The sequence below is a fragment of the Rhinatrema bivittatum genome, chromosome 8 (assembly GCF_901001135.1).
Source record: "Rhinatrema bivittatum chromosome 8, aRhiBiv1.1, whole genome shotgun sequence".
NCBI classification, from domain to species: domain Eukaryota; kingdom Metazoa; phylum Chordata; class Amphibia; order Gymnophiona; family Rhinatrematidae; genus Rhinatrema; species Rhinatrema bivittatum.
This window is the reverse complement of record NC_042622.1, coordinates 43,122,583-43,194,671: the sequence shown is the minus strand read 5'-3', so window position 1 is coordinate 43,194,671 and position 72,089 is coordinate 43,122,583. Positions and strand designations below refer to the sequence as shown.

At 43.7% G+C, this 72,089-nt stretch overlaps 1 pseudogene; it reads left to right on the top strand.

Moving 5' to 3' along the window:
• The first annotated feature begins 31,069 nt into the window (after positions 1–31,069).
• On the top strand, positions 31,070–70,191 carry LOC115096658 (annotated as a pseudogene).
• The last annotated feature ends 1,898 nt before the right edge of the window (positions 70,192–72,089 follow it).

Sequence of the window (72,089 nt, the reverse complement as noted above, 5' to 3'; positions counted from 1 at the left end):
CTCTTCCCTTTTCCTTCCCCTTCTCCCCTCTCCCTCAGCCCTCCTTCACTCCCTTTTTCTGTACTCCACAACTTTACCCTCCCCACTTACTCACATCCTCTTCCTTCCCCTCCCACCTCCTCCACAACCCCTTCCCTCTCCCTCAGCCCTCCTCCACTCCCTTTTCTGTAACTCCCCAACTTACCCTCCCCACTTACTCACATCCTCTTCCTTCCCCCCACCTCCGCCACAACTCCTTCCCTCTCCCAGCCCTCCTCCACTCTTTTCTCTTCTTCAGAACTTTTTACCCTTCCCACTTGTTCAGTCATATCCTCTTCCCTTTCCTCCTTCCCCTCACCTTCCCTTTCCTTCTCCCCTCTCCCTCACCCTCCTCCACTCCTTCTTTCTCTCTACTCCACTTTACACTTCCCCTTACTCACACCTCTTCCTTCCATCCCTTCTCATCTTCCCTTTCCTTCCCCTCCCACCTCAACCCCTTCCCTCTCCCTCAGCCCTCCTCCACTCCCTTTTTCTGTACTCCACTTTACCCTCCCCATTTACTCACATCTTCTTCCTTTCCCTCTCCCTCCTCCACTCCCTCTTTTTCTCTACTCCACTTTACCCTTCCCACTTACATCCTCTTCCTTCCATCCCTTCTCATCTTCCCTATCCCTCCCACCTCCTCAACCCCCTTCCCTCTCCCTCAGCCCTCCTCCACTCCCTTTTTCTGTACTCCACAACTTTACCCTCCCCACTTACATCCTCTTCCTTCCCCTCCCACTTCCTCCACAACCCTGTCCCTCTCCCTCAGCCCTCCCCCACTCCCTCTTCTTCTCTCTGGCCCACCTGACACTTAAACGCCGCTGTATGTTCTGATGTTTTTAAGTTAAATTGTATGCATTTTTGAATAGCCATGTCTTTAATTCACATTTAAATCTTTCTATTTGGTATAATCTGTAACATCTCAGACAAAGAATTCCAGAGCTTTGGTCCTGCTATGGAAAACACGCGATCTCTTATTTGTGTCAGATGTGTGCTCTGGATTGTGGGAATAGACAATAGTCCTTTATTTTTAAATCTTAGTCTTGCTGCAGCGTTTTGTAATAGTTGCAGTGATTTTAGATGACTTGCTGGAAGACCTAATGCTAAGGAGTTACAGTAGTCAAAATTTGAGAAGATTAGAGTTTGCAATACAGTTTGGAAATCCTCAAAAGTTAATAATGGTTTAACCAACATAAAATATGCAACTTGGTGTAACCTGTCTTAATTAATTTACAGATGTACATTTTCATTGTGAGGATCTCATTTATCTGTACTCCTATATCCCATACTTGATTTGTGGGGTTAATTTGAAAATTACCCAGGTCTAGGGCAGGTAGTTTAACTATCATAAGAACATAAGAACATGTCATACTGGGTCAGACCAAGGGTCCATCAAGCCCAGCATTCTGTCTCCAAAAGTGGCCAATCCAGGCCATAAGAACCTGGCAAGTTCCCAAAAACTAAGGGGTAGATTTTCTAAATCTACACGCGCGCGTACTTTTGTTCGCGCACCAGGCACGAAGAAAAGTACACCAGATTTTATAAGATACGCCGGAGGCAGGCGTATCTCTGCGCCATCACCCGACCCGGGGGCTGGTCAGGAGGCCTTGACCACGCCCCCGGGCCGGCACCACGCCCCCAACACGCCCCCAGAACGCCCCGAAAATCATGCCGCCCCGAAAATCATGCCGCCCACCCGGCATGCCCCCGACACGCCCCCCTTGCGAAGCCCCGGGACTTACGCGCGTCCCGGGGCTTGCGCGCGCCGCCGAGCCTATGCAAAATAGGCTCGGCGCGCGCAGGGGGGTTTAAAGAGGGTTACACGCATAACTTATGCCCGTAATCCTTTTAAAATCCGGCTGTAAGTCTATTCCAAGTTACTGTTGCTAGTAATAGCAGTGGCTATTTTCTAAGTCCACTTAATTAATAGCAGGTAATGAACTTCTCCTTCAAGAACTTATCCAATCCTTATTTAAACCCAGCTACACTAACTGCACTAACCACATCCCCTGGCAACAAATTTCAGAGTTTAATTGTGCGCTGAGTGAAAAAGAACTTTCTCTGATTAGTTTTAAATGTGCCCCATGCTAACTTCATGGAGTGCCCCCTAGTCCTTCTGTTATCCGAAAGAGTAAATAACTGATTCACATGTACCCATTCTAGACCTCTCATGATTTTAAACATGTGGTTCTACTCAGCCAAATGATTTCAGTTTTTTTAGGGTTCAAGTTTAAATTGCGATAGTTCTTGTTGTATTGCTTTCATGTAGGTAGAGAGTATCAAAGCTGTATTTTCAAATGATATGGAGCGTGGGATGTAAAACTGTTTATTGTCAGCATACAAGAAGAAGGTTATACCTAGATTCATCAGTAATTTACACAATGGGAGCGTGTATATGTTGAATAGTGTGGCTGAGAGGGCTGAGACTTGAGGGACACCTGTTTCACACTGGAAAGTGTCAGATATGTGGTTGCCCAGTTTGACTTGGAATGTTCTGTTAGAAAGAAATGAGGAGAACCAACGGAGAACTCTGTCATTGATCCCAATGCTTCTCATCTGATGGCATAACAGGTTATGGTCCACCATAACCTGCCAAAGGTGGCTGTTAAGTCAATTAGCACTAGACAATAAGATTCATCAGCATTGAGCTCTCATAGAACAGAGTCCGTTAATGAGAAGAATAGTGTCTCAGTTGAGTGATGTTTCCTAAATCCAAATTGTCTTGGGAAGAGAATATTTTGATCTTTGAGGTGATTTACAAATTGGGATAACATTGCTTTCTCAAGAACTTTTGCTAGAAATGGAAGTTGGCTATTGGATGTTATTTGCCCGAATCATCAGTTCAGTTCTATCAGTCTTATTTTTTAGGTTCAGCTTTATTACCACTTGTTTTAATCCATGCAGTACTATTCCTTCTGATAGTGAATGATTAATTAAGGTGGTAATTGTCAGAGTGATAACTTGATTTTCTTGTTTCAAGGAACTGGCTGGGATTGGTAACGTGGGTGAGTCGCAAGTTTAATTTTAGCAATGATTTGGCTAATTTCCAGCATCAATACTCTGTCGAATGTTGACAACTTAACCAAGCCCTTTCAGTCTTTGGGTGCTTTTGTTGGAGAACAGATAGGGGATTGTTTTTTTCAATTTATCAATGTTGTCTAAGAATGCTGTGGTATATTCATTGCAAAGACCTTTGTCAGGTTATAGTTTCTTGAGATGGCAGATGTTGGGTCTTTAATTAATGTTACAAACCTCAAAGAGCAGTTTAGAATTGAATATAATCCTGTGAATCTGTGTAGTGTAGTACTCATTGGTTAGTGTACAGTATTTTGTTAGAAAAGATTTATATTTTCCTAGGGATTCAGCAGATGGGTGTTTCCACCATTGTTTCTCTAATTTTCCAAGGATTAGTTTAGTGCTTCTTAATTCATCATTGTACCAGGGCTTCTTATGTTTGGAGTCATTCCTTTCTTTGTTAATAGTTTTTGTCTGCACAGGGCTAAGGTTTTCACCTATGTCATTGACTATTTTATCCCAGGACTCAAATGCTGATGTGGAGCTGGTTTGATTTAGTTCATGGAGCTTACTTTCTATAGCTTCAGCAAGTACTTCCATCTCTATCTTTTTCCTGAAGGTAAACGTATGCTTATTTTCTATACTATTATGGATTTGGATGGTGATGGCTATTTTCACTTTGATTAATTGGTGATCAGACCAGGGCAGTATCGTGTGCAAGGTATTGATTAGGCAATTACTTGTATTAGCGAATATTAGGTCTAGAGTGTGTCCTGCTTAAAACTTGGCTGTTCACACAGGGGCAGATTTTCAAAGGGGTACACGCGTAAGATACGCACGTACCCCCCGAAAACCTGCCCCAAGCTCCCCCTGCGCATGCCAAGCCTATGTTGCATAGGCTGCCGGTGTGCGCAAAGTCCCGGGATGCGCGTAAGTCCCGGGGCTTTCCTGGGGGCGTGTTGGGGGCATGTCGGGGGCATGTCACGGCCGGCGTATCATCGGGGGCATTCCAGGGGAGTGGCTGGGGGCGTGGTTCTGGCCTGGGGGTATGGCCTCTGCCTCCGGACCAGCCCCCAGACCGGAACATGGCACGCCGGCAGCCGGCCCGGTGCGCACAAGTTACGCCTGCCTTGGGCAGGCGTAACTTTTTGAACAAAGGTAGGGGGGTTTGGATAGGGCTGGGGGGGTGTTAGATAGGGGAAGGGAGGGGAAGGTGTGGGGGGTGGAAGGAAAGTTCCCTTCGAGGCCGCTTTGATTTTGGAGCAGCCTCAGAGAGAGTGGAGGCAGGCTGCGCGGCTCGGCACGCACCGGCTGCTGATTTTGCGCAGCCTTGTGCGCGCCAACCACGGATTTTAAAAGATATGCACGAACAAAATTATGCGCGGGCGTACTTTTTTTAAATCTGCCCCACAGGCATTTGCGTCAGAGACCAGTGAGATATAAATGGGTTAATTTTATTGGTTTTATATATAGATAGGGCAATTCTTTTATGATTTTTAGATTTTAAATTGGTAATTTATACATAAATGGGATATATAGAATGGAAGTTTTAGTGTATTATTTATTGGGATGTTATGCTCAATTGTATTTTAAATGTGATGTTTGGCATTTGCTTTAATTTTATCTCTTTTATTCTGTTTTATATTGTGTGCCTAATGTAAACTGTTGTGAAGGAATTTTTCTAAATGACGGTATAGAAAAGCCACTAAATAAAATAAATAAATAAATAAATGAGTGGTTTTCGAGATGAATTGGGACCATCCCAAGGCATCCATTGCTTCTAACAACATTTCTCAAGCTACGGTTCTCGGTGTTTTTGTTATCTTTTCTGCTGAGTTAGCAATCTGTTGTAGGAGCTGCTAGGAATTAGCAGTCTGTTAGGGTTTGCTCCTCCCAAGGGGAGGAGCTAGCAATCCTGTTGAGCTTTGCTCCCCCAGAGGGGAGGAACTAGCAATCTGTTATGAGTTGGACTGCAGAGTAGCAATCTGTTAGACTCTAACAGATTAGACTCTGCTAGGGTTAGCAATCTGTTGGCAAACTGTTATGGAGTTGCTCCCCAGAGGGGAGAGGTCAGCAACCATATAAGATCTGTTCTTCCAGAGAGAAGGAGTTAGTATCTGTTGTGGATCTCTGCACAGAGTGGCAAACTGATATACGAGAGTTCCCCTGAAGGGAGGTGTTGGCCATCTGTATGGTTCCTGCTAAGAAGTAGCAATTGGTTATGATACAGTTCCTGAGGAAGGAGATGTTAGCAACAGTTGAAGGTTAGACTGCAAGGTAGCAGTTTGTTGTACTCAGCTCTTGAAGTGTGAGAGATGAGCACTCTAATGTAGAATGGTGAATCCTTAGGCCGATGGCAGGTGACAGCGCCCTCAGGAGGATATCATGAGAGAGACCCCCGACTAGGCTGGAGTATGGAGACAGACACAAATAGTTCTTTATTAGACAGGTAGTAGAACCACCAGAGGTGGCAGTAGTGAGCTGACATGCCCGGCAGGGCTGAAGTCCCTCAGATCCTGGAACTGCTATCTCCGGGTTTGCTGAGCTGTAGAAAGAGACTCATAGATAGTGAGTAGACACAGGGTATGCTGGATACATAACCAGAAGTAGATGATACACTCACATAGATTAATAAGAAGGCTCAGTAGCTGGAGAGAGTTAGGCCCTCGAGGAGCGAGTACCTGGTTCCAGGGACAGCTCTGAGAGAGTGATGGTAACTCACAGTTATCTATCTCTGTGATGATTTCTAGGCAATAGAGAATAGTATATTCAGGAACAGGAGCCTCTAGGTGAGTACTGGTTCCTATATGCAAACTGAAATAAGAACTCACAATATCTGTATATGAAATAGCTTCTGAAATAGAAGAGAGTCTTCGGAGGGTTTTAGGAACTTAGGCCCTCGAGGAGCGAGTACTGGTTCCTATCTGCAATCTGTAATAATAACTCACGATCTCCGTACCTGCAATAGCGTCAGACAGAAGAGAATCTTCAGAGTTCTAGGAACATGGGCCCTCGAGGAGCGAGTACCGGTTCTTATATGCAACTGGAATAGAAACTCACAATGTTCACGTCTGCGATCGCTTCCAGGAATAGGGAGTCTTCTGAGAGTTCAGGGGCATAGGCCCTCGAGGAGCGAGTACCGGATCCTGTCTTAGCAATCTGAAAGCAAGAAGAGAGAGCGGAGCCCCCGAGGAGCGGGTACTCCTGGTAAGTTCGAAGAGGCAGAGCAGTGGAGAATGAAGCGGGTTGAGATGATCCCCACAATCAATCCCTTGCTAGCTCAATTCGTAAGCGTAAGCAAAGACCTTTTATGTTGGAAGCGGAAGACGTCACTACATGGGGACGCCCCCGAGGTTCATGCCCTTGCTTCGGAGCATGCGCGCGCGCCCTACATCATCAGGAACATGGAGGATCCGCAGCGTCAGGCCAGCCCGGGGACTCCGGGAAGAAACGGCGAGGAGAAGCCGCGGCAGCAACTGTCCATCAGACCCGAAGGGAGTCGCCTCAGAGTAGAGAGGGTGGAGCAAGAGCAGGTATGAATGTAACAGTTTTGTCTACTTGGAGGTTAAAGTCTCCTACAATTAATATAGATTTTGGTGATGGAAACACTTTAGCGAGTAATTCAATTAGTGATGAGCAGTCTTTTTGAAGTAAACCTGGAAGACAGTTTACCAGACCTAAGTTTAGCTGAGGGGTTTTTAAAATTGCCACTTCATAGGACGGGCTAATCTCAGCTTTGCAGAGTACTATCTTAAGTTCTTTTTTTACAGATTATTAATAAACCCCACCTTTTCATTAATGTCTAGGAAAGTGAAATATCTTATAGTTAGGGTGAAGAATTTGGTTTAGGAGTACATTATCTTTGTCAGTCAGCCAGTTTTCAGAGATGCAGAAAACAGTGGGCTGTAAATGTTCTAGCAGGTCATTAAACAAGGGGATTTTTTTGACATCAACTGAACCTTTAATAGAAGCAGAGTAGACGTTAGATAGGATGAGATAGTGGAAGCGTTGGTACGGGCTAGGGGCGGGACAGGCTCCTTGGCGCCAGCAGCTCTCTCCTACCTCCTTGTTCCGGGGGGGGGGGGGGGGAGGGGTTGATGGGCGCCTTCAATGCATCCCTGAACTTCCCTCAGTGCCATTTGCTGTGCGGCTCAGTCGGGCCTTCCTCCCCTCCACTTTCGGCATCGCCACCTCAGTGGGCGGGCAGTGGGCGAGCTAGGGCGGGCCAGGCTCCTCGGAGGCAGTGGCTCTCTCCTACCTCCTTATTCATGGGGGGGTTTCTTCAACGCATCCCTTGAGTTGCCCCTGGTGCCGGTTGCTGTGCGACTTGGTCAAGACTTCCTCCACTGCTAGAGCAGTTGAGAACTCCTAGACAGGTGGACTGCTTGCCTGACTGCCAACCATTCTCCCTGGAGCAGGTGGGCAGGGGGCTTGAGTTAAGGTATGCCTCTGGTTGTACTTTTTCAGACATTTGCCATGCTTTTCTAGCATGTGTTCCTGGTGATGGTGGTTGCGCAGTGCAGTAAGATCGCACTGGAAAGCAAGAAGCCTTGTGTATCCTTATAAACTGTGGTGCACAGCATGGCAAAGAGTAAAACTATTGCAGCTGTTAAGCAGATCAACTTCATTGTAAGTTACTTTTCTATTCTAAACAATTAATGCAGAGTTTAATGTTTTAATCTAAGTGTACATTTTTTCTTCACAGCCCATGATGCTGTGGCTCCATGCCAAGAGTAAACATCTCTGTTAAATCAATCCTTTCCAATGGTAAACAAAAATTAATGTTACTAAAGTGTAATTCACTCTGAAAGAACCTGGGATCATCTAGCTCCAAAAGTGAGATGACTTACAGCCATCCAGAGGAGAGAAAGGAGTTTGCGTGGACCCCTACAAGGGCTCCCATGCATCTGTTGAAGATCTTGAGAGACTTTGGATAATTGGCTTTTTACGTCTAGTAATAAAGAAAGAACTGAAGAGGTCACAAATGTATTAAGGAACTTGATTATAACATACAGACATTAACGCCGAGATCTGGCACCAATGCCCCAAGTCATCCCCCTCTCCCCCCACACAAGGTTGCACCCGCATCACAAGACAACACAGAGTGATAGTGGCTGAAGGAGACTGCAGCTTTATTCTTGACAATATAAAAATTATTCTGTTCCTGGCACGAGGCAGATACGCTCCTGGAACCTGGAGAGGTGCCCTCCGGGCTGCCAGCCGTTTTGCCTAGCAAGGCAGCCCCTGAAGCCCGGCCCCCCCCCGCCATGTTCTCCAAGCAAGGGGGGGGGCCACCTGGGCCGACAAGGTTGCCCCACCGGCTCGTTCACCCGCCTAAAAGCTGCAACAGTTGAATCGACGTACAGCATTAACAATAACTCTGACGAACAAAGCGCAACTAACTATGTCGTATAATCATGAGGGTAGGAAACTTAAATCTGGTCAGTGATAAGATGCAGGGGTGAACGGTGAACGCATGCTGGCCGGTTAAATCTGGCCAGTGATGTCATCTCCGCGCCCGTCCCCGGCCGATGACGTCGCCGTGTGGTCGTCCGACGGGTGGGTGGGGATCGAGCACGCAGTGTCCGTCGCCCTTCCCCTCCCCTCCTCGAATGGTAATTTGATGCCGGGGAGAGAAAGGGGGGGGGGGGGGATGGGGAACCTGGTGCGGCCCAGCGCGCGGCCCTGACATGTGCCAGGTAGGTTTTTAAGTTATCCAGCCTTGTGTGGCCGGATAACTTCCCACTTAACCATACATCTTTTAAAGAAAGCCGGCTACATAGCACTGTCAAATTCTTACCACAAAAATAAAATAAAAGTGCCAGGGGACGGATCCCATCCCTCCACACTAAAAGTCACACATGGCCCTGTCGAGACGGGCTTCCTGCATTCCCGCAAACCTGTCATAAATTTTTTAAAGTGCCCATGGCTATAACCAGGCCACCTGCCCAGGTTTTACAATAAGAAAAATTGGCCTGCTCCCCTTCCCATCCAACCACCTACAGTGGGGTAATGTTCTGGCACCCTCCCCCATTCCCTCCACCTTCCCTATCCACTCCCCCCTCCCCCCTTCAACTTCCCTGCCCCTGGCACCTCCAGCACTGCTTTAACAGAGGCAGCACTGGGAGTGTAAGCTTGAACGTAAGCTATAATTTAGCCAGATAAGTAGCTGAATATGCCAACTTTGCCATTTAGATGGATAACTTTTGAGTTATCCATCTACAGTAAATGGCTTTTGAATATGGACCTCAAAAAAGTACAGCTGTAAAGATCATTTCATCATTGCACATTAATTCAGTAAAAGCATTATTGGCAACCAAAGCTGCTTCCAGTGTGTTTCTTACTACATAGATAAGTCAGCACTCATCAGTGCTGTATACCAAACTTTTATTCTTGAAAAAAAAATGTGACTGCAATGCACAGGGCCTAGAAAAAATATCTTCTCCCCACACAGGGAATCCTGACCACTCACATCCTACAACATCATGGAAAGATGTAGAGTAAAATCTATGGGCCTGACTTTCACTTAAAATTGAGTTTTACATGGGTAAATGCACTTTACCCAAGTAAGTGAGCTTTTGAAAATTGTTATGATAGTATGCTACATTTATGTGCACAACTCCTTTGAAAATTACCTCCTGTGTGTGAGATATGGCCTCTGGCACCTTATATCTGGGACTACCAGCCTGGGATTTACAAAAGCAGCTGAGAACTCTCTGATAAGAGTTGATTTGCAATGCAGATAAACACTATCCACATTTTGAGGTTAAGTTCTAATCATCATCTCTGCAGCAGCATGCTGCAGATACAGTAAAGAAGAAGCCTCGAATTCAGTCGTAATCTGAGATGAGAAATTCTGCTACCACCCTAATCTTATCTCGGTCTGCAGCAAGCGCCTTATCTGATGTGAAATAGCTGAAGTTTATTAATATTGGATAGTAACAGTCATAAAGCCCTTGCTCTAGCAAAAGGTCCTGTTTTTGAAGGCAATGATATTTTCTTTTGGTTTGTCTACTGCTTGGACAGTACTGCAGTCTGTATCCTCATAATGGGAACGATGTGCAACACTGTAGCACAATAATATAGCGTATATCAGGCAGTCACAAATTATACTTTTTAAGGAAACATTAATAATCATCAGCTTTAACTGTAGCAATGGCCTAGAAAAAGGCTGGAGACGAAATGGGGTTAATAGAAAGCATTAAAGCCTAAAGTTATCTTCAATTTATTAACTCCCAGAATATATAATTAGTTAATCTATTTTTTTCATATTTTAATCTTGTAGAGAACTATTGGCCACAAATAAAGCATCACTCCATGGTGCGCTCAAATGCTTTGGGGATTTTTTTTTTTGATGATGCAGAAGGTCAGATGACGTTCCAATGCTATTTTGAGAAGCAATAAGTTGATACAAAGGCCAGAATTTAGGATCTAGGATCTGCAAGCCTGAACACTAGTGACGTGGTATAAATTTTCATTTTCTCAGTCCATCCCTCTCATCATGATTCAACTCAATGATCGGGGGATTTCGATTCCCAGTGGGACAATATCTTTTTTGGCCCTTTAATAAAGGTGAGCCTCCTTTTTAAATAGCCAAGGACAACAGAGTCAAGCTCACTGGACTCGAGGAACCAGGTACAGGTGGAAGACGTAGAAATAAATAAGACAGCAGCTGTCTCCGATAATAGCAGCGGCTGGGCTAAATATTAGGAACGTGGGAAAATCTTTTGCCACAAATGTTAAAAAAATGAAAAATGGGCTTCCCTTCTCCCCCACATGGAGAAATACATGAAAAATGTCTGCGTCTGCTCATTTTCCCCCAAAGAATGTGGAGGGCAATTTTCAAAGCAATTTATGCAGGTAAACAGCGTTTTGCTCACATTTGCCTTCCATCGATGTGGCTGAAAGTGCGCGCAGCGTTCCACACCGTCACACCGCATTGACACGAGACATTCCAGGTCATCGAGCGCCTCCTGGTTCTTCAGCCTGAACTCCCCCCAGTTCACCCAGACCTCGCTACCCGGCCAATAGTACACAATAAACACATTTAATATCTCTTACACCAGATAATTAACACGTGCAATATTACGTGATTACGTTGGCAAATCTATGTTTGTGTCTTTTAAAACAATAACTTTCTTGCGTAAATGTTTTACCACTTCAGAATGCCCCTAGATTGCCCCTTTTATATGTCCCTATATGTGTGTACAAAAGTGAAAATATGTGCAAATTTTCAATTTCTATAAAATACAGATTATACAAGTAGGTGATAGTGATCCGCCTATATGCTATATTTTATGTGCATAAAGTTTAGAAAATTCATCTCAATGAGAATACAAGAATTCCCCACCGTCTATACCCGGGAACTTTTGATTGCCAGTCACCCTAAGATTGCTGCAGATTAGTGGAGAAGGAGGGCTGCACACAAACCTTCTCCCCTCTTGTATACACACACACACACACACTCTAACACACACATGTTCACGCTCTCTCTCTCACACACACAAGTTCACTCACACTCTCTCAGGTGTTTGTTCACACACACACACACACACACACACACACTCTCTCTAACACACACATATGTTCACGCTCTCTCACACACACACACACACACACACATGTTCCCTCACACTCTCTCAGGTGTTTGTTCACATACACACACACACACTCTCTAACACACACATATGTTCACGCTCTCTCTCTCACACACACACACGTTCCCTCACACTCTCTCAGGTGTTTGTTCACACACACACACACTCACTCACTCTTCTCCCCCTCTGGAATGCATAAGATGCTGCAGGTTCTACCTTCAGCCCACACTGACGATAGGACTCCTCTTTTTACCTGGGATGCAGGCTGATGTGGCTCCTGCTCCTTTCTCCTGACCATGCAGGCCAGTGCTGCTCTAATTCCTTATGGCTATGGCAATTGCGCCTCCTTCTTCCCATCTGGACAGGCCCGTGCAACACAACGTCCTCTTCTGGGCCCATGAGGGCATGAAGGACAAGGAAGCACAGTCCTGCCACTGCTGTGCCGTCTCCAAAACTGTAGCATTCTCTCACACTAACACACACACATATATTCTTGCTCCCTTTCTACTTCACACCATTTCTTCTCTTTCCTTCTCACTCACCTCTTTTACTCACACTCCCTTCCCTTTCCTTTCCTCTCACTCACTTGACCTTTCCTCCTCTCTCTCGCTCAACACCCTGCCCTCCCCTCTCACTCACCCCTCCTTTCCTTCTCGTCCCGCTCTTTCACCCCTCTTCTCGCACCCTCTTCCTCCCCTTTCTCTCACTCCCCTATCCCTCCCACTCACAACCCCCCTTCACACACCCCTCTTCTCATCCTCTCTTCCCTCCCTTCTCACTCACACCTCTTTCCCTTCCATTGCTTCTTTTCTCTCTCAGCACCTTCCTCTCAATGACCTCTCCCTCTTGACCCCCTTCTCACAGCTCTCTTCCTTTTCTTCCCCTCACTAGCTCTCCTTTTTCTTCCAGCCAATGGGGTGTGCCACTAGCACTATGACATAGAGCAGCACCGCAAGGATCCTCTTCTGGTCCACTGGGAGTGGGAACCCCTCAGGCACATCACCTCACTGTACCACTGCAGGGCTCTTCTTACAGCCCGCAGGGTGTGGAGAACCCCATGGGCATGTCATTAAATACCTGTCTTGTGGTGAGGTGAGGTGGCTGCCACAGGAAAGTTCTGGCAGGGATCATTTTTTTGCTGTCCCCAAAACATTTTGCTGTCTGAGGCAGCCTTCTCACCCTGCCTGATGATAGAGCCACCCCTGGGAGTAACCAGCATGGAGCAGCAGGTACAACCCAAAACAGCAGCAGCATGATTGCGTCAGACCTCCAAGAAAGCATTGGAGTAACTGACATGGAGCAGTGGTTACAGCCCTAGACAGGAATGGTGTGATTGCATCGGGCCTCCAGGAAGACTGGGGTCACTGAATGGCGGGACAATGGTTATAACCCAAATTTCAATAAATGTGGGAGACCAGATGTTTTATAACAGCAACACTTATCTTGATGGATCATTACAAAACATGGCACTAAGAAATACTGTAAAAAGCTGACCTGAGCTTTGGTCTTGTAAGAAGCAGGCAAGACCTGAAATGGCCTGCTAGTGGAGGTTATCACTGTAACCAGATATGGGGAATGCTTGGGACAGATATGGAGGCCAGCGGTTGCGAGATCAGGTTAAAGATGTGGGGGAGGGTGGAGCTGGTATTGGACTGTTTATGGGAATGAATGAATCTCAGCTGGCCAGACTGGATGGGCTGTTTTGGTCTTTATATGCCATCTTGTACCATGGAGTCACTCTCTTGACATCAGCCGGTATCTGAAAGTGTGTGGAGGAGGCACATGGAGCGTGCCGTCGCCTGTCAGTGCAACCTAAGGGCAGGAAGCCAAAAAAAACCACTTGGCTGTCATCACACCACCTCATTTATAAGTACTCAAAACTCTTTCCAGGGCCTACTATATGAGAAACAATGGAAAGAAGAAGGAAATTATCACAAGGAAAATAATCTTTCGTTAGAAAGTAAACTCCCATGAAGAAGGAAGCTCAACAGATTGATTTATGGAAGGCTACCATGTATTTAGGAATCCACAAAGGATAAACAATTAGCTAGAAAAAAAAACCCCTCTATTCCATTATTCTGAGAACACCAAAATATTTTAACACTTTCCATAATTCAGTGCCACTCTCACACCTGCACTTCCCTGTTCAACCTGCACCAAGCACTTTGCATCTAAGTCTTCTTTTATTTACGTGCAGCCCTGAACTCTGTTTCCCACACTTCGTAACAACCCACGCGCGAAGAACTGCACGAAGCTTACAACCAAACGTAGCTACAGCCATCTAAAACATTTCAAAATGTTATCAGCACAAACCCACGCCCATGGCACAATGTATCCCACCCAGCACTGTTCAGATATCACAAGATACATTCAGTACTATTATAGGGTGCATTGACATCAGTATCCATGACAAACCCACAGTCGTAGCTCCTAGCAATGGGAAGTATTACTGCATTCATGTATCTGCCTTTAAAATTAATGCATACATTCATATGAACCCCTCACTACCACTACTACCACCACCACCACCTCCTGAGGGGAGAGAGAGCGTGCTGCCACTGACATGAAGCGCAACAGAAAGAGGCTGCCAGCAACAAAGCCGAAAAGGTGAGCAGACCCTTACTTTGAAAGTGATCACCGTAGAAGTACAAGTCAGAATTGCAGGTTAGAGATTTGCATAGAACTAACTCCTTGACCATTACTGCTGCATTGCAATCCCAATATCACTTCACAAACAAATAATGGCAAAGAATTAAATTATAATATAGAGCATCAACAAAAAAGAAGAATTTGTATTGGGAATGTGCTGAAGGACAATTTTAGTTAGCCGATGGAGCCTCGTCCCAAATGATAAGGCATGGCGAAAAACCTGGTTTTTGGAGCAGAAGGAAGAGGCAGGATCAAGCAGAATGGGAGGACATGTGCTCGTTCTTTCCCCACATCCTGCCTGGGTCTTGGCCTTGTGGCTGAGAAAAGAGAGGTTCCTCCTCACTGGGGAAAACTGGTTAGCAGGCCATGAATTAATTTAGCTGAGCTATAACTACTAAGCTATAAGCCTAGAGAGCTACAATACCTGTCAATAAACTCCTTCCCCTGCCCTCAGCAAGGAATAAGCTGTGGGGCTTTGCACAGAGAACAATGAGATGTCATTTCCAGGGCCTTCTCTATGAAGGCTGCTGAATCATGGCCCTGTCGGAAGATCTTTCTACGTCTCAGAGATTGGGAGATCCTGGTTGGAGTGAAAGACATACAAGTTCCCCCCGACGCAGGCTCTCCAAAATGCCAGCTGACGGCTGGGCTATAAGTTTATTTAAATTTAAGCAATTGTGGGTTGGATGATATACATTAGAGATGCTTTTTTAAATGCAATAAAAATTATCTTGATGGATTGTGGGTGAATGATCAAGAGGACCGGGGCAACTCCTTTTGAGAGACGTTTTACACTTACCCAGTTTGCTGATGCCCAGCAGTAGTGTATATTCTGCATTACTTTCTTTTGAATTTTTCACCTAGCAAACATTTGACCTGCTGTTCTTTTCTATTGTTGATTGATTCCAGGACAGCTTCAGGCTTCTAGTTTCTAGAGTGTTCTGATATATTTTAGAAATATAGAGTTGTGCAATCTAATAACATTTGTATTTGTATTTGTATTTGTATTTGTATTGCTTCAACGGCAGGGGAGAAGAAAAGAGGGTTCGCACTCACAAAGCGGGGAGTAGCTGGCTTGTTACGGCGGTTACTACCCCAAACCAAATGGGCCTGATACTTCACTTTCGATGCACATCCAGCATGGCTCTATGCTTCAACGGCATGGGAGAAGACTTATACGTCACGCATATCCAGCATAGCTCCCTGCTTCAACGGCAGGGGAGAAGAAAAACAACCAATAAGGGCTAATAACATAGTCTGGGTAAAACAAATAAGCATGGGTGCAGCTTGCTTATTGCGGCGGCTACTACCCCAAACTAATCAAGCTAGATATTTCACTTGGATGCAGCTCCATCACTGCTCTCTACATTAAAGGTGGGGATGGAAGGGAAATAGAACCAAGAGCTAAGAGAAACAGATAAGTATGAGAGAAAATATGTGTGAAGCTTGCTGGGCAGACTAGATGGGCCATTTGGTCTTCTTCTACCGTCATTTCTATGTTTCTATGTTTCTATGTATTTACTTGCAAATCCTGTCAGCCCTGTTGACAGTCACATCTGTTTTTGGGGGTTTCCCTGGTGAAAAGGGAGAGAACTAACACCCACTAACAACCTTTTCCCCAAGTGAAGGCACCAAGTGCCAAGCACACAAGGACCGATAGAGCCAAAAGGAAATCCTGCCAAGCCAGTCTCAGAGCCAGGAAATGCAGTGGGCAGTTCACATATATCTGGTTTTCTCTGTAAGAAGAATCTGTGAAGCCTGAGGTCTGCGGTCTGCTGGAAGCAAAAGAGGATGACAATCCCCGAGAGGCCACTGCATTTCCGCTGACTTCTAACAAGCATGCATGAACCAAGGGGGATATTTTGTTTCACATAACTGACTAGGGTGTGTGTGTGTGTGTGTGTGTGTTTTGAGGCTGTGCAGCTGCTGGTGTGAATTTTGTGTGTTTTAGGCGGTGTAGACTGTTGCTGAGGACAGCAGTGCTGCTATGTAGTAGGGCAGATGAGTCTTCCTTTACCTCTGCCCCTGTCCTTTTCTATGCTAGGTTGTATGCAGTTGTGAGCCGTCAGGGCAGCACTGGAGGGAAGAGTGGAAAATTGTCATTGAAGAAGAGACGTGGCATTTGTCTTTGAGAAAGGCACTGTTCTTCCTTGAATGCTAGTGCAAACAGTGAAGGTAATGAGGACAAAATAAAGTATCAAAATGGAATGAGACATTTATTCACTCTTTGCAGGATTTCTAAATACACGTGAGCCTTCCAAAAGTCATGATTTCTCAATCTAATGAACTTCTTTCCACCCAGAACTGTAATTTCTAGAAGTGGATTATGATTTTGCTTGTAATGATTTACTTTCCTTTTTTTTCTCATGGTTTCTCCTGGAGTAAGGGAGCATTTCTTCATTTAAGCTGACATCCAATTGCAGATGTTGGGTCCAAAATGCAACCACATATTCAATAAGAAATAACAGGGAGGCAGAGACTCTTCTAAAAAGCTCACATGGAAATGGTGTCCTCAGATGCACCAGAACTGAGATTTGCTCTTTTAACGTAGGCTACAATTATTTTTATTCACCAAAGTCAGTGGCTACCTTTTGCCAGGAATTTTTCTAAGTCACAGTTTTGAGTGAATCAAAACCAGAGAATATGATCCATCATCTTACTTCAAATACATTTCATTTTTCCTTGGAATTTACAAATAAAAATAGTATAACGGAGTCCTTTTTGCATAAAGAGAGTTCTTACAATGTTAATTATGTCAATTTAGCAGATTGTGGGTAGGGTATTTACTATGTGCTCCATGCTCATAACCCCCTTTTAGTAGAGGTAGGTTCATCCCTCAGGCTCTGCTACTGCAAATAGCAAACTTTGCTGGCTTCTCTTAGAAATGTTAGGGCTTGTTTTGCTAACAGGTCAATATCAGCCAGACAGGGAGTTGATAAGTTAGTTGGACAAACTTATCCGGCTAGCTTATACCAGATATTCAGCAGTACAGATGCATTGCCGAATATGCCCGGCTATTGGGAAGTTAGCCAGATAATTGGGCTAGCTGTAGGCCTACTTTCTCATGCAGTCCTAACGTTATACAGCTACTCTGCCCTCCAGAATGCTTCCAGGTTATCCAGCTAAAGTTCATCCGGCTAGTTACTTAGCTGGATAACCCAGAGGCATTCACTGAGAAAAGAATTTCTAAAACTCAGCATTTGTCCAGCTAAGTCTTGAACTTAGCTGGACAGACAAACTGAATATTGACTGTTACCTTTTTTTTCCTACAGGCACAAAACAGGAAGAACAAATGTTAGTAAATGGGACCCTTCATGCTTCTGAGATTTCAACTTGGTTTCCGCTCTTGCTTGGGTGCTAGATCTGGAGAGTGTGACATACATTTTTCTAATCCTTACGTCGGCTGAATCTGGTGGTGCACCGGTTCTGTTAATCTCTTACAAAAACAGCTCAAATCATCAAGAACAGCCTCCTCCATGGGGCCATGCACAGCTCATCAGAGAAGAGGATATTTGTGCAATGACAATCCGTGTCACAGTTGACTTTATTTTTGTATTATAGTGAGTTAAAGGAAACTCACAGTCCTCGTGGGGAGCAATGAATTCCATTTGGGTTTAATCACATTCTTCTGCAACACCTGGACCATACCATAATAAATTTGCAATTTAATTGCGTCACTCCTGCGCTACACCCTGTGCTTAGTGTTTGTTGTTTCAAACGCCTGGCAATTCTTAGGAATGCCACACACATATCTTGTGCATGGGACCCTGACTTTCATGGCGTTATCAGCAAGGGAGCTGTGGGTTCCAACACATTTCTCACTATTATAAAGGCACAGACAGGGGGGCGGGGAATGTAGATTTGTTTGAACAAAATTGAGTCAGGCGGATTTCTGCCTGATCCAAAAAATAAAAATCAGACCTGCAGCAAAAAATCAGTTGGAATTATTGCCGTGGATCTTGGCAAACTCCACCAGAATCCACTTGCAAATCCCAGGCAAATCTGTCAATTCCTTCCGTCACATGGCACATTCTGCACAGCTCTGTGGAGGACTTTGCCAGGAACTGGCCAATATAAAACAAAAGAAATAAAAGTTTGTGAACTGCTTTGGGATTTGTGTACTTTACACACACGTTCATCTGTAGCCAGCCCACAGACATATCATAAGCTGCATGTGGTTCAGTTTATAACAGCATAAATCATATAAAAAGTGCCCTAATTTGGTTCAAAATTCATATAGAGGTCAGTTCATCCTAATTTCTAAGTCAAGTCTCACTTGTATTTACCAGAAAAGTCTGAATCAAGCAGTTAGGTTGGTTAATCTGACCTTTTTTTCCAGTCAATAAAGTCACGGTGCATGACCATAAGTGTTTGAACTGATCTCTGTAAAACCTTTTCCCAATTTATTGATGCATTTTTAATTGCGATGCAAAACAATCTGAGATTGCTCCTGCTATATACATAGAGAAACCGATTCAAACGGACCCATTAGATTTATAAACATTTCCGTGCATCTTCCTAACTGTTTCCATTGACAGAGACCATAATAAACACGAATTACTTAAAAATGTTAACATCAGGAAGAAACCAAGCAGAGGAAGATCTCTGCAGGGTATTGTAAGCTGTGGTTGAAAAGAGCTCATGGGCCCTAGTTCTATCACTACATTGCAGCAGCCATCTCCGAAAAAAAAAAAAAGTCACAAGGAGAACTCGCAAGTCGGTTAAAACACCAGTTTCCAGCTCAATTACAATTTTGAGCAAAGGGCATCCAGTGCGGAGGTGTGGGAAGTGGGTTTAAGCTATGCCACCATCAGATCATTTAAGTTCAGGCTCGCCATTCCAAGGCATCTGAAGTTTCATCTCTTCTCTACCCATTTGGCAGACCAATAAAGCATCTCTCTGGCATTATATGATATCTGCTCTATTTGATTCCTGGGGATTGCCGACAGTCTTCAGAGTCCTTTAGTATATAAATCCTCTTTAGTGCAATATAAGGAGTTTACCTTTTGTAACACAACCTCGGCCAAGGTTTTCCAAGTATGTGTGTGTCCGAGTATGTAGTGAAGTCAGCCAGCACCAATTTGAATTTGGTGCCAGGCAAGCAGAAGGAGAACCAACTCCCTCCTATCAGTGAAGACTCGTGGTTTCCATGAAGTGGGGAGTATGCAGATAAGAGGGGGGGAGGGGAAGGTGTCCAGGATACAACAACCCCACCACCATCCCCACAAGTTTGTTTTTTTTTGGGGGGGGGGGGGATCAAGGGGTGAACAGCACAGACCAGGAGTACCTTTTGTTTTTCAAGAGAAACGGGGTGGTACTAGGGGGTGCCAACCGAATAAAATGGCCGATCTGCTCACCCCCACCCTCCCCTTCCTCCCTCCCTTGTACAACCACTTCCCAAAGCTCCCCTCTGCCATGGACGTTTTCCTCATCAAAGCAGTGGCCTGTCGAAGGCCCAGTTACAAGGCAGCGGCCGCAGCGGCGGCGGCGGCAGTGCATTGTAGGTGAGCGTGCGTCAGGGACTGAGCCAGCGCAGGCCTCGCTTCCAGGAGCTGAGTGATAGGCAGGACCGAGGAAGAACTGAGAGCGCTGTGATTCAGCACCCCTGCCCACATGCCCTGCCCACACACCGCTGCTGCCACTGAAATCAGACCTCGTACAGAGCGGCGCTTTAAGAAGGATGGGTGCACGGGGAGCCTCTGCCAGTATGCACACTGCGGTCAGCAGAAATCTGGCACTTACATTGGCCGGGGTTAAAGGTCCTGCCGGTGGCTGGCCCTTATAAAAACTGGCCAATTACCAGTCGGTTGACAACTCTAAGTGGTAACAGGGCCCAGGGGCCCCTTGCTGGTGTGAGGGAGTGGGTACCAGGGCACAGAGGTCCTCAGTTGCTGTGGTGGGGGTGGGATGAGGGCCCGGAGGACCCGGCTGTATTTGGTGTGTGCGGGGGGAGGGGGAGGGGGGAGAGAATAAGGAGAAAAGCTGGGGACATTAACACTAAAGCCCATTTTAGACCCCAATAACAGCACAATAAGAGAAAATGATATTAGGGGATTGTTTCTTTCTCTCTGTGCTGTATCAGATTCAGCACTACAGTTTCTCTTCAATGGAGAGCATCGTTCATTCTGAAACTTGTGGTCTCCCTTTCAGAGTGTTTAGCTGGATCTAGAACTGATTTCGATGGAAAATCTGGTAAAGCAGAACCTTCCAGTAACATACAGCAAAGATATTGGAATTTCGCATTATTTCCTCCCAGGACAAGACATGTTTCCCACTACAGACTGGAGGTGGAGGAGGAAGAGACAGGGCTGGATTCATCTGGAATGAGAACAGGATCATATAATTAATTGCATAGCTGTTCTTAAAGCAGGCTCCGTGACTCACTGGCCTGGGAATTTGATATATCTATTGGTATTTGAGTAGCTTCTAAACATATTTACTCAATGTTTATTTATATACCTTGCACGATGCATATAATTTATGTTCTGAATATGCAGTGGCTATATGTCCGCGGAGCCAAATAAAAGATAACATTATCACAGTCAGTGCTTGTTGACAGAGTCAGCAAAAAGACCAAGGGTTTAAAGGGATCTGAATTATCCTCTGGCCCTTAACCACTCTCCATATCCACATATGTGGACTTTGAATCACCTGAAAGAATGCGTAAACATTGACAAGGAGGTCAGCATTCAAAGGAGAACATTTTCAAAGGGGTCACGCACAGAGAATTAGCAAACAGATGCACGAGTAGCCTGTGCTCGTGTACATGCTGTTTTTAGTTTCGTACGCACGTTTACCAGCGCAATTAGAGGGGTGCTCTGGGGCAAGCTAGGGTGGGGGCCAAGAGTTATGCATGGAAGTTGCTATTTTCAAGAGATTTACGCAAATTCATTAGACAAATTAATAGAGCTATTTTACGCCTGCTAATTAAGTAGTGTGATTGGTATCAGACTCGCCTGCTGTCTGCTATTTTGGGGTGGGAGGTCTGGGCGAACTGGGAGGAGTTCAGAGTGAAGCACAAGGAGGGTTTCGGTGGAGACGGGCTGGGGGAACTGGCGGAGGTATCTGCAAACTGGTGATTTCAAGTCAGCGCACATTTTAAAATATATCTGCCTCTGCGCACACATTGGGGTTTTACCTGTACATATTTTGTTGTTGTTGTTGTTGTTGTTGTTGGAACAGAAAATATCTGTGCTTATATTTCTAAAACAGGTAAAGAAAATGTGCGCTCTCCTCGCCCTGAAAATCTTCACGCACACTGAGACTTACGCATGCACTTTCAGAGCAGAATTGCGCAGTGCCGTGTACAAACTGTGCAGCTCCCGCCACGGTTTATGAAATACTTGGGCAAATTTCCGCGTGTCCGCTTACGCTCTGCCTTGAATAGTACTGAGAGTTATCCTCAAGGAGATAGTTTATCCAGATAACCTATACAGTTAGCAGGATAAGCCCCCAAGGTTTGAAGATGATCCCAAGCTTCCAAGCTAAAATGTATCCAGGCAAATCAATGCATAAAAAAATGCATAAAAAAAAAAATAAGGTGGTGCTGAGGACTTTCCCGGGGTGCAGTTTCACTTCATGTGGATCGGCACTGACCCAGATAAAGTCACCCAAGTAACTCTAGTCAGACAAATCGTTGTATCCAAGGATATGCCACAGCATTGAGTGATCTGGGTAACTTAAACTTATCCACATGGCAGGTCTCTGACTTTGGACCTCAAGGTCTGTACTTTCAGCTACATTAGAAAGAAGCATTCCAGGGGTGTGGTGGGAGGTTTAGTCACAAAAATTACACATATTTTACACCATCCTTTCGCACCACAAACTTACACATATAATTTTAGCCACATGAGATGAGAAGCAGTTGTTCACAGATAGTGTACGCAAGCACCTAACATATAAATATAGTAATGTCAGCAGAAAAAGACAATATGGTCCATCCAGTCTGCCCAGCAAGCTTCCCATGGCAGCAACTGCCATTCCATGCAGGTTACTCCCATGTGTTCTGTTAAGGGTTGCAACTGCCGCTCCATGCAGGTTACCCCCACGTTTCTCTTAAGGGTAGTAACTGCTGCTCCGTGCAGGTTACCTCCATTTTTCTGTTAAGGGCAGTAACTGCCACGCCATGCAGGTTACCCCCATGTTTCTGTTAAGGGCAGTAACTGCCGCGCCATGCAGGTTACCCCCCCATGTTTTCTGTTAAGGGCTGTAACTGCCACGCCATGCAGGTTACTCCCATGTGTTCTGTTAAGGGTTGCAACTGCCGCTCCATGCAGGTTACCCCCCATGTTTCTGTTAAGGGCAGTAACTGCCGCGCCATGCAGGTTACCCCCATGTTTCTGTTAAGGGCAGTAACTGCCGTGCCATGCAGGTTACCCCCCATGTTTCTGTTAAGGGCAGTAACTGCCACGCCATGCAGGTTACCCCCCCATGTTTCTGTTAAGGGCTGTAACTGCCGCTCCATGCAGGTTACTCCCATGTTTCTGTTAAAGGTAGTAACTGCCACTCCATGCGGGTTACCCCCATGTGTTCTGTTAAGGGTAGTAACTGCTGCTCCATGTGGGTTGCCTCTATGTTTCTGTTAAAGGTAATAACTGCTGGTCCATGCAGGTTACCCCCAAGTCTTATGTTAAGGGTAGCAAAATTTACAAAATTACTGCTAATAACATTTTTATGGGGTGAGCAGCCTTCTTGATAATTCAGACACTGCTGCTTGAACGTGCTTTGCTTTTGGACTTGACCTTAGAAGCAGTCCTGCACTTTATCCCCTGATGTCTGCATTTCAGTACCCCATCCCGTAAAAGTCAGGGCCCATAAGAAATTAAGAACATAAGAAATTGCCATGCTGGGTTAGACCAAGGGTCCATCAAGCCCAGCATTCTGTTTCCAACAGAGGCCAAACCAGGCCACAAGAACCTGGCAATTACCCAACACTAAGAAGATCCCATGCTACGATGCAATTAATAGCAGTGGCTATTCCCTAAGGGGTAGATTTTAAAAGAAGCGCGATCAGCCTACTTTTGCTTGCGCATCAGACTCAAGCAAAAGTACGCTGGATTTTAGTAGATACGCGCGGAGCCGCGCGTATCCACTAAAATCCTGGATCGGCGCGCGCAAGGCTATCGATTTTGTATAGCCTGCGCGCGCCGAGCCGCGCTGCCTCCCCCCGTTCCCTCCAAGGCCGCTCCGAAATCGGAGCGGCCTTGGAGGGAACTTTCCTTTGCCCTCCCCTCACCTTCCCCTCCCTTCCCCTACCTAACCCACCCGCCCGGCCCTGTCTACACCCCCCCCTTACCTTTGTCGGGGGATTTACGCCTCCCGGAGGGAGACGTAAATCCCCGCGCGCCAGCGGGCCTACTGCGCGCCGGGCCGCGACCTGGGGGCGGGTACGGAGGGCGTGGCCACGCCCCCGGGCCGTAGCCACGCCCCGTACCCGCCCCCAAAACGCTGCCGACACGCCCCCGGAACGCCGCGACGACCGGGCCCGCCCCCCCGACACGCCCCCCCTCCGAGAACCCCGGGACTTACGCGAGTCCCGGGGCTCTGCGCGCGCCGGGAGGCCTATGTAAAATAGGCTTCCCGGCGCGCAGGGCCCTGCTCGCCTAAATCCGCCCGGTTTTGGGCGGATTTAGGCGAGCAGGGCTCTGAAAATCTACCCCTAAGTAAATTTGATTAATAGCCGTTAATGGACTTCTCCTCCAAGAACTTATCCAAACCTTTTTTGAACCCAGCTACACTAACTGCACTAACCACATCCTCTGGCAACAAATTCCAGAGCTTTATTGTGTGTTGAGAGAAAAATAATTTTCTCTGATTAGTCTTAAATGTGCTACTTGCTAACTTCATGGAATGCCCCCTAGTCCTTCTATTATTCGAAAGTGTAAATAACCGATTCACATCTACTCGTTCAAGACCTCTCATGATCTTAAAGACCTCTATCATATCCCCCCTCAGCCGTCTCTTCTCCAAACTGAACAGCCCTAACCTCTTCAGCCTTTCCTCATAGGGAAGCTGTTCCATCCCCTTTATCATTGGTTGTCGTCAGAATCCAATTCCCCTTTTTCCCCCATGTCTGAAACTCAGCTGGGTTTGTGAGGGCCAAAGAGTACATGCAACTGTTTGAAGTTAAGCACTTTTAATGGTTTTAATTGTGAAGTCTCCAGCATAGAAGTTGCAGTGAGAAGCACATTCATTCTGTCTCACCCAGATACACTCATATGGGACCCCATTATTTTAATGTATGTCATTTCATTGCATTGTTTATGGGTGCTGATGTGTTTTATGGGACCAGGATAAGAATTATCTAAGCTAAGTTGTACACGCATAAAAAATCATGGAAGGGATTCTTTCTAAAATGATGCCCATGCTCAGACAGAGAATGTTGTAAATATCTAGGAATAATAACATATTACTTATTATCCTATCTTGTTTCCACTCTAATCACTGATTTTTCTCATTGGTTTGGTGTAGTTGGAGGTGGTGGGCAAGGAGGGGTGGGATTCAAAGTAAAACCAGATAACTTAAAATGTAAAGCTAAAGTGACACTGACCCTCATTTGAAACATTTTGGGGGCCCATTCTCCTCCTTGAAATAAAAAAAACATATATATATTTATAGCATTGCATGCCTGCATGAGAACAAAATTTTACCAAGTATAGCTTGATCCACCTCTACAATTGTAGAAAAACTGAACTGGTCAACCTGAGACCAGCAGCATTATCTACAATTACCATACAGAAAAATGGCACTGGCCGACCCAAAGTAATTGTATGGTAGTTATCTATAATGTTGGCAGCCTTGGGTTGACCAGTGTCATTTTTTTTAGATTGAATTGGTGGGGCACAAGCACTGGGGATTGCTCCTGCCCCTGAAGAGTCTTCAAAATCCAAGGATGGAGTAAGACGTTGAACCAGGGAGGGGGGAAGACTATATGGGAAAGTCCCAAGAGGAGTTTTTTTAAACAAAATGAAAATAAATGTAATTTAATTTGTTTTTTGTTTCATTTTGAAAACAAAAGGAAATGAAACAGAATATTTCATGAATTTTTTCTGTTTCATTTCCATGAAAGCACATCCCTATTCCTTAAAGTCACTTATAACGACATGGAAGAGGACTGATCCCTAGGGACGTGCATTTAATGTTTTATTTTGTTTTGTTTCGATTTTTTTTTTTGTTGTTGTTTTTCATTTGGCTTGTGTTTATTTCATTTTGCTTCATTTGTTTGCAATGAAATAAACAAAAAAAAAAAAAATAGAAAACAAAACACAGAGGCCAGGGCACCCATTCCCCTACCGATAAAAAACATTTTTTGGTGCCACAAAAATGTAAAAATTGAAGTCTCCCCTCTCCCTCCCCGGGCCTTCCTCCCTCTCTCCTCTACCCCAGATCCTCCTCACCCCATCCGTGGCTCTGCAGACTTCCAAATAGGGCAGGATTGATTCCCCAGGGTCCCAACTTCAAAATGGCAATGGCCAGCCCTGAGGCTTTCAGCGTTTTGTTGTCCAGGAGTACGGGTGTGCCTCTGATGCTGGGCTAGCACTAGCACCATTTTTAACAAAGGGCCTGTCCAGGTTGGAGATCTGGGGAGGGGAGGGGGCAGAGCAAGCGAGGAAGATCCACTGGGCAGACTTCAATTTTTACATTTTTTGCTGCGCTGGCGATGTTATTTTCAGTGGGGGGGGGGGGGGGGGGGGAGATGGGACTGTGACTTTATTACTAAAAATTAAACTCAGGAAAAATGAAGAAAATTTTACTCGTTTTTCTTTTGTTTCTTGTTCAAACCAAAATGAAAGGAAACGGAAATTCCATTACAATTTCCTGTTCTGTTTCAATGAAAGCCCATCCCTGCTGATCCCCTTGGTGACTTCTCCAGAGCGGACTCCATCACCACCACCACTCTCTGAGTCTTGTTGCTCAACCAGTTTGCCAGCCATTTCATCAATGGCCTTCTAGCTCTTCTACGTGCAATAGTATCAAAGGCCTTACTGAAATCCATCCCCAATCTTCTACTCTGCTTACCTCAAAGACAATCAGCTTGGTAAGACCATGCCCTTCTGAAATCCTGTAATCTACTGGCTTCAAGATGTTCTGCTTTTCTATCCTTCAATAGTGGGTTCATTACTTTGCTCAGTATTGATGTCAAACATATAGGACTGTAATTTTCTGGTATCTCTTTTTCCACGCCCATGTGGAGTGATAGGACATCTGTCCTCCTCCAATCTCTTGTAATCTCTCTGTTACATGATAAATTAAATAGATCTGTGAGGCCTGGATTTAGGCATGGGCAATGTAGGCAACTACCTCCAGTGCAAATTGTTATAGGCCCCAGAGTGTTGCCATCGCTGCTATTGCTGTTACCGCGGCACCACTTCTCTCCTCTAGCAGCGCCTAAAGATGAAAGAAAAGTCGGTGCGGGGCCTTCAGCAGCCCTGGCATGCTGACTCACCCTGCAGTGCCCCACTGCTCGCGTGGCTTGCAATGATAACTGGAGGCCCGTGCAGGAGGAGAGGGTGGTGCCACAGGTTCAATCATCACGCCAGGGCTGCTGATGGCCTCATGCTAACATTTTCTACATCTTCAGGCACTGCTAGAGGAAAGGAAGGAATGCAGCAATTGGTAAGAGAGGAGGAAGAGGAAGGGAATTTGGGCAGAAGGGATTGATCCAACCCCTTCCTCTTTGCAGGAGGGGTGGGGGGTGGGGGGAGAAAATTCCCTTTATTCCATTGCCTATGGGCGAATGATCTTTTAATCCTACCCTGGTACCTCTTTTATTTCTTTCTGGGATGTAAACCATCAGGCCCTGCAGCTTTCAGTTGTGCCAGTACTTTGAATGCTACTTTCTTAGCATTGATGTTTTCTCCCCACAACCTCTGTTTGTCCTTGCCTTTTTCTTTTGCTCTATCACCTTTCTAATGTGAATACTATGCAAACGTTTTTATCTGCTCTCTTCTGATCCTCCTCTTCACCATACCCTGTTCTCTCCTTTAATTTTTACTATTCCCTTTTTAGTCCTCCTCATTTATATAGTTAGTTAAAGAAAGTTCTATCCCCTGCCTTTACTGACTGGGCAATATATGTCTCTGTTTGAATCTAACTGCCTGCCCCGCCTCCCTTTCTTTCTCCTGATAAATATGCCTGCCCTCTTTCTAGTCCTGTTTGTATTTTCTGAATACTGGGGGGGGATTAGCTCTTAGGTTTTCCCTCTACTTCTTTGGTGACACATAGTGGTCTCTTTCTTCTTTTCCCTTCGCTAATATAGCCAGCACAAAGATTTTATACATTTTATTGCTGTCCATAGTATCTCTTAGATCCCTATTCTGAATAAAACTTCCTTTATATGATCATTCATTTTCTTAAAAATTAACTCTTCTGAAAGTTAAGAACCTCGTTCTAATAAAGGACCTGATTTACTAAGGCTTTTCTCCTGATCTGTGCCAATGGGAGCACAGCTTAGTAAAACAGGCCCATAGTTTGCTTCTGCTTCAGATTTTACATTGAACAGCGCAGCATGATGATCACTGCACCTCAGGTTGTCCCTTAATATATAATCCCATGACACAGTCTCCATTTCTCAGCACCAGGTCCCATGTCACCTTGTCATGAGTGAGGTTCTCTTGCCCTCACCAGGTCCCATGTCACCTTGACATGAGTGAGGTTCTCTTGCCCTCTCCAGGTCCCATGTCACCTTGTCATGAGTGAGGTTCTCTTGCCCTCACTAGGTCCCATGTCACCTTGACATGAGTGAGGTTCTCTTGCCCTCACCAGGTCCCATGTCACCTTGTCATGAGTGAGGTTCTCTTGCCCTCACCATGTCCCATGTCACCTTGTCATGAGTGAGGTTCTCTTGCCCTCACCAGGTCCCATGTCACCTTGTCATGAGTGAGGTTCTCTTGCCCTCACCAGGTCCCATGTCACCTTGTCATGAGTGAGGTTCTCTTGCCCTCACTAGGTCCCATGTCACCTTGACATGAGTGAGGTTCTCTTGCCCTCACCAGGTCCCATGTCACCTTGTCATGAGTGAGGTTCTCTTGCCCTCACCAGGTCCCATGTCACCTTGTCATGAGTGAGGTTCTCTTGCCCTCTCCAGGCTACATCTGGTTGTTTTAAATCCCCCATTCTATTCTTCCGATAGATTCTTTCATGTTCACATCTGCCTCTTCCCCTTGTGACAGAAGTCTACATTTACTTGGATATTAGACCCAAAAGAAAGTTTCTTCAACACAAAACACACGGCAATGCAGTTGCTCTTTGCTCACTTGGCTTTTATTTTGCTCCTAAGATGTAAAGTTACTCCTCTCCCTGTTTTCTTTTTAACCTAGCCTACATTTTCTAGAGATTATACTGTCTGTGGTCACTTCCCACTTCTGGTTTTCCCTCAACCATGACTCAAGTGTCTTCTTTTACCCTGGTAGCTTCTAGAGCAATGATTTATTCTTAAATAGATTAGGGAGCTTATCTGTTAAGCTGAATTATAAAGAAGGTGTTAACTGCAATTCTAATGCTCGGTTTAGTAAAGAACCTTAAGATTTTAATGAATCCGATAGTAGGGGGAGGAAGGGGGACCCAGGGGGCCTCTTGATCAGGATGTCGGGGAAGTATGAGGGGGATGAGAAGGGGTTTGGGCCTGTACTTCTTGACGGATGTCAGGGCGAGGGGCTAAGGCCTGGGGGGGGGGGGGGGGGGGGACCTGATGCTGAATGGGGAGTGGGAGTAGGAGTGCACTTAAGCACTTGGGGGTGCGAGATGTTCAGCCCAGGGAACCATGACTGTGTATCACGAGGTTGGCTGGGGAGATCAGAGCCTCCATCGGGTCCTGTGTTAGTCTCTGCCGGCAGAAATCACATAAAAATGTAATTATAACAGCCAAGGTATTGTTAAGTTCTTGCATTACCAGGTAGGTTAATGTAAATCACGAGTGTTAGTACAATTGCTGCTAGCACAATTTAATATTGATGAGCTTCTCTACATAAATTTGCAAGTGACACAGCTCATTAAAATATTTCTCTGCATTAGCTGATTTTTTTTGGCAATAATGGTAATGAAAGCGCATGCTTTACTATTACCATGGCCATTTAACACTCTCCATCATATTTACGCTCTTTAGTAAATAGGTCCCAATAAGCTTTTGAACACATGCCTTTCCAAGTTGTTTTATTACCTCTCTCACCTGTTTCCTATCTGTTTCTACCATTTCTATTTAAAGTGCATCATATGACAAATAATGAAAGGAAGCGGAGAATATCACAAATCCACCATGAAGTTTTAAGTGTAAACACTGATTTTTTACATTTCATGATTTCAACCCTTAACTCAGTTACTCCTTAGATATTTGGAGGTCGATATGCAAAAGCCATTTAAATGGATAATTTAAAAGTTATCCATCTAAATTTCAAAACCAGTATATTCAGCCTCTTATCCAGCTAAATTCTAGCCAAATAACTAGAATTTAGCCAGATAAGTAGGGGGTGTTCCAGGGTTGGACAGAAGGTATTCCGGTGAGGAGCGGCATTAGACGAATAAATTATCTAGCTAACTCTGATCAGGCCACAGACCTGTCCTAAACATAGCTGAATAAACTTATAAAGACGCTGACAAGAACGGAAGATGTTCCTTTTCAATGACAAAACACTGGGACAGCGTCAGACGGCAGGTTGTTTGAAGATGCTCTTATTGTAGATAAGTGATTTTATTTGCAAACTACAAAAATCAAAAAATACCACAGGTGCATGAGCTATGATTATATCTTAGACGCAGTCTAATTTAGACGGAGAAACACTCCAGCGATAAGTGTGGTTGGTATCTCTATCTATAAAGAATTTATTTTTCCAAACAAATGCACGATTGCATATAAATATATTATAGTCTCAATGCAGTGCAAGGTGAATTAGTGATATTTTATTTTTTTATTTATTTGTTTTTCTATACCGGCATTCACGGAAATTCGTATCATGTCGGTTTACATAAAACAAGGGGTGAGCAATACATTATAACGTACATAACTAAAACATAAGAGTATACATTACAAAAGTATAACAAGTGCATGGAAGAAAAAGTTACAATAAAACAGGGGTTATTCTAACTGGGATTAGAGTTAGAGGAAAGATAAAAAGTTTAACAAAAAGTAAAACATTGTAGTGATTGGTTGGTAGTGTCTGTTTCAGTTTAATAGAAAATGTTCTATTAGATAAATGTTCTATTAAATAAATGTTCTATTTGATAGAAAATGTTCAGTATTTCTGCATTTGATGGAAGTGAATCATTAAGGGTCTGGAAATGCTTTCATGAAATACTGGATAAACTTATCCGGCTGTCTTTAACATAGTCGGGTATCTTCAGTAGCGTGACCGTGACGCTGACTACACCCTGCTAGCTAGCTGGATAAAGTTATCAGGCTAACTAGCCAAGCTACACAGCGGCTGAAAATGGACCTCGACAAAAATATAAGCAACAGTTTCCCCATTTCAGGAACCTAAAAGTCAAAGTCAGTAAGTAAGCGTTTTGTTTTTTGTTTTTTCAAATCTCTTTTTCCTTATCGTGTAGCACGTATAATTCACACCTTTAGAAATAAAATGACAGTCGATGTATTGAGGTTCCAAGACACAAGGCGATATCTAACCCCTCTGAGTTAATTAGTGGAGCATGTTCCCTGACGAGTTCTATAGAGTATCTCCTTTCCTGCTCACTCCCAGTCTTGAGCAACGCAACCAGAGATATTTCATAAAATCATTAATGGCAGCCTCGCCCATCTCATTTGAATTTTCACTGACTTCAAATAAGAGGAGAGGCATCAAGCTTGGATTATAAATGTTGACCGGCTCGGACTGTCTCCCTGCACCGTACCTGTACTTCAAACAGGAAAAGAATAGAGTACAAGAAAGAAGCACTCACGCAGAGAAAGAGGAGGAAGAAGACAACCATGGCAGGTCAGTACATGGCACATCTAATCCACTCCTGTAAGCAATGTATGTAATTTGGCAAGCAACACCGTTATTAGTGAAGTTATTTAAGCTGTTCAATATCATGACTATATAATGTACTTAGAAATAAAGTTCAGTAAACAAGTTGTAGCAGACACCTTTTTATTGGACTAACTTAATACATCATAGTTAGTTTTTAAGTGCTATATTCCCTTCATCCACAACTCTGGTATGTTTGTCATAAATGAATCAGGATAGCTCAGTGAGAAGATATCATCTACCAGATGTTTGTAGACCTTTATTTCTATTTATCCGTATCTCTAGCATGGCAATGATATAAGTCTTCTACAAGCTGTTTTATTTAAAATATTTCTCTTGGTGCAATGAGGATACACTTTAAATTAGTCATTAAATTACCCCGAATGCAAGAAAATAACTGGAACCATTTGGGTGAATTCTTCTTTCTTACTAAAGTAGCTGTTTCTATGGGAGCTGTTCAGCTAGGAAAAGAGATGGCTGAGGGGGGATATGATAGAGGTGTTTAAAATCATGAGATGTCTTGAACAAGTAGATATGAATCAGTTATTTACTTTTTCGAATAATAGAAGGACTAGGGGGCATTCCATGAAGTTAGCAAGTAGCACATTTAAAACTAATTGGAGAAAATTCTTTTTCACTCAATGCACAATTAAACTCTCGAATTTGTTGCCAGGGGATGTGGTTAGTGCAGTTAGTGTAGCTGGGTTCAAAAAAGGTTTGGATAAGATGCTATTAATCAAGATGACTTAGGGAAAAGCCACTGTTATTACTGGCATCAGTAGAATGGGATCTACTTAGTGTTTGGGTAATTGCCAGGTACTTGTGGCATGGTTTGGCCACTGTTGGAAACAGGATGCTGGGCCTGATGGACTCTTGGTCTGACCCAGCATGGCAATTTCTTATGTTCTTATCTTATTGAAATCTGCTGATGTCATTGTCCTCGAGTTCCTTTAGAATTTGATGTTGATGATTTTAGCTATCATAGTAAATAAAACCTACCACCAGGGAACTTTTTAGGTGTTAAAGACTCTATTAATTCTCTAAAAACTAGAGGTAATAAAAAAAAACATATAAAGAAAAGGGAGGGAAAGAGAAATAAATTTAAAAAGATGAAAAAGAAAATGAGAGAGAAAAAACTACAGCAGACAAGCTACAATAATTACAGCATGACCAAATGATTCTTTGGCACACACGACATTCCTGAATCAAGCAAACTCAAATGACTACGGTATGCTGCAACTTCAAAAATAACTTCCCTTTGTCTTTCATGAACCTTTGGAAAAGATTTGGAATCCACAGCGAGAGATGTATGAGACCATTTTTAAGAAAGGATGAGACACCTATTAACACCTCCATTTATTTATTTATTTAAAGCTCATCTATGGCAAATCATAAATTCTAAGCGGTTTACAGAAAAACATTCACATTATCAATTATACATAAAATAAAACAAACCACACAGACCAACAAAATGCTCTCCTTCTTATGTACTATAATTATCCATTCATATCACAATACCGTAAGTTAAACAGAAAGTGATCTTAAATCATAAGATTTCTCAGCCAGGGGTGGTTCTATAATGAGGCAGGGTGAGGCGGCCAGGCGAGTGCTTCAGGCGGCAAACTTTGGAAGCAGTAAAAACTGCCCCCCCCCCCCCAAACTCTTCTAGCGATTGCCTCACCCTGCCGCCAAAATAACAAAGGACCCACGGGCCGCCGGTGGATAGTCCTGCGCAGAAGACCCTCCCCCTGCGCAGCCGGAGTCGCCTCCATCGATTCTGCGCAGAAAAAGGCAAAGATGGAGGAGACCCTCAGCATGCTGCAAGTGAGCTGGTCCCATTCATGGCGAAGATGAAGGCCCCGATGAATGTGAGTGTGTGTAGAGGGGTGTGTGTGTGAAAGAGAGAGATTGAGAGTCTGGGGGATGAGAGAGCATGTGTGAGGATCCTTGAGGGGCTGAGCGAGAGCATCTGTGAGAGTGTGTGTGTGTGTGTGTATGTGTGTGTGAGAGAGAGATATTGCGAGCCTGGGGGGTGAGAGAGCATGTGTGAGGATGCTTGGGGGGCTGAGCGAGAGCATGTGTGAGAGTGTGTGTGTGTGTTTGTGTGTATGTATGTGTGAGAGAGAGAGATTGCGAGCCTGGGGGGTGAGAGAGCATGTGTGAGGATGCTGGGGAGCTGAGCGAGAGCATCTGGAGGGTGAGTGGGCATGTGTGAGGTTGCTTGGGGGGGCTCAGTGAGAGCATGTGTGAGAGTGTATGTAAAAAAGGGAGAGAGGGGGCAGGGGGCACAGAAGGGGGCGAGGGGGCGCCATCTCATCCCTTGCCTCAGGCAGCACATTGCCTTGAGCTGACCCTGTTCTCAGCCATAAATGCCGTTTTGATGGAAACAAATTTTCTTTTTATTATTCAATCATGTACTACTCAGAAAGGCCTGAGAAAACAGAAAAGTCTTTAGCATTTTCCTGAATTTTAAAAGGGAAGATTCTTCCTTTAAACTTCGGGGTAAGGCATTCCATAATTCAGGGCCCTCAACATAAAATCTGTAAGCCAAAGTTTCTTTGGTTTACAGATTTCTTAACATTCAGATCTAATAAGATTGGTATTTGAGTCAGGAATCCCAAACAGTACATAGGGCTAAAGTCTCCCCTATACCTTCTTCTCCCTGTCATCTCTTCTTTTCCATTTTCTGTGCTGAAACATGCTGGTCTGGGAAATTTGAATCGTGTGACTACAGAGGAGTAAAGTCTGGTTAGCTTCCATGGTTCATTTCATGACCATCTCATAGCCATGCGTGTAACTGTTCATAAGATAAGCCATACTGGGTCAGACTAAGGGTCCATCAAGCCCAGTATCTTGTTTCCAACAGTGGCCAATCCAAGTCACAAGTACCTGGCAAATACCCAAACATTAAACAGATCCCATGCTACTAATACTGGCAACAAACAGTGGCTATTCCCTATAGCAGTTTATGGACTTCTCCTATAAGAACATAAGATAATCCGTCTAGAAATTATCATTAGTAGTGGCTTTTACGATCACATTTGTAGAATTCAAAACCGGGGTATGAGCAAACACGACAGTCTATTCCTGACCCTCTGATCCTGTGTGCAGAATGGATGTGTATAGGAGCTAGGGGATTGGGATTCATCAGTTTGTTTATAGGGCAAATGTTTTTTTAAATTTAGCTTGCAACCAGGATATATTCACACCTCACTGGACATCAGGGAGGTCATTATAAATTGCTCTTCAAATAAAGAGCATTTCTGGGGCCGGACCTTTGGCTTTAGCCATTGCTTAGCAGTGACTTGGGTTTGAGCGTCATTTCAGAAGCAGCCAATGGGGGATGGAGCCTGGGTTTCAGGAATGAGCAGAAGGGCAATACTGAGAGAGTTCACTGTTGGAGGATGCATCCCCTCCCTCAGCCAGCGAGGTATCTTGGAATCACCTGGAGGTGCTATATAGGAGGCAAATGTGAAAGAAAAGATAGAGCATTTGGATAGGTTGGTTTGTCCTCAGTTTCCAATCTGAAAGGTAACTTGTGGTATGAAGGTTTCTGACTGCAGGGAGAAGAGCTGCTCATCCATTAGTACAGCTAAGATGGTACCAACAGAAATTGGCCATAACTTTTTTTTACAATAAACTAGAGTAGAGCTTAATAAGCTATCATTTACGGTTCTGCTATCCTAAGGTGTGAAACAGAGGCTAAACAAATAATAATTTAATATAAACCTTCAGATACAACTAAAGCATTTTACGGATTAAAGAAGGAATTTTCAAAGGAGTTATCCACGTAAAAGAAGCATATATCATCGCAATTTTTGAAAGTTCATTTATACGCTTAAAGTCCAATTATGTGCATAAAACCTTAGGACAATTCAGCCCTCTGGAGTGAACTTTCAAAGGAGTAGCATGCATAAAAGTAGCAATTTTGAAAAGCCCAACCTTTTGAAAATTGCCTCCATAGGATTCCAAAGCCTACCTTCAGCCACCTCAGAAGCAGCATGCTGTTATATTTCAGCAAATGCAGACATATGCTCTGACATAGAGTCTTCCTTCAGTAAACTCTGTAAGCATCAGGGCAGGTATGATGACATCAACAAGTTTACTCTGGCATTCTTGACATGCCAGGTCATTTCAATAGCCTCATTGCATTTTTCTCATACTGGTCATTATGGAGTCAGCTTGGCTAAAGAAAATCTTCTTCAAATATCACCTCAACAAGCAGGCAGGATCTTGGGCTGGGCATGATGCGTTCAGTCACTGTAAGGCCTACAGTGGTATAATAAGGTGAGGTTTGGTCACGTGCAGAGGGTAAGCAAAGAAAACATTGTTCTCCTCAGCTCAGCTCGTTCTAGAATAGCCCTCCAGCTAACAAAACATTCAATGTTCTTAATTTCATGATAGGAAGGAACACATTCATATCAGACAAGGAAGTAACCTATTTCGCAGGATAGCCATTTTAAAATTGAGAAAAAGCAAGTGTTTATCTCTTAGATATAGTACTACCATCAATTGCAACCTATAATTAATGATGAAATAGAAATCCAGAACATCACCATGTTTTAAAGTATGAATCAATTAGTGATGCCATACATATAAAAATAAATAGTTGTAAATATGGCTGGCATTCTGCAACTGTTTACACAAATAGAGCACATTATCTTCCGACACAATGCATGTTACATAAGAAATATAAAAATAATTGCACAGAGCCGCAGACTCACTGTCACTTGTTTTCTCACCATATGTTAAAAAAAATTAAAAAGTTTCCAGCAGCCATGGTACCTAGTGTTATGGTTTTGAGGTGTTTGAGTGGATTCTTGGGTACTATGGCTCCCCACGGGGAGGAGCCCCGCAGGGAGCCACAGTACTGAGCTAGACTCAGGACGCACAAACACAGAGTTTTGTCTTTTATTGTACAGCTGATGTATACCACCAGAGTGGCAGTAGTGAGGTGATCCAGAGGTAGCAGTCCAGGGACCCTCAGCAGAGGGAACCCGTCTCACCAAGATGGTATAGGGAGATCCAGGCGTAGGTTTCCCAGCACGGCAGAGCTGTAGATGAGACAGACTGAGAATTAGATTACTCACTAGATGGTAGCTGTAAGGTTGACGATTCCACCAGGCAGAAGTAGATGGTTACAGGCACCTAGGCAGGGAGAGTAGGCCCTCAAGGAGCGAGTACCTGATACCAGTAAGGCACCCGAAAGAAAGCAAAGGGCCCCCGAGGAGCGGGTACCCAGGTTAGAGAATACCCCGAAGGGCAGAGAGAGCTTCCAGCGGCAGCACGGAAGCGGAAGAGTAGCTTAGACCAGACGAGTCCAATTCTTGCTAACTCAATGAGCTAGCAAACAAGCATAGGCTAAATACCCGGATGGCGTGACGTCACTCGAGGGGGACGCCCCCGAGGTTCCCGCCATGACGTGGATAAAGATGTGGGTGGCGTGTGCGCATGCACCCTAGGAGGCCCTTAGGAGAAACATGGCGTGATGCTTTGCCATAGCTGTTCCGGGGACGCTGGAGAATGTGGCTTGCAGACGTGGTGGTAGCCATCTTCCCAAGGCTAGCGGGGAGAGCAGAGAAAAAGGTGAGGCACAAGGGTCGAAGCCGTCTGAGACCGACGGACGCAACACCCAGCAGGCTCCCAAATACAATAGTTTCCAGTATTGCCATGAATAATGCCATGCTCCCAAAGACCTAAGGAACTGATAGGGATTTGGTCTACGCAACAGCTGCCCAACTGCAAATTTTTGACCACAAGAGAATGCCTGTTTAACGCAGGCCGTGTGATCACTTCTCAGTCTCTTGTTGGCTAAGATCAAATGTGAAGTCTAAGCCATGAGCTAAAGGAGATCTCTTCTTGGCCTTCTGGAGACGACTGAGGACCTGCTCAACATAGGAGGTTAACGCCTCGCCACCGACCCCCATCAAGGAGACAGAAATGTTACAACATTGGCCTAGGCAGAGGGATTACATAAAATCAGTGCTTGCTTTAAAGATCTTTGTTCTTTAATTTTAAAGCATCAAAAGAGCAGTTGGGTAGAGAAAGTACTTTTATAAAGTGAAAGAATATTTAAAGATGCCAAGGAAGGGCGTTTAGTTGTCTTTAAACATTTTTTAAGCTCTTGCAGACATCATCTCCGTGCCCCTCTCATTTGTTATGTTTCTATTTATACAGGCCGATACAGAAAAACCCATGGGAGAGCCGGCGAGCGCCCGCTTTCTCGACACGCGCCCAGGCCACTCTCCTGAGCGCGCGATTCAGTAAGAAAAAATATGTAAATGAGGGCCCTTTTTGACAGAAGTGGCAGCTGTCAGCGGGTTTGACAGCTGACGCTCAATTTTACCAGTGTCGGTTCTCGAACCTGCTGACAGCCACGGGTATGGAAAACAGACGCCGGCAAAATTGAGCGTCCGTCTTCCAACCTGCAGGCCACGGGCAGATTTTTAAATTTTTTTTTTTAATTTCAAATTGTTTTTTACTTTTGGGGCCTCCGACTTAATATCGCAACGATATTAAGTCAGAGGGTGTACAGAAAAGCAGTTTTTTCTGCTTTTCTGTACACTTTCCCGGTGCGGGCCAAATTTAACACAATTTCTGAAAGTAAAATGTGCAGCTTGGCTGCACATTTTACTTTCTGGATCACGCGGGAATGACTAATAGGCCCATCAACGTGCATTTGCATATTGCGGGCGCTATTAGTTTTGGGGGGTTTTCCACGCGCTATTACCCCTTACTGTATAAGAGGTAAAAATAGCGCATCAAAAACACGCAGCCAAACGGGGGCTAACAGTGCACTCAGCCTGAGCGCACTTTACTGCATCGGCCCGAATGAATTTTACTTTTGGCAGGTTGACCTGGTATTCCCTTTAAGCTTTCCTCAAAGTTAAACTACTCTTGCATTCTAAGCAGCTCTCACCATGGGATCAAACACTGAATTCCTAGGTTTTCCAGAACTGGGTTGCCATACAGACCATTTTTCTTTAATTTGTTCTTGACCGGGCTCATGATAGAAGAGAGGAGACGGAAGACATCTTTCTACATTGGAAAGCTAACAAAGCATCTCTTTTTATCCTCCCTAGCACACAGGCCTGACCAAATAGCTGAAGGTATTATACTGGCATTTTTTCTCATGCTATAAAAAAGGATAGTCAGGTTGGCTAAAGCAAATGCATCTTTGTTCAACAGAGAATTCCATATGCATAATTTAAATTTTTTGTATACCCATGGTTTCACAGAAAAGAAGCCTTAACATGCCAGAACCTATCGGTGCATATGGTGATATTGTTTATTGGAGTTGGAAAAACGCTGAGGATGTTTTTTAAGGCCAAAGCAAGTGTTCTGGTGGTCCCAAGGTATACATGATGGTCTTCATATGCAGAAGGATGCAATAAATAGGAAACCCTCCAAGCTATGCTTCACAGACAAAAAAAAAGGAAGTCACCTTCCCAAGATGGAAGCTCGGGGTGATACAAGGTTCTTCCCACTGCCAGATGGGTTTTCAGACTATCCCCAATGAATATGCATGAGATAAATTTGCATATGCAGAGTCTCCATGGCATGCAGACTTATCTCATGCATATTAATTGTGGATATGCTGAAATCCTGACAGGTTTGAGAAGCCCTGGTTAATATTATAAAGCAAACGCTACACCCAAGTTGAGACTCGAAGCAGCCTTCTGTCAGGGACTCTCTTAATGGAGCAGGAGCAAGAGTAACAGATGTGCCAAAAGTCAGGTCTGAAGAACACGTCTGGAAGGCAGGGCCCCTTTTCTGGAGTACACTGAATTTCCAAATGCCTTCGGTGTGGCTCATCTGCTGCTCTCTGCTCCTCGCTGTTTTCTGTCTGGACAGATGGATGGACACAGTCTCCCCATAACGTGTTCTTTCGCTTTCACAAGAATGCATAAAAATTAGTTCAGAAAAGAAAAACATGCTCAACATTTCTTACATTTAAAAAAATATATACTTTTTGTTTTTTTATTTACAAAATCCGCATTCAAAAAGGAGTATGTATTGATGCAAGATGGGCTGGGTGTCTCTGTTTTCCTCCTTTCCTGTGAAATGAAGAAAATGTTTTCCATTTTACAGCCCTAAAGGTGACGAACATAAACTTGAACTATGGCTCGAATAAGAAATCGCACCATACCAGTTACTACAGAAGCAATGAGCTCATTCTCAGGCGAGGACAGTCTTTCTTGATGAGCCTGACCTGCAACAGACCTATGCAGTCTCAGGAGAGGATCATCTTCACCGCAAGCACAGGTAATAATCTCCAGCACACACTCGCCCAGCAGAGAGGCAGTCTGTGTAATGTACCCTGGCCTCACAGAGACACAGTCTCCCCAACACACACTCATCTGGCAGAGAGGCAGTCTGTGTAAGGCACACTTTCACAGAGAGGCATTTTTACCCAACACACACCTCGATTTGTGAAGTGAGTGTGCAAAGCACACTCACTTCACAAATAGACACAAAAAGGCTGTCTGTGCAACACACACCTCACAGAGACACAGTCTTCCCAACACACACCTGGCAGAGAGGCAGTCTGTGTAATGCACACTTACCTCCCAGAGAGGCAGTCTGTGTAACGCACACCTCACAGAGACACAGTCTCCCCAACACACACCTGGCAGAGAGGCAGTCTGTGTAACGCACACTTACCTCACAGAGAGGCAGTCTGTGTAACATATACTCACCTCACAGAGACACAGTCTCCCCAACACATAATCATCTAGCAGAGAGGCAGTCTGGTGTAAAGCACACTTACCTCACAGAGAGGCATTTTCACCCAACACACACCTCGATGAGAGGCTGTGCAATGCACTCTCACTTCACAAATAATAACAATAACAATTCACAAATAATAATAATAACAAATTGCTTTGTGCCACTATTTTATTTTTCCCTTTCATTGTTCCACTGTTCCCTCCCCCCCCCTCCCCCCTTGGTTAACAAGTTTTATTGTAAAGCACTGTTGCATATGTTCGTTTTATTTAGCACAGCTGCAATGTTTCTGTTAATTGTGAACCGATGTGAGGTTACTAAACAAATTTCGGTATACAAAAACTGCAAATAAATAATAAATAAATAAAAAATAAATAGGCAGTGTCTCCAGTGCACACTTACCTCACAGAAAGGAAGTCTGAGTAACACACACTCTCCTCACAGAGACACAGTCTCCCCAACACACACTCACCTGGCAGAGAGGCAGTCTGTGTAAGGCACACTTACCTCACAGAGAGGCATTTTTACCCAACACACACCTCGATGAGAGGCTATATGTGCAACGCACACTCACTTCACAAATAGACACAAAAAGGCAGTCTGTGCAACACATACTCATCTCACAGAGAAGCAGTTTCCCCAGCACACACTCTCCTGGCAGAGAGGCAATGCATTGCACACTTCCTTCACAGAGTGGCAGTGTCACCAGTGCAAACTTACCTCACAGAGAGGCAGGCTCCCTAACAAACACATCCAAAGAAGCAGTGTCCATCATGTATTCAGTTCCCAGAGGTACAGTCACCTCACCAAGAGGTAATCTCTATCACACTCACTTCTCAGACTGGTAGTTTCAATTAGAGTAGATAGATATGTAATGCATGCATATCATGAAATTCCTTCATACATGAAGGCACAGATGCTAAGCAGTCCCTGACAAGCAGAGGCAAATCTGGTCAGGCAGCACTATTTGTCAGTATAATAGTCAATGCCATTCTATTGCAATTGCATTCTTGAAATCACTGGAATATTTATTTCTTTAAAAACATTTATTACCTGCTGTTTCGCCCATTCGGTCGCAGATGGCTGCGACTACTTGCGCTCACCTCTTTCTTCTCTGCATTGACTCCATTGAGGAAAGAGGTGGCCTCCGCCAGCAACCGCCGACCTGCCTGGCTTCCCCGGGATGATGTGGGCGCTTTCGACCACCATCTTGCCTCCAGGATCACATAGGCGCACGCGCACACACTGGTCAGTCTTGGCGGGAACCTCGGGGATGACCCCCTCTGATGACGTCTCCACTCCTGGATACTTAAGCCGGCTGAACCTGACCACTGACGACTTGCCAACGAGTTCCCTCTTGCTACGTTCGTATCTCAATCTACAGACTTCCGTTCCAGCTCCACTTGACGTGAGATCATCTGGGTACCCTCTCCTCGGGGGCCCTTCCTTGTCTCTGGATATCCGCTCCATGGAAGGCCTTCTACCTTGGACTATCATTCTACCCCAAATCCCGGGGCCACTTCTGGAACGCCTCTAGCTGTGAGTACCTTGACTCTTTGGACTACTTCTATTCTTCGGTGTACCCTGCACAGCGGGCCACAACCGTGTTCCTCCCCTCCATAGGATTCCTCCTATGTGCACCACTTCATGGACTTCTTCTATATCTTCAACTGTGGGAATCCTCACCGGCGTACCCTGCGCTGCGGGCCACTACCGAGCCATCTCTATAAGAAGACCTCATCAGTGTACCCCACTCTGCGGACCACTACCGGATTGCTACTACTGAGGTATTTCCTCTGAGTATACCCCATTATACAGACTCTATCTCTACCCACTCCTCGGGTGGAGTTTCTCTCTCTCACTCTCCAATAAAGACTCTGTTCCACAGCTGTGTTTGACGTCTGCTGAGACCTCGCCTCCCGATGGTGAGACTCACAGGGATCCTCCCTGTGGGTGGTTCCATCACTCCCGTCGGCCCAGGGGCCCACAAACCTACAGATCCTAACACCCGCCCTTCCTACATTCAGGGCGGAGTACATTAAGAACACACATAAATTAAAAGAAACATAATAATAACAACCAACAGATAAAAATAGCAATAAGTAATTAATATAAAAGAAAACCAGATATAACATAGGCATTAACCTCATCAGAAAAGGACTTACAGATGAACCAATAGAGGCTAAAAGGGACTCCAAAAAGGAGTAACGCCGGGGATCATAAATTATAAGTTTGGAAAAGCTTTTTAAAGAGGTGGATCTTTAGTGCTTTTTTTAAAGAAAGCTCTTTCACAGAGGCATCTTATGTTGTTTGGCAAACTATTTCACAGGAGGGAACCTACAAAAGAGAAGAAACACTCTCTGGTTTCTTCAAGATGAGCCAGCTTCGGGGATGGGACATCAAGTAACATTAAGTTTGCCGACCTGAGGAACTGGGAAGGGGTGTGAATTTTTAGTACCAAAGAAATCCAAGGGGAGTGTACATTGTAAATACTTGAGTGTATGATCATAGCAAGCTTATATTGTATATGGCACGAGACTGGAAGCCAGTGAAATCTTTCGAGGACTGGAGTAATGTGTTCATAGAGGGAAGCACCAGTAAGAAGTCTTGCTACCGAGTTTTGTATAATCTGTACAGGACGAATGGCATATAATGGGAGACCTATTAAGAGTTACAGTAATCTATACCAGAGAAAAGTAAGGACTGAAGAACAGACCGAAAATCAGAGTGTGAAATAAGAGGTTTAAGATGACGGAGTAAACACCATTTGTAAAAAGACAAATTGGTAACGGTCTTTATATGATCATGCAAAGAAAGAGAGGAGTCAATGGTAACTCCCAAATTACATACAGTCTGAGAGATAGCAATACAATGAGTATCAAATGAGAAATTGTTGGGTGTGTTTTGAACTGGCTAACGTTCTAAAACAATGATTTCTGTCTTAAAAATATTAAGTGCTAATTTATTGTGGTGAAGCCATTTTTGGATGGTTGCAAGGCAATGGGAGAGAAATGATTCAGTAAGGGCCCATGTTTCTTTCAAAGGAAAAAAGAATTGGATATCACTGGCATAAAGCTTATAATGAACTCCAGGGCTAGAAGGAATGTGGCATAGGGTGTTAAACAGACATTAAAAAGAACAGCAGAGAGGGCTGACCCTTGGGGTACCCCAGAGCTAGGGGTTGTTAAAGAAGAAGTATAAATGTGATTGTTCAATTCTCTTTTTTCTGAAGGACCAAGACCTGCGGAGAATGCCAATACAAACTGGTGTTCAGCCTTGATGGCTCTGGCAGCTCCTGGAGTGCCACTGTACAATCCAGAGACTCCAACACCTTGAACATCCTCATCACTAGCTCGGCCAGAGCAGCCATCGGGTCTTACAAACTAACGGCCCAGATTGTATCCAATAACGGGAGTTACACCATGACGGTTGGAAGCTTTATTCTGCTCTTTAACCCTGGGTGCTCAGGTAAATGTTTGGATTTTCTTGAAGTCAGATTGCATCAGGTTGTTTTTTTCCACTTGCTTATGCCTATCGGGGTAATAACACTGTCTTGCCTTTGGAAACGGCTCATTATAAAATTGACCAGGTCATTTTCACATGTAAGCTTACTCCAACTGTGCAGAAGATTTTTCTGGGAAAAGTTTGGACTTCAGTATGTACCTTCAAATTTTCAAAAGCATGCAGGTAAATTTTGAAGGAAAATTTGTGCGTATGTTTTAGCAGGTACTGCTGGTGTAGATATATTTAGTGGAATCATTTTCAAAAGGCAACTTACAGGCTCAAGTTCCCTTTCAAAATTGGTGTAATTCATGCACATAATTTCCACATAAATTACAAGCAATGCTATAAAATTACTCTCATAAAGGTTAACTTATGCATTTCAAAAATGAATAACGTATGCAGTTTGCAAAGCAAACATAGACATGCGTTATAAAATACTTGTATCTCTACCCTGCCACATTCACGTGTATAGGCTTACGCATGAACGCATGCAATGCATTGAATGCATGTACTTTTCCTGCCCATTTTAAAAATATCTGTGCGTATATTCTACATGCAAAAATAAAAGATTTATGTAAGTCGGGATTAACACACATAAAGTGCGTAAGTGAAATTACCAGTTTTACCAATTAGTCTACCAGTTTGCCCAGTCCTTCTCCAGATCATTGAGATCCTCCGGTTCTTCAGTCTGAACTCCCCCAGTTCACCCAGACAATACTATACAATAAACATGTTTAATATCACTTACACCAGATAATTAGCAGGTATATAAGTATGTGAGTTAGTTGGCAAATCTACATGCATAAGTGTCTTTTAAAATAGCAATAAAGGCACATGTTAGCCCCGTCGTGGAATGCCTTTAGCCTGCCCCATTTTTACATATTTGTCCACATGAAAGTGAAATTACGTGCATATTTTTTACTTTTATAAAATACAGAATAGATGAGTAGAGGCTACTTACACACATTAAGGTAAGTTTTAAAAGTCCAGCACGTGCATTAATTAGGGGATGCACAAATATGTTGGGCAGGCAGCAGACCAAGCGGTGTCAGTATCCGGGCAGTGGGTCAAAGCAGGTGGTGGTCAAGCAGTGTTGGTATCCGAGTAGGCGATACAAGTCAGCAACAAGAGATCAGTTAGAGGGGAGCAAGAAGAAATAGCAGAAGACATGGAAGAAGAAGTGGAAGGGGCCTGGAAGGATGGGCAAAGACAAGGAGGCCAATCTAGGCAGGAACAGGAGAGCAAGGCAGGAACGAAGACAAGATGAGAACTAGAACAAGGCAAGAATTGGATCAAGCCGGAAACGAAGGCAAGGCAAGAACTGGAACAAGCAACGAACACAGGAGGTCACCACTTTTTCACAATTTCATTTTGTTTGCTTCTTTCATTTTAAATAAATGAAATGAAACAAGGAACAAAGCAAAAAAAATAAGTGCAGTGCACACCCCTAGTGTCAACGAGTCGTACAGAACTTGAAGAGACCTGGATCTTTTGCAGGTTGCAATATCATATAGATAGATGCTTTTTTTTTTTTTACAATAATTAAGGTTTCAGTGAAATAGTCCAACTACCAATCCACTTTGCTGAGTGGCACTGTACTGAAAACAGTGGGGAAGGCGTGCCATCCAGTCCTGGAACTTGGTTCGGCTCCCCCTGGAGATTTACAAAAGATATAGAAATGGAGAGAGAGATTTAGAGAGACGCATTAGCCTGGTATTCGAGCCAATCGGAGTTTGCAAATCAACCTAATTCTTGATTCAGATCTATTCAAATAAACCTCATGAATATCCATTGGGTTATAAAGAGAAAAGAAATCCCGGTCCTGTTGGAGGTACTTCAAGGGCTGTATCTGGGAGTTACTGAATTAAATGAGTTCATCTAATTCTTAGTAACATTTGCTCAAAACAAAATGCAGGTTTTCTTAGTTACTGTCAAATGCAAGGTCACTGCTGAAATGAACAAAAAATGTGTTACATGGGAAGCCCACCACTCAAACACTGCTTACAGGGACACCAGCACCAGTAATGACCATGCTGAAACTATAGCTCCTACGCTGCTTTTTGGAGGTCTATGGGAGTATACATACAGCTGCTTCTGGATGACAAATACTTCAGCTTTTTATTTTTTTCTCAGTAGCAGCTACATTTGTTTTTAACATGGAAAGTTTAATCCATTCTTTTAAAGAGAAGTATATTTCAAATGATTTTATCTACATTATATATCTGTCAGACCTCTAATTTAAAGTCACATTTTTTTGGCTATTCCGAGCTCTAAAATAATATATATATATGTATATAAATGGCTGGATAAATCCTATGGGCCGGATTTTAAAAGCTCTACGGGCGCCGGGCCTATTTTACAAAGGCCCAACGGTGCGCATAAAGCCCCAGGACGCGTCTTAGTCCCAGGGCTTTACTAAAGGGGCAGTCCAGGAGCGGGGCAGGGCAGGGCAGGGGTGGGGCCAGAGGCCTCTGGCACAGCAGCCATTGCCGCTGAGTCGGAGGATCACGTGCCAGCAGGTGGCCGGAGCGCACAACCTGCGGCGCAAAAGGTTAGACAAAAATTGGGGTGGTGGGATTAGGTTAGGGTTAGGGGGTGGAAAGGCTAGGGGAAGGGGTGGGAAGGTCAGGCTAGGGGGAAGGGAAGTTCGGAGTGGCCTGGGAGGGAAGAGGGGAAGCCCACAGGTGTCGGCGCGCGCAAGGTGCACTAGTGTGCACCCCCTTGTGCGCTGACCCCTGATTTTATAACATGCGCACGCCTGCGTGCACATGTTATAAAATCGTGTGTTCATGTGTGTGCGCCGGGTAGCGCGCGCACATTTATGCCCACGCGTATTTTTGAAAATTCACCCCTATGTGTGGCGGACCCTTATGCCTATTTTTTTTTTTTAATTGAACTGCAAAACTGTCTTCCATCATAATGCAGGTCTGTCTAATTTGACTGGTTAAACAGAAATATAGCAAAAAAAAAAAAGTCAGGGGTGGTGGGGAGGGCAAGTGGAAGCATAGAAGAGGGCTCCGCTGCTCTGAGTCTTCATTTTCCTGTTATGGAGATGTGATTACATGGACTTCTTGGCTTTGGGTCTTCTAGGAGATGATGTCTACCTAGCCAATGGCGCTGACCGGCAGGAGTATGTTCTGAATGACACAGGGGTCATATTTCAGGGTATGGCAGCATCGATTGGAAGCAGAGGATGGGACTACGGTCAGGTAAATAGACCATGGCCATCTCCATGCTCTCGGGCTCTCGAGTACAGAGAAGCATGAGGAAAGCTCTACCGACCTGAACAAGACTGCGCCATTGTAGGTGCCAATTGGAATCCCCAGTAACATAAATCTGCTTGGAAATGAGTTTATGAGTTGACATCCTCCTGTGTCTGTCATTTTATTTAATAGATGATGTATATCATAGTGAGGTCTCCTGGGGTATGAGCATAAATATAATCTCCTCGTCACCTTTATCACCACTGCTGCTTCAGTATATTTATTTTATGCTGATGTACTAAAGGAATATTTCCATTTTGTGCCCCAACTACCAAGTTGTTTTTTTTTTTCCTCCACAGATATAAAATGGGGAAACAAATTTTACTAATTCAGATCCTTTGGGCCAAATTTTCAAGGCTGTTTATGTGCCTAAAATGTAGTTTTATGCCTGTAAGTGGCTGAACGGGAAATTTGCCAGTCTTTGTCTGGAAAAAGTATGTGCGTGTCTCGAATTCACACGCACCTTTGGTGCATGCGTAACAGCGGCCTTCTAGGGGGGCAGAGTTGGGGTGGCGCTCAGATTTACACATACTTTCAATTTGAAACGTATGCACGTAAATCCACAGGCGAAACAAATTATGCCGCGCCGGGAGCAGACGTCACTTTGTGCAGGGGAGGTTATGTGCCTACTTTCCATGAATTTTCAAAATGAAAGGATGTGCGCAGCTCCCTAATTTGCAGAAAGTTTGTGGGTAAAAAGCACCTGCAGAATTTGCTCATCTCTGAAAATTACCCTCCCTATGTATATGGGGGAAATGCATAAGCCTCTTAACTCAGGGCTTCCCAAACCTGTCCTGGGGATCACACAGCCAATCGGGTTTTCAGGATATCCGCAATGGATATGCATGAGATAAATTTACATATACGAGTTTCCATGGTGTGGATAACTTACACCATAGAAGAGAAGTCAAAACAAGCTGGGGCAATCCTCCTTGTGTCCTTGTTGACACAAACCAGTGGGCAGATATAGAGCAGAATCCAATCTGAGAGACGCCCGGCTGTGAATGCTTCTGCTGTGGCCCGTGGAACTGGCTGGATCTGAACCGGAGGCGAAAGGCTCTGTAACAGCGTGCCAGTTCCAGGGAGCAGACAGTAGGAGCCCTAGGACCTTTTATGTCTGCAGTAGATCGCATTGTTCCTGTGGCTGACAATATCCATGGTTCTCTGGGCACTCTGTAGGCTCCCAAAGGAAACACTACTGCTAAACTGGAACTGTTCAAAATATTCCTACAGAAAATCTAGCATTTATTTCCTACTTGTCACCACTACATAAGAGATTGGCATTTCAAACTGTGCAGCATTTTGTCAATATGGTGATGTCTCTTTGATGGTAACTATGCAATTGTCTCTTAAAGAGATTTTCCACTGCAGATGGAGACTCGAAAGCTCTTCCTCTCTGTCTTACAGTTTGAATCTGGCATTCTGACTATCTGCTTGGCCCTACTGGATCGGAGCATAAATTTCCGCCGTGACCCGGCCTCAGACGTTGCCCGCAGGAACGACCCCGTGTACGTTAGCAGAGTGCTCAGTGCCATGGTGAGAAGGGGATTCGTGGAGCCAGGACCTGGGCAGAAGTGAAGGGGACAGGCACGGTATACTAACCATGGTATCTCACCTCTTTCTTCCCTGCAGGTGAACAGCAATAACGATAACGGCGTGCTAATGGGAAAATGGAAGGGAGACCTTTCAGACGGGGTGGCCCCGTCCATGTGGAATGGAAGCGTTGCCATCCTGAAGCGCTGGTACAAATCAGGCCCGGTCAGATATGGCCAGTGCTGGGTCTTTGCAGGAGTCCTCTGTACAGGTGCATGCAAACGAGAAATTCCCCCTTTCTGGGTAAAAAAAAATAATAATAAAATCTGTTAATTTCAGCAGAATAGCAATTCTATTTACTTAATAAACTTTGAAACCATCAAAATATGCATATTAGGTTAAAAAAAGAAAAGACATTACTGCACTAGAATTTACATAAAAGCATTTAGATTTTCAAAGTATTAATTAATATTCAAAATTCTAAGACCCATATCTTGCTCTTATTATTTCCTAGTTTCCTTTCGTTTTGTCCACATGTTCTGTGACTGCTTGCATGATTCTGCTTCTTTAGAAGAAATATTTTGCTGGTCACGCTATCTTTAAACAAATCTGTCCCTGAATGTACTCTTTAGCTGTTTAAGCTGCATTTCCCTTTACTGGTATCTGTGTGATGTCTTCTTACCTGGAGAGACACAGAACCCTATAGATTTAACTCGACTCCCAAAGCTGACAGTAGACAGGTTGAAGGAGCTTTCAAAACAAATCGGAGAAAATTATTTTACATTCAATGTAAAATTAAGCTCTAGAATTCATTGCCAGAGGATGTGGTAAAGGCAGCTAGCGCAGCTGGGTTTAAAAAAAGGTTTGGACAAGTTCCTGGAGGAGAAGTTCGTAAACTGCAATTCATCAAGTTGACTTAAAGGTGAATTTTAAAAGCGTGGTGCATGCATTAAATAGGGAATGCCCAAATAAGTCAGGGTCATGCGTGCCAACCATATTTTCAAAAGCGCCCAGATTCGCATGTAAATGCCGCGGTGCACACAGCTCTCAACTTTTCAAAAAAGGGCATGGGAGTGGTCTGAGTGGGGCATGGGCATGTCAGGGTCTGGCCAAGAGATGCACGCGTAGATAATTATCTGGCGCATGCCGAGGGCCCCTGTCGCATAACTTGATTCCAGATATGGATGGCGTATAAGTTGAAAAACAAAAGATCGAGCCATTTCAGAGAGGTTTAAAGAGTCTGGGGTAACTGGGGGAGAATAGGCTATCAAACCAAGGGGTTCTGGAGGACCTAGCTGTTAACTGGGTGAAACGGTAGACAAACTGGTAAACTGGTAATGGTGTCGGCACATACCCTTTTAAAATCCACGACTTATGTGGTAGAAGTGGGATTTGCGCGCCACCTTAAAATATGGCGTATACGTGCACATGGCCAGGCTATTTTCTAATGTGCGCGCATATATTCGTGCGCGTTATAAAATAGTTGGGTCCCTGGACACGGGCCAATGCATGCACACAAATATGTCCCAGCATGCTGGCTTGAAAATTACCATCCCTGGGAATAGCCACTGCTTATTACTGGCATCAGTAGCATGGTACTTGTATCCTGGATTGGACACTGTGGGAAACAGGATGCTGGGCTTGATGGACCCTTGGTCTGTCCCAGTATGGCAACTTCTCATGTTCTTAAAGTCTCTAAACACTTAAGCAGAATGAAACATGGAAGATCTTATGATTTTGCTTGCCTTAATTGCCAACTGAATTATTCAGGAAAGCACTGTTAATAGTGTTATTGTAAAATCAGTTTTCTTTTGTTTTTAATTTAGTTCTGCGGGCCCTGGGGATCCCAACTCGTACAGTCACAAACTTCGAGTCTGCCCACGACACAAACAGAAATCTGAGTATCGACCAATACGTCGATAATCGAGGAAGGACCGTAGAAGGGGGTGACAGCGTGTGGTAAATATGGAGCTCTTCTGCATTTCTCCCGCAACTGGGGAAACATTTTCATTATTCTTCCTATCAGACAGGATTATAGGCAACATCCATTGAACAAACTCTTCTTTCATCTTCCCTGCCACTCCACTCTCCTGCCCCCCCCCCCCCCCCCAACCTCCTCCTGGCCCCAATGCACATCTAAACACCACTTCCACCCATCCATGCTTAGCAGAGGCCATCACTGTGATGAATGATCCGTAGAAAACATGAACTAGGCAAACTGTGCTTGGTTCGCAATGTCTGATTCTGGAAAAAATGTTTACATAAATTTTGAGATTAAAAACATTTGACGAAAATGAAGGAAAAAAAACTTATTGCGTGCTATAAGCAGAAGGCTGTGGAATACCTCTGGGCCATTTATTGAGGGGCAAGACGCTGCCAATTGACCAACTTTGGTTTACTGTTTTCTGTAGACGTGATTCCATTTATGCCTATCACAAATAAGTTTGCAGAGTTTTCCGGACCAGTTTCTCTTGCACTACGTTACTTTCGCCATAGATTTTTTTTTTTTTTTTCAGCTGTAACCACCATCACTACTATTTGTGTTGAGCAGCCAAGCCCTGCCTCTGTCTCCTAAAACTCAATTATTTCATCTCTCCACAACCTGAAGCCAGAGGCAGATGTAGCCCCCCCCTACTTCGGTGTTCAGGCCAAATTGGTCCAAGGGACACACTCAGTCCCAGGGCTAAGTCCCGGTTCTCGGGATCCAGGCCTTTCATCCCCGGGGTGTGGATTCTCTCGATGGGGGGAGGCTTAACCTTCTGGGCCCAAGGCTTGCAGGGGAACGGGGACCTCACTTTCAGTCTCGTCACTCTCCCACAGTTAATACTCGCTGTCCGCTGGCTCACAGGGATGTTGCCTTCCTTCAAGGTGAAAAACAGGCAGGACACTGGAGGTGGTTTTCAAATAAAGTTCAGGAATCTTCACAAAGTTCACAGTGCCTGTTCTCACTTCATTGTCCTCTGAGCCAGAAATCCCTATGATGTAGGGATAAACTTAACACCGACAGCCCTGGGTGACTGAAAGTGGACTTCAGGAAAAAAAAGGCCAGGTCTCAGTCTTTCCAGTGATTTTCAAAACTCCTGGGACAAAAGCTTTGGCAAAAGCTTCCAAAACTGATTCTCCCAAAACTTTTCTTCTCTGGGCAGATGCAAAAGCCACCCCACTTCAGATGGGCGCAGGGTGAGCAATGCACCCAGACTCTCTTTCCCTCAGGCAGGGGTGGGACCGTCTTAAAACTGGGATCAAATCTCAAAAACAGTATCAAGAAAAATCTTTCTTCACAAAGGTCCAACCTCTCCAACAAAAAGTCAGTCTCTGCCTTTTCTTCTCCAGGCCAGGGATGGCCTAGCAAGGGACCACAGTCAAAACACTCCTTCTGACTCCTGCTCAGCTCTGGGGCGGATTTTAAAAGGGTTACGCACATAACATATGCGCGTAACCCTTTAAAACCCGCTCCTGCGCGTGCCGAGCCTATTTTGCATGGGCCCAGCGACGCGCTCATGTCCCGGGACTTGAAAAAAGGGACGGGAAGTGGGTGGGAGCGGGACCGAGGCCTTCGGCACAGTGGCCATGCTGGGGGATCGCGCGCCGGCCAAGTGCCGGTGCGCGCAACCTACGCCTGCCCAGAGACAGGTACAACTTATGAAATAAAGGTAGGGGGGTGATTTAGGTAGGGCTGGGAGGCGGATTAGGTAGGGGAAGGAAGGGGAAGGTGGGAGGTGGGAGGACGGAAGGAAAGTTCCCTCGGAGGGAACGGGGAAAGCCATCGGGTCTCCTCTAGGGCATGGTGCACACAAAGAGTACAAGCTTGCACCCCCTTGCGCGCACATGTTATAAAATCAGGTATAGATTTGTGCGTGCCGGGTTACACGCTCAAATCTACGCCCGTGCATACCTACTAAAATCTGGCCCTCTGCTTTCTGCACATGCTCAGCACCAGTTTATAGGGCCAAGCTGACCAATTCCAGCCTTGGGAGAAGGAAGCTTTAAGACAGGGTCTAAAAAAAAATGCAAGTCCCTAATGCTGGTAGAAAAGGGGAAAAACACATTGGTAAGGGATCGGAGTAAGCCTTACACAGGTACGTTTGGGAGTTAGTAAGGAAGGGCATTAAAAGCAAAGTAACTACATCGGAAATTCACTATGGACCTTCATTTTGCAAATTAGAACCTTATTTGTATCTTCCAGAAGAATCCTAGCCGGATAATGCCTATTTTCTTTCTCATTGATAGGAATTTCCATGTCTGGAATGAGTGCTGGTTCATCCGAAGAGACCTAGGGTCCTACTTTAATGGATGGCAGGTTCTGGACTCAACCCCCCAGGAGCCAAGTGGAGGTAATAAAGAGATAACGGCCAAGAAGCCTTCCTCCTACCAACAAAATCTATCATGTATTAGATTACCTTTAAATGTCAACAAAACAGAAGTCATCTATAGAAGCAAAAAAGTTGACATGTCCTTCCCCTCGGTTGTTTTCCTTTCCAGGACATGCTATTCCGATCAGTGTCAGGCAAGAAGTTTAGGATTATCAATTCAGATCGTTCCCTCAAAGTTCAGATGAAATCATTGGTTCAAAAATCATTTTGGAAACTCTGCATGTTGCGGAGATTAAAACCAAATCTCGATGCATCAAATTTTCTATCTGTTTGATAATATCGAGTATTGACTATTGTAACTCTTTGTATTTGGGTTTACCTCAAATTTTAGTCCAGACATCGCAAATAATCCATATTTCCGCAGCTAGGATCTTGCCTGCACTCCCAAGATTGTAAACTCCCTACATTAGCTACCAGTTGACTTTTGTATACATTATAAAATATTTACTAGGATTCACAGTGGATTAGGAGATGACACACCTCTTTGTTTAAAATTACTGAAAATTCATCACCCTGTTGCACTTTGAGATCAGAGGGTCACTGTCTGCTTGATATCTCTAGCCATGAATTAACCAGGCTCGCAAAATCAAGAGAGAGTTTTGTTTTCAGTTGCAGGTGTTTTACTTTGGAGTCAGCTACCTTTGGCATTGTGCAAACAAGAGTGCAGCAAATCATTTAAAAAGCAATTAAAAGCATATTTATTCAAACAAGCTTTTTCTATAGTTTGTAAGATTATCTTCTCAAAATCTTTTGTTTTCACCTTGTAAGCTCCCTGGGGTCAATTCAATTTCCATGCATGCTACAAAGAGTTAATGAGGCTAGTTTGATCCAAAATTATTACCAGTCCGTCTTTGGTTGTATTCCTGTTGTAATTTTATCTTTTTATGTTATTATGATTTTATATATGGTTTTATTGGAAGCTGCGTAGGACATTGGATGCTGCGGCATAAAAATCTTGTAAATAAATAAATATGTGGCAGACCCACTGGTCAGCCACTACATGGCCCTAGCTCCTAGCCCTCAGGATTTATATCAGCTTAGGTGGAGGCAGCATTCTTGCATAGGCCCTCCCCCAGAGGCAGTCTCTGATTGATCATCTTCTGGTCCACAAGGGCGGGAATGAGCCCTTGAGAGAGTGTGGCAGCCTAGATTTGATTTCAGGGGAGTGTTTTCAGTGAGCTCTCCAACAGGCCGATACAGTACAGTGCGCTTCGACGGAGCATACTGTTAGCCTGCTCTTGAATGCGCGTTTTCCCTTACCCCTTATTCAGTAAGGGGAGGAAAACGCGCGTCCAACCCGCGGCACCTAATAGCACCCTCAACATGCAAATGCATGTGGATGGCCCTATTAGGTATTCGCGCAGGATACAGAAAGTAAAATGTGCAGCCAAGCTGCACATTTTACTTTCAGAAATTAGCGCCGACCCAAAGGTCGGCGCTAATTTCTTCCGGCACCGGGAAAGTGCACAGAAAAGCAGTAAAAACTGCTTTTCTGTGCACCCTCCGAGTTAATATCATGGCGATATTAAGTCGGAGGTCCCGAAGAGTAAAAAAAGTTAAAAGTAAATAAATAAATAAAAATTTGAATTCGGCCCGCGGCTGTCGGGCTGAAAACCGGACGCTCAATTTTGCCGGCGTCCGGTTTCCAAGCCCGTAGCTGTCAGCGGACTCGAGAACCGATGCCGGCAAAATTGAGCGTCAGCTGTCAAACCCGCTGACAGCCGCCGCTCCTGTCAAAAAGGAGGCGCTAGGGATGCGCTAGTGTCCCTAGCGCCTCCTTTTCCCCGTTTCTACCGCACCACTTAATTTGAATACTGCATCGCACGCACCGGCAAGGGGCCGGTGCTCGCGCCGGGAGAGCGGGTGTTCGTCCGCTCTCCCGCAGGCTTTACTGAATCGGCCTGCAAGTTAGGCCTTCAACCTAGCACAGAGAGGGAGACACACTGCCCTGCCAGATCTCCAGAAGTAGGTTGGAGCGGAGGGAGAGAGGCAGTAGGATTTTTTGTAGTTTTCTCACAGTTTTGCCCTGAGCTTTCTGGCAGATAGAACTTCTTAGGCTGTCTTTGCCCAGCCTAAGAGGAGGCCGCAGTGATTGTGCAGACAGAAGAGAAGCGTTTTGATAACAGACTGAGTTTTACCACCCAGAGGGAAGGAAGTTGTTTTCTGCCACCCTTCCTTGCCCCAAGTTGGAAGCTGTAGGACTGCTTTCAGTAGCCAGCCTTTCCTTCCGAAGGGCTGCATTTGTTTGGTGAAGAGGAGTCATGGGGAGAAATTAGGAGAAGGACATCTGGAGACTCCAATGGCGTTTCCACCCCTGGGACACAGGGAGCTGGTAAGTTTGAGTATGGGATTCTTTGTGAACCTCAGGTACTGGGTAGGGTATCTTTCACGATTAGGATACCCTCAGCCCACTTGGGACACTTATCATTCCCGGTCATGGAGAATAAGCCAGTTTCAAGCCCCTGCCTGGATGGACACATCCACAGAGTTAGAGATCAATTAAATCCTGACTCCTTTAAATCTAAGATCCCTGGATGTAACTGGACATTTCATTTATTTATTTGTTTGTTTTTATATACCGGTGTTTGATCTGGAATATCGCATTGGTTTACATTATAACTTGGTTCTAAGAAAGCAGGGCCTTCTTATTTTACAATTTAACTTCAAAGATAATTCTTACAGTAAAATTTAAACTGAAACGGGAACAACGATATGTCCTACAGAGTATCTTATAGTATAACATTATAAATAATGTAACGTAGAATAATTAGGATATAACTTCAATGGATTACAATGGAGCAGACGCAGCATTGTTTTTAGTGTCTAGTCAGGAGTAGCATGGAGAATAGCAATTTTGACATTGAATAGTACAAGTGTCTATAGTTTGCCACAGTGTAATTTAAAAAGTATAAATATGATCAAGAGATAAACATTGCGGACATTCAAGTGGAGAAGAGGTCGGTGATTGCTGTGTAGTAGTGTGATTGCTGTGTATGTGCTACTAGAGAGAAGGGAGTCGAAATTGGTGAGGAGAGTGGCGCTGTTGGTGGTATAGGGGGAGGGTGTGAAAGGAGATTCAGGTGGTCTGTAGGGGAAGTGAAGTTCATCTTAGTGCAGTGGGTGGGTGGGCATTAGGTAGATGTTGGGAAGGTTTTTTGGAAGAGCCGTGTTTTGAGGGTTTTTTTTTTGAAGGATTGCGTTGTTGGTTCCAATCTTAGATGTGTTGGTAGGTTGTTCCAGAGCAAGGGTCCGGCCACGGATAGAGCACATTCTCTCATTGTGGTCAGGTGAGTTACTTTTGGTGAGGGAATTGGGAATAGTCCGGTGTTGGTAGAGCGGAGGTTCTTTTGTGGGTTGTAAATTAGAGGAAGGCGTTCAGCCAGTTAAACTTGTCATTGTAGAGTGCTTTGCGGATGAAGGTGAGGACTTTATATTGTATTCTGAATGGAATGGGTAACCAGTGTAGGTTTTTGAGGATAGGTGAGATGTGGTCCGATCTTTTGCTGTTTGTGAGTAGTCTTGCTGCTGAGTTTTATAGCAACTGCAATGGTCTGAGGGTGGTTGATGGCAGGCCAAGAAGAAGGGCATTGCAATAGTCGAGTTTGGAGAATAAAAGTGCTTGGTGGACCGTTTGGTAGTCATGGGTGTATAGAAGTGGTTTGATTCTTTTTAGAATTTGAAGTTTGAAGAATCCATCTCTTATTATTGTATTGATATGTTTTTTGAGGTTTAGTTCATCATCTAGGATGATGCCTAGGTCTTTGGCTGTGGAAACTATTTGCTTCTCCATCTCAGGTGCTGTGTGGTTTTGGCTGATTGTTGTGATGGATTTGGTTTTTATGTATAAACTTTCAGGTTTTTTTTTGGTTGAGGGAGAGAGACATTTGAGAGAGTAGTTATTTTCTGTAGGTGGGTGTTCCTGAGTTTTAAGGTGGTTTCAAGAGTTTCTTTCAGAGGGAGCAGGATTTGAACATCATCTGCGTAGACGTAATATGATAGGCCTAGTTCAGTTAAGAGCGTGCAGAGGGGCAGGATATAGATGTTGAAGAGGGTGGATGAGAGGGAGGAGCCTTGAGGGACACCATGTGGAAGGGGGATTGGTTTGAATTCTGATGCATTCATTCTGACTTTATAGGATCTATCTGATAGGTATGATTTAAACCATTTAAGTGAGGAGTTGCCTAGGCCGATTTCATTTAGTCTGCTTAAAAGGATTTCATGGTTGACGGTGACAAATGCTGATTGTTCCATCTTGTGATTATTTTGAACTTGGTCAAAGTAAACTTTAATTTGAACCTCCATCCAGAGAGCCCTGCCTAGTTTGTAAGTGTACTTGCCCCAAAGAGAAAGGGTAACACACTCCTATGAGACACTATACAACCCTGCTTGGGCCAAGAAGGTTTTACTTTACCCCCACAGAAAGAACCCACCCCTTGAGAAAAGAATGTGTGGCAAGAGACTGAGAAGGCAAGCCACGGTAAATAAATTATTTCAGGGCCCTTTGGAATTGGACATGTTCCCCGGGAAAGGGTTACAAATGCTTGCAGAATGTTTGGATATGCTGCTAGCTACTTTCCTAATCATTTAAAGTTTCTCCGTGCTGCAGGAATATTTTGCCTAGGTCCCACCTCAGTGGCAGCTGTCAGGGAGGGACTCCTGGATCATAGATACGATGTTGCATTTGTGTATGCTGAAGTGAACGGAGACCGCACCAAGTGGATCCGTTATAAAAATGGGAGTCGTAAGAAAGTTTCCTATGATAAATCGTCAATTGGCCAAAGAATCAGCACGAAGGCCGTGGGCCAGCATGCTCGAATAGACCTCACAAACAGCTATAAATATCCAGAAGGTAAGGAAAATGATTTGCCTCATTTGCTTTCTTTGGTCAATTATTTAACTTCTGCATTTTTCCAAAGAAATTTATTGGATAATTTTTTTTTATTGTGTTTAAGAGGGGAGACTGTCAATGTAATGGATATACAGCTTAAATCTATTGTTTCAAGGGCTTGATTCAGCAAAGTGTTAGCACGTTCAGTGTTTTTAATCGTGTATACCTAAACAATTTAATTGAGGACCAATGATTATACATTGGGCTACATGAATGAAAAGAGAAGTAATTTCTGTAGACGGAAAGACATGATAAGAAGCCCTGGTTGTGTACATATACTTATATATAGGACTTTGGTGGCAAGGCTATATGTATTCAGTTAGAGGAGGCATGTGTTTTTTCATCTTTAAGAAAAAAAAACAAACATCACTTTCGGACCTTTACTCATTAAAAATAAATGGCCATAAGATATAATTTTTTGTGGACAAAATGTTATTTCTACATCTATTAAGGAATGAAACGGACTTTTAGAAGGTAATTTTCAGTGACCGCTGCGGCTAAAGACAGCATATCTTTTATACCTAATTAAAAAGGCTCATTAGCAATCGATCCCTTGATTCTCATTGGCTCCAGATAGGTATTGCACACCCAAGTTCTGATTCCAAGACCTACAACGGGCCCTCTTGAATCAAAATGTTGTCTCCTGTAAAAATCTCTCTTTAATTCTCGCAATTGCAGTCATGTCCACTAGGTGTCCCTGCAATCCAGGAGGCAATACTACTGGCTTCCTGGCTTAGCAGCCCCCCACCCTCCCACCCTTGCTGGGAAGACTGGAGGTGAATGGGTATGAAAGGGGGCAATAGATCTCTTAAGGAAATGAGAGAATGATTTCTGATGGCTTCAAAGGAAACATTTGCCACTACCATTTCTCTGACTGTTTTGTTACCTATTCCTTTCAGCAGCAGAAGAAAAATAAATCTAACTCATATACTTTTTAAATCACTGTGTTGCATATATGTTTGTCTGTTGCCATTTTGTGACATACAAGGTAAAAGTACTTGTGCGGGTTCAGCTGATATTTGGCACCGTGCTATGGAGTGTACTGCTGTGCATAACTTCTTGCACATTTCTGAATTCTGCAGAATAGAAAACCACACTTTTAAATTAAAGACATGCTCATTGTGCTGAACGTCCTTTTAAGTCCTCTAGGCTGCGTCTTTTGATGGTTCATTCCTAGTTGTGGTATTATCCTCTTGGAATATGTCCAGTTTACTTTTATGATGCCTTTTGGAGAAGTTATTTTTAGTTATTGAAGTCTAATCATATGTAATCAGTAGCAATTTTCTAAAAATAAAAGAAAGTATACAGGCTGTGATCTCCGCTTTCCACTCCAACTTCAATGGGGAAAAGGAAGCGAGTTAGCGTGGCAGAAAAATCACTGCTGAATTGATAAGAATAGAGATAGGTGAGTCGACTTGGATTAAACCTGACACCAACGGAAGCGGCAGGAGTATGAGATTCAGGTAATTAATCAGATTCAGTCAGCACAGACCACAAATGGGATGAGATAAATCCAAACCTTTGTAAGTCCATTCGGATAAATCCGGAAGATTCGGAACTTGACTCGAATTTTCCTATTCAGCTAGCTTCAGGTCTTTTTTTTTAAATCTAGCTCACATGCAAAAATTGGCAGGTTCACATTTATATTTGAATTATGAAAATATCTTTCACTGTATTCATGTACAGAATACCTCAAATTGTTCAGATCTGGGAATACTCATGTAAATCAGAACCAATCCTGGAAAATCAGGATCTTATTTAAAAAATTAAAAACCAGAGTCGAATTTGAATAGGCTCAAAGTTGAATGATTATTTGAGTAAATGTGAATTAAATGTTTGTAGATTACAACCGGGGTTCTCGCTGCATTGGCTCACATAAGAAGCTGTAAATTAAGAAGCTGTAAATAAACATTTGGGTTAATATGTTCTATGTAATCTTAAATGAAACTGAGAAAAGAAGATTAGAAATGAACTTTCAGAGACTGTGTGGGTGATTTTTATGATCCCATTCCTATATACAGTCTCTTGTAAATGAAGCACAGGAAAATACAAGGCCGAATGACTCAATAGGCACGTTCTGGAGCAGACAAGCTAAACATTTCTTCCATGAACACAAAATAGGAAAACCTTTTCCTGACACATGGCCCTATATCCAATAAACCTCAGAACTTGAAAGTGCAGAAGTAAAGGCCCTGTCATAACCGCATCATCTGTTACTTACATTTAATTACAAACAGCCTTACATATTTCAGATAGTAAAGGTGCTATTATACCTGCATCATCGGTTATACATATTTAATTTCAAACTAAACTATATATATATTTCCCACAATACTAGACACAGAAATACTACAGGGTTTACACTAAATGATGCTGGCAGTCTTTTCAGTTCATCATCGTGCTTCCCTCTGAATCAGGTTCTCCTAAAGAAAGAGAGGTCTACTTCAGCGCTCTTAAAAAACTGTCTGGAAGCAACTCAGGCTTCCGGGCGATGTCATCGGCTAGCAGAGATGGATGTGCCACAGAGACAGTACGCAAGCCTGAAATCTCCGGAAAGTTACAAACTGTTGGAACCCTCGAGGTCGGTAAGGATGTCAACATGACCTTGGCCCTCAAAAATGAGTCAGCTGTCAACACAGTGCTGGAGGTCAACACCAATGCCTCTTCCATCATGTATACAGGGGCACCAGAAAATGAGATCCTGACTGACTCCCAGTCTGTTAGCCTTGGACCTAATGAGGGTAAGCATTCATGTAAAAAAAAAAAAGAAATTAAATACTATACAGTGTCTACTATAGAATTGTTGAATTTGTTATGTTAATAGCCTATCCTTGAAATAAAAAAATTAGGTGTAGCTGATGGCTATGCAATGCTCCAGTAAGTTCGGCAACAGCTGTAGAAAGGAACTTGTGTTTGGAAACTCTTATTCTCAGTATGTCAAAGTGGTGAACTCTGATGTGGAATAAAAAACAAGTAGCATGTGAAATACCGGCCACCACGACATACCAGACCTCAACCAGCCCTAGAATAGTTTGTCTTGACAATGTAGACTTATGTGAAATAGCCAAGATAGGGGGTGCAGAGAACAGGTATCAATTCTACCTGCACTGGTACTATGGGGCGGATTTTAAAAGGCCCGCGCGCACCTATTTTGCATAGGCCGCCGGCGCGCGTAAAGCCCCGGGACGCGCGTAAGTCCCGGGGCTTTCAAAAAGGGGTGGGAGGGAGCGTGCCGCGGCATTTCGGGGGCGGGCCCGGGGGCATGGCGCCGGCCTGGGGGCGTGGTCGAGGCCTCCGGACCAGCCCCCGGGACCAGAGGACGGAGCGGGGCTGCCGGCCAGCGCGCGCAAAGGTAAGGGGGGGTTTAGATAGGGCCAGGGGGGTGGGTTAGGTAGGTGAAGGGAGGGGGAAGGAAAGTTACCTCTGAGGCCGCTCCGAAATCGGAGCGGCCTCGGAGGGAACGGAGGCAGGCTGTGCGGCTCGGCGCGCACAGGCTGCCGATTTTGCGCAGCCTTGCGCGCGCCAACCCCGGATTTTATAAGATACGCGCGGCTACGCGCGTATCTTATAAAATCTGGTGTACTTTTGTTCGCGCCTGCTGCGCAAACAAAAGTACGCGCTCGCGTAGATTTTGAAAATCTACCTCTAAATGTTCAAGCACAAAAGACAGAACGATGAATCCGATCTTTGCTTCAGTATTTTCAGATTGAAATGCATCACATTACTGCACTCTGATTTTTGTTGTTGTTGGTTTTTTTTTTATTTTATTAAATTGTCCAGAGAAAACGATACCCATTAACATCCCTTATACTCAGTATGAAAAATCTTTGACGGATGGTAATATGATCAAAGTCTCCACTGTGTGTGAGGATAATAAAGAAGGGAGACTCCTGCTAGAGAGAAGTTTCACGCTGAACAATCCGCCCATCATCATGGAGGTAAAACACTGCACTATTTAACTGAGCTTGGGAAAATCAGGTATGGATAAGCTCAATAAATGGAAGTCCTGCCTGTTTTTATTTATATTATTTTAATGCTCATGAAACTGAACAATGTATAATGCTGGCTAGGCCAGAAAAAAGTGCAGGCAGGCACACCATACTCACCCCCTTGGCTTTTTTCGTCACTTTTCACGCAATCTCAGGTGCAGCAGTTTTAAAGGGATTCCATATTAAAGTTTTGTGCTACTTAGAAAATGGGAATTATTGCAAAGTTTTACTGGCGCACACGTGTACATGAGATGAAGCCTTGGACAAAGAGCTGTGCAACCTAGGTTTTTTTTCTCCTACTCCCTGCACTGTTGAAACGATGAGGGCAAGGTAGGCAGGCCCAGAGGCGAAACCCATTGAATTTGCACTTTTAGTAAGTGGATTTTGCCTTGCAAATCTCTCATGAAAAGGAACACCAACACGGACATACCTAACCTGGAAAATTGTAATTTCGGTTTGTATTTTTGTTTTCTCACTCCCGGATTCTAATGCATCATCATTGATGGGTTTAACTTTGTTAGAGGGGCGTAACAAATATTTCATATCACCTCTGGAATAATAGAAAAGTCTGAATTATATAGGAGGGCATTTTATGGTTTTAGTGGCTTTTAATAAGGGCTAAGGGGGTCATTTTACAAAGCGATCGCGTGCGATCACTAAATGGGGGCGGCGTCAAGTCCGGTAGAGGAGGAGTCGGGGCGGCACCGGGACAGACATCGCGGACAGCAAAAAGGTAAGAACCCTTTTCGCTGCCCATTTCGTGCCCAATAGCACCACCTTTCACAGGCCTGCCCCCCCCCCCCCCCCCCCCCGTTACCACGCAATTCAGGAAGCCGCGGTAACTTAGAAAATCTAGGCCTAAGTTACTTTTGCATGATTTTTTGTCAGCTTCCTTTATAGCTTTTCCTTGGGTCTGTGACTGCATCTTTCTAAATTTTGAGTGACAATCCATTCAGTGATATTATGTGCTCTTTCCCTGATGAATCTCACCTGGGCAGATTGGATGGGGTATTTTGGTCTTTATCTGCCATCATTTATTATTACGATCACTGCTGAAAATATCTTAATAATTCAGCAATCACAGCTAACATGTGAGCCTCTGCCACACACCCACCGCAGCCATAATACAAGAAACATTTTGTATAAGAAAATGAGTTGCATACAAAAGTTATTTTTAAAAAAAATCTAGAAATATTGCATCTTGAAGTCCTGCAGTTGATGGCACAAACCCTATCATTGCTTAATTTTAATATTTATGATGCATGATTTTGCTTAATTCTGGGGAATTATTTTTTACATTGTGGCAAAAAAAAAAAACACTGTTCTCTTTTTCATTCTTGATTTGTAGAGTATGAGTGGTTCTTTAGCCCAAACCTGAAACAGGGTCCAAATGTTTTAGGTTTAAAAAAAAAAAAAAACAGATGACTTAGAGGCCAACAGAACCAAGAAATAAGTAAATTTAATGTCTTGAATAAAGATCTGAAAAAAAATAATTTAGCAAAAAATCACAGCTTTTTGCCTTTTGGCAAAATCTTTAGCTGGGGATTTAATGCCAAATCTTTCAGGCAAATGGTTGAAATCTGGTGAAATGTTTTGCAGAAAAACAATAGGTGGTGTTCTTGTATAATCAACTGTTAAGTTTTTCTTTTTTTGTAAAGTAATGCAAAGTTATTGGCTCAGCAATTTAATTTTTAATTATTTTTATCATAATTTAATATCTAGCATTGATATTTTGCAGACTGCATAAAATAAGAAATATAAATCAATATGAACAATTTCAACAAATAACAACCTAAGGCTTCATTTTCTAAAGTATCGCAGGCCTGCGATACTTTAGAAGATGAGGGGCGGGGGGCCGAATTGGGGGGCAGTCCTACGCTAGCCGGCAGCGATCGCACCATCTCAGTGCGATCGCTGCCGGTTTCGCACCCAATAGCGCCACCAAAGGAGGTGTAGCTATTGGGAGCGAAAGCGGAAGCGAAAAGGGCCTTACCTTTTCGTCGTCCGCGGCGGCTTCGCGGAGTCGGCCCCGGTGACGCCCCGACTCCTCCTCTTCCGGGGCCGACTCCGCCCCCATTTTGGTATCGCACGCGAAAAGGGACATTTCGCGTTCGAAACGTCCCTTACCGCGTGCGATACCCTTAGAAAATAAGGCCCTAAGTCTATACTTTAGTTGTCACTAGCCAAAGCAAAAAAATAAAAAGTACATTGGACACAAATAAAATAAAAAACGAGGCAGTTATCACCGTAAAAGAACAGTCTATACAGTTTTAAATAATACACTCAAAGGTGAATTTTCAGGTACGTAGCATGTACACACGGACATCAAGAGTATGCACATATTTTTGGCTTCACATGCACATTTTATCAGGGAAAGAAGGGGTGGTCTAGGTGTGTTTTAAGGCGGGGTTCAGAAGTATGTACAGCAGTTGCTTTTTTGTAAGAAATATTCTGGTACACATTGGTGAATGTGTTCATACACTTTTACACCTGCTCATTGATTTGCACACGTGAAATCAGACTTGTTGGTTCTCTGCAGTGTTTGGAGCGGGGGGGTCTGGGTGAATTGGTGGGGGTTCAGGCTGAAGTGCTAGAGGGTTCAGGTGAACTGGAGAAGGACTGGGTGACATGGTGGAGGTATCAGTGAACTGATGATTCCAAGCATGGGTGCAACTATTTTCAAACCGGTATAAGGCTGAATTTTCAAAATGTTATGTATAAACAAATTAGCACATACACATGTAACTAGCCATTACTTGTGAATTCCATATTTTCTAAAGGTCCAAAATATGCACGCATTTTCATTTTTGTGCGCACATAAATGCATGAGAAAAAGGAGCGGTTTGAGGCGTTCCTGGCTGGGGGCCAAAAATTACACGCAAAGGGCCTAATTTTCAAAAGGATTTGCTAGTGTAGCAATGTTCAAAAGCCATTTACCTGCATAAAGTGCACTTATGCAGGTAAATCAGAAGAGCATAAGAAATTTCCATACTGGGTCAGACCAAGGGTCCATCAAGCCCAGCGCCCTGTTTGAAACAGAGGCCAAACCAGGCCACAAGAACCTGGCATGCACCCAAATACTAAGGTGCAGATATTAAAAAAATACGCGCGCGCATACTTTTGTTCGCACAACCAGCGCGAACAAAAGTACGCCGGATTTTAAAAGATACGCGCGTTAAAATCCGGGGTTCCCTCCGGAGGCCGCTCCGAGGCCGCTCCGAAATCGGAGCGGCCTCGGAGGGAACTTTTTTTTTGTCCCCCACCTTTCCCTCCCTTCCCCTATCTAACCTACCTTTCCCTCCCTTCCCCTATCTAACCTACCCCTCTGGCCCTACCTAAATCCCCCCCTACCTTGTTCGATGGAGTTACGGCTGCCGCTGGCAGGAGTAACTTGCGCACACCAGCTGGCCAGGCCCCCAGACCACCCCGGACCGCAGACACGCCCCCCAGACACGTCCCAGGACCGCAGACACACCCCCCCGAACCACCCATTTTAGCAAGCTCCGGGACTTACACGCATTCCGGGGCTTTGCACGCTCCGGCAGCCTATGCAAAATAGGCGCGCCAGTGCGCGAGTGCCCTGCGCGCGTAAATCCAGCAGAATTTATGTGCGCAGGGCTTTTAAAATCTACCCCTAAATCTATTCCATGTTACTGTTGCTAGTAATAGCAGAGGCCATTCCCTAACTCAACTTGATTAATAGCAGTTAATACACTTCTCTTCTAGAAACTTATCTAAACCTTTTTTAAACCCAGCTACGCTAAGTGCACTAACCACATCCTCTGGCAATAAACTCCAGAGCTATATTTATTTATTTATTATTTATTTATTTATTTATGGTTTTTATATACCGGAGCTCCTGTATACAATACATATCGCTCCGGTTCACAGAGAACAGTAATAATTACTGCCGGGTGGCAGTTTACATGGAACAGTTTACAAGGAACAGTTTACAAGGAACAGTTAACATGGCCATTTACATGGAACAAATCAGAATACTCAATCTAAGTAATAAGAAGACAGAAACTAATTAGTCTCAACTTTAAACATATAAATAAGGCAATTTATAATCTTGGATAAATAAGGCAGTACATTAGAACCAAAGGGCAGGGGTTGTTATTGTGCTATGAGTGAAAAAGAATTTCTCTGATTAGTTTTAAATGTGCTACTTGCTAACTTCATGGAGTGCCCCTTAGTCCCTCTATTATCCAAAAGAGTAAATAACCGATTCATATTTACCTATTCTAGACCTCTATCATATCCCCCCTCAGCCGTCTCTTCTCCAGGCTGTATAGCCCTAACCTCTTTAGCCTTTCTTCATAGGGGAGTCATTCCATCCACTTTATTATTTTGGTTGCATTTCTCTGTACCTTCTCCAGTGCAACTATATCTTTTTTGAGATGCGGCGACCAGAATTGTACACAGTACTCAAGGTGTGGTCTCACCATGGAGCCATACAGAGGCATTATGACATTTTCCATTTTATTCACCATTTCCTTCCTAATAATTCCTAACATTCTGTTTGCTTTTTTGACTGCTGCAGCACACTGAGCCGACGATTTCAAAGTATTATCTGCTATGATAACTAGATCTCTTTCCTGGATGGTAGCTCCTAATATGGAACCTAACATCGTGTAACTACAGCAAGGGTTATTTTTCCCTATATGCATCACCTTGCACTTATCCACATTAAATTTCATCTGCCATTTGAATGCCCAATCTTCCAGTCTCGCAAGGTCCTCCTGCAATTTATCACAATCCTCTTGTGATTTAACTACTCTGAATAATTTTGTATCATCTGCAAATTTGATTACCTCACTTGTCAAAATTCCTTTTCAGATTATTTATAAATATACTGAAAAGCACAGGTCCAAGTACAGATGCCAAAATGGTTATTCTATTCTTGAATTTCAGCAAAACCTAGACTAGTATCAACTTTGGATCTCCTTTCCCCATGAGCTCTAGACACACAAAGGTAAAGGCTCATTTGGGAGTTGAACGCAGGACCTCTCACACCCTAAGTGAGAATCATACCTCTAGACCAACAAGACAGTGACAGCTATGGCTAATCCAATGGAATATATTATAGCAATTTTCAAAAGCCCACTTACATGGGTAAAGTGCATTTACACAAGTAAAACCCATTTGTAAGCGTATAAATTCTTTTGAAAATCAGGCCCATAAGTTGCTACTTTAAAAGACACACGGGTACATTTTCCAACTTACTTGGTATATAACTGCTAATTATCTGATGTAAGTGATATTAAACATGCTTATTATGTAGTACTGACTGGGTGGGAGATCTGGTTGAACTGGGGGGAGTTCAGGCTGAAGAACCAGGAGGGTCTCAATGAGCTGGGGAAGGATGGGTGAACTGGTGGACATTAGTTAAACTGGTAATTTCACTCACACACGTATGTTTTAAAATACACTGATTTGTGAGTGTAAATCCTGACTCACGCAAGTAAGTTGCACTTTATTTTTGTACATAAAATATATGCACATAGGGGCTGATTTAAAAAATCATTTACATGCATAAAACTGGGTTTTACTCTAGTAAATGCACTTTACTCAAGTAAGTGGGCTTTTGAAAATTGCTACAATATATGCCGCTGAATTGTCCATAGGATTTACTTGCATAAGTGCACTTTACTGGAGTAAATGGCTTTTGAAAATGGCTATGATAGTATGTTACATTTACACACGTAACTCCTTTGAAAATTCACCTGATATATTTTATAAATAGATGTGTAAAGAAGGCACGTTCAATGTATTGAAATACATGGTTTCAATGCATTGCATGCTTTCATAAGTTAGTCTACATATTCATGTGTAAAAATACATATGTTATAATATGCACATATTTGATATGTGCATGTTATGGTAAAACTATATACAGCCACATGCATACGTATATGCCGCAACGCGCAATTCCCTATCTGCATACTTTATAAAATACCTGCCAGGACGTTTAATTCAGAATGTTTATTATGACTATGTCACAATTATTTTGCACATTTAAAATGTATGCACTGATCTTTATAAAATGGGTAGAGAAAGTGTGCATTTTGTTGCAGTAAAAATACACACGTCTACTTTCAGAACAGAAATATGTAGTGTTTTCTAAACTGCAACTTTCTCCACACAGTTTACAAAATACTAGCATTAATCTCCACACATCCATTGACTCACACAAATGCTGTACCGTGAATAGGTTTGAAAGTTAGGCTGACCAAGTACAGGTAGGGCCGGTGCAGGGGTATTAGGCCCCCTAGGTGCTTTCTGCCTTCTGCCTTACCCCCAGTCCCACCCCCCCCAGTCACACTGCATCCTGGTTTCGGCCTGACTCCTACCTCATTTGTGGCCCACCAAATCTCTACTCTTTGTCACAAGTGGGATAGGCTCCCCACACAGCTGTTGTTTGGCTCCCCCTAATGGTTGGCACCATAGGCGACTGCCTAATAAGCCTAAAAGGTCGCGCCGGCCCTGAGTACGGGATAAAAAACACTAACACAAAAAATTATTCACAGTAGCAAAACTCCAGTTTCCACTTTCTTATGACTTTTTCCCACATCTGGGTTAACAAATTGGCTGCAATAACCCAAAATATTGTAGAAAACAAGGAAAGATCAAGTTTAGGGTTGACAACGGGCTCCAGATTTTCAGGACAGGTCGAACCAGTCCTGGTTTTACCCCACTGCATGCTGGGCCTTGCGGTTTTGCTTTTCTTAAGGAATGCATAGGTAGGTCAGAACTACAATTCCACCAGTATGATTTGTTTTGATGGCCCAGTCAAGAAACTTAACACTCCTGTTAAGGTCTAATCAATTTGCAGCTCTAAAATCTGTCTTAATGCATAAATAGCATTATCTCCATCTACAACAACATATACTGTGGTTTTTGATGTTTTCTCTGATGTTAAGTATAACTCTAAAAACAGAAGGAATAAACATTTCTAAATGATTTTTTCTCCCCTACAGTTAAATAAAAAAGCCAAAGTGGGCAAAACTGTTACTGTGGACATAACGTTTGTCAACCCTCTGAATGACGACGTGACAGACTGTGAACTGGTGGTGGAAGGCAGCGGCCTGGTAGAGGACCAGCTCATTATAAAGTAAGTGACACATACTGTTCATTCATCAAACTCATTGCCATGGGAAGTTTAATTGGGTTCAAAAAGGGTTTCCACAAACTTAAGGACAATGGGTCAATCATGGGTTATTAAACGCAAAGAAGTCATCTTAACCGCTGGAAACTTGAAGAATTTGACAGGGGATGGATCCACTCTACAAGTGTCGTGCCGCATATGCGCTTGCTCTAAAACCCCATTGGAGACAGGATGATAGGATGCAGGAACGCTTAGTCTTACCTTGTTCTTATTTTACATAGCTTGAGAGGGGAATTTTCTATGGTGCTGGAGAGAGATGTCAAGAAATAGCTTAATTTGACAAGAAAAACAGGGCCTGATTTTTAGAAGCATTTACACATTCAAAAATGGGTTTTGCACACGTAAATGCACTTTTCCCGAGCAAGTGGGTTTTTGAAAATTGCTATAATTTATGCCATTGAATTGTACATAGGATTTACCTGAGCACTTTATGTGGGCAAATAGCTTTTGAAAATTGCTACAATAGTAGTTACATTTACACGTGTAAATCTGTTTGAAAATTATCCCCACAATGTGTTGGTGAAATTCAATGATAGAAGAGAGATCAACCTATACTATATTTAGGGACCTTGGTTTTCAGCTTTTATTTTATTTTGCCTGGGAATTTAAATATTATAACAAGAGATGTCAGTGGAAAAATTACTTTGATACAACACAGGGGAGAAACATCAGTGGAAAAGTCATTTTTCCACTGATTTCTATCTTTGTTCTAACATGGAAATGCTGAGGCAAAATAAACTAAAAACTAAAAACGAAGGTCCCTATCTATATTGTATTCGTTTTCTACAAGGCTAGAGCAGGATTTTCATTGTCAAGGTAAGCTAACTGGGTGCAGGGGTTAGCATACACTGCATCACTTACAGTTGGTTAGCACCAGGCAGAGCTGGTAGATAAGATTGCTGCAGTTTTAAGGGCCCATGCATGTGAGAGACGTGTTTGGTGTCATCCACTGAAGATACCACATGTGTGCATGCACATACAAGCCTAACCTGGCAGTTAAACCGATTACCATGATTCAGTGATAGACAGTCAATATAAACTCCATGAAGCAGGCTTCCCACTTACTATATCTGTGAGGCAGATAAGTGGCAGGTGGATCCCTCCATGTAAAGGTCCCTTTCCTTGATCGTGTTAATAACTTCATGACATCTTATTAGAATCTGGGAATAAATAACGTAACAGGAAAACATTTTCCACCAACAATTTTCTATTTCTTTTTCTAGGGTGCCAAGCCTGAAGCCAAACCAGAGATCAAAAATGCAGTTTCAAATTACCCCTTACAGGAGCAGCATCAGGCAGTTGATGGCGGACTTCTCTTCTAATAAATTCAAAAATGCTAAGGGATACCTGCTTGTGGATGTAGAATCAGATGAGTCAGAGGAACAGCATCAGCCTCTCTGTGTTAACTGACATTTACATTACCTGCCTTTTCAAAAAAAAATAATAAAGTGCTGGAAAAACTAATTTATTGTATTATATAATAAAAAAAATAAATGATATATGACCATCTGTTTGCTGACTTGACTGATTATCTTTTTTGATGCGCTTTACCTCCGGCTGTAGAATGGCAAGTATACCATTGGAAAAAAATAAAAACCCAGGACCAGAAGTGAAATGGTTAACAGTTCCCAGCCCACAGGTGCATGCTGCATAAGCAATTAAGAAGGAGTTGCAGAAATCTGTCTTCCCCTTGTCTAATGTCTACCCCAAGTACTCGTGACCTGGGTTGGCTACTTTTGGAAATAGGATACACTGGGCTTGATGGACCTTTGATGGGATCTAGTAGTATGGCAAGTCTTATGCTCTTATATTCTTATTAGAAGGCATAAGACTCAAATCAGAATTCTCTCAGAGAGTCAGAAAATCCAACTGTGTCAACCAGACAGATACCTAAAGCAAACCAGTACATTATGGGGCTAGTATACTAAAGTGCACTAAAATTGTCCATTACCATTACCAATTAACGACCTATGTTAATGATTTGCAGATCATATAGGTCACAGGTATTTTACCCATGGAGGGCATCGTAAAATCTTAACCACACCTCCCTAAGATATAGTTCATTTTTTTGCGTTAATGTTTCTATAAAGCAGTTTGCAAGGGTACTTTTTTACTTCACTAATAAGTAATGAGCTGTTTTGCATATCAATACCTCAATGGCATAGTTTTTGCATTAAAACTTTTGCAAGCTAGTTTATACACATGCAGAACCCAATCAAAACAGTACTCTTAGGGCTGAAATCCGCCATTACTTTGTAAGTGTGGACCTCAGCCTGAATTTTCAAAGTGGACTTAAGCCTGAAATATCACCTGGTGTCATAGCCACAAGTTACAGGGATGACCGGGGGGGAGTAAGCTCACCTCACTTGGAGGTTTTGTAATCTCCACATATCTAGAAAAATAAAGTATAAATGACTAAATATGGAGCATGATTCTTTTTCTTTAAAAATTGAGGACTATTATGATAATGGAGTTTTTATCCCCTGACATTCTAGCTCCCAGCCCTGGGCAACCAAACCTGGTATTGTGTAGTTTAGTTTATTATTTGATTGACCGCTTTCCCATAATAAACTAAAGACAGTTTCCAAAACATACATATGAGGAGAACCCTGTGGGTTCCTGCTAAGAGGATTGTTCTATATTGGAGGGGTAACAGAGGTTGATGAGATGGAGAGCTCCTAACCACCATCTTTGTTTGTGGATTTTTTTTAATGAACCCTCCTGGGGTGGCAGCAGGTCCCTTTGCTGCTCCAGTTTATTTTTTAGGAAAAGGACCCTTGGGTCTCTGGACTGAGCCCTGGGTAAAGTGAAGAGGACAGAGTGCTTTTTCCTTATTTTTGTCATGTTTGCTGGAAATCATTTTGTTAAGGAGGAGAATGTTTTCTCCACCCTTCCTACCTCCAGCTTTCGTTTTCCCTTTGTTTAAGAGCTTTAGTGTTTTTCTGATATTGTGGGGGGAGGGGGGGGGGGTTCTGAACATCCTAGGGCCCAGGGACTCACTTTTTCTACTGTCTTGAGAAAGTGTTGTCTCTCACCTTGATAGAACCTATGGACCATCAGTGTCCTTTGGAGGAATGACTCATCCTTCATTCCCAGGGAGAAGGAGTGGGAGAAGATGGAAGGAGAGAGCTGTGACACCCATTTGGTGCATCCATGTTTGTCTCATTGAGATCCAGAGATGAGAGGAGTTTGGAGGAGCCATTAAAGTGCAAGACAAGCAAGTGAGGAGAATATGAAGGAACTAGACTAAAAGATGTGAAAGCAGGGATATTACATTAACACATCTAAATTGGAATAGTATCCTATTCGCCAGCTGTGGGGAGGATGCTTTCTTACCAACAACCCCTATAATTAGAAAAAGAAAAGGGAAATAATAATTCATTAGAATTGGCTTCAACCACAGAATA